General features: G+C 41.1%; 2 protein-coding genes across 9 annotated transcripts; both read right to left on the bottom strand.

Annotated features, from left to right (window-relative positions):
* Positions 1 to 13103: 13103 nt before the first annotated feature.
* COG3 (component of oligomeric golgi complex 3) lies at positions 13104 to 43717 on the bottom strand. 7 transcript variants are annotated; one of them, XM_015639463.2, is made up of 23 exons: positions 43520 to 43717; positions 41480 to 41626; positions 40904 to 40965; positions 39088 to 39253; positions 38243 to 38317; positions 38029 to 38121; positions 37626 to 37751; positions 35332 to 35412; positions 34986 to 35029; positions 34657 to 34783; positions 34059 to 34150; positions 31374 to 31513; positions 29966 to 30126; positions 27700 to 27805; positions 25710 to 25834; positions 24010 to 24099; positions 22378 to 22498; positions 20014 to 20102; positions 19782 to 19916; positions 18713 to 18788; positions 17136 to 17263; positions 16475 to 16573; positions 13104 to 15268 (listed from the first exon to the last, which is right to left on the bottom strand). In XM_015639463.2, the coding sequence occupies exons 1-23, from the start codon at positions 43685 to 43687 to the stop codon at positions 15239 to 15241; spliced, it is 2481 nt and encodes an 826-aa protein (XP_015494949.1). In that variant the 5' UTR covers positions 43688 to 43717; the 3' UTR covers positions 13104 to 15238. The 7 variants fall into 7 exon arrangements, 6 of the variants coding, with proteins under 6 accessions (XP_015494949.1, XP_015494973.1, XP_015494964.1 ...); XM_015639487.2 differs by having other exon boundaries at positions 39088 to 39249; positions 43520 to 43624; XM_015639478.2 differs by lacking the exon at positions 43520 to 43717 and adding an exon at positions 43054 to 43227.
* Positions 43718 to 45017: 1300 nt separating this feature from the next.
* Positions 45018 to 56958, bottom strand: SLC25A30 (solute carrier family 25 member 30). 2 transcript variants are annotated; one of them, XM_015647456.2, is made up of 11 exons: positions 56858 to 56958; positions 56196 to 56285; positions 54072 to 54150; positions 52356 to 52503; positions 51607 to 51701; positions 51255 to 51340; positions 49963 to 50058; positions 48967 to 49091; positions 48330 to 48468; positions 47390 to 47470; positions 45018 to 46652 (listed from the first exon to the last, which is right to left on the bottom strand). In XM_015647456.2, the coding sequence occupies exons 2-11, from the start codon at positions 56214 to 56216 to the stop codon at positions 46611 to 46613; spliced, it is 912 nt and encodes a 303-aa protein (XP_015502942.1). In that variant the 5' UTR covers positions 56217 to 56285; positions 56858 to 56958; the 3' UTR covers positions 45018 to 46610. The 2 variants fall into 2 exon arrangements, with proteins under 2 accessions (XP_015502942.1, XP_015502950.1); XM_015647464.3 differs by lacking the exon at positions 56196 to 56285 and having other exon boundaries at positions 56858 to 56903.
* Between the last annotated feature and the right edge of the window lie 15131 nt (positions 56959 to 72089).

Raw genomic sequence — 72089 nt, 5'->3', positions numbered from 1 at the left:
TATCAAGACTCGTGCTTCAGGGCATACACTGATTACCATCAGAGGGGCAAAAATGAGTTTTTCCAATAACAGAATATTGCGTGATTGACTGGGAACATTACAGGGCAGAGTGGATTAGCCTTTGCCATCAGTATCAGTTAGATGTCATTACCACATCAAAGCAGCAGCCCGCTCCCACTCAGGCAGTGGAAGGCAGCTGGGTCTGGAGGAGCAGGGCTGGTTGTCAAACCCGACACAGATTTTGGAGCTGTTTATAAAATGTGCCTCCAGCAAGCCGTGCTCCCTGCTGCTGCCTGCCTGCCTCCTGGGCCGCACACCTTCCTCCCCTCCTTTGCCTCCTGGGGTTTCCTGGCTCTGCTGGGATCACTGCTGGGCTATCGGTGGACCTGGGACTCACTGCAACAGAAGGCTGGGGGGCACCTTTACTTACAGGTCTGCTGGTGCCATCCTCCTGGTGTTTCCAGAGGCTTGCAAGGGGAGCTGAAGCCCCTGTTAGCTTTCTATTATGGATGAAGAGTTTCACCCGCTTTCAGGTCATCTCATTTCCCTCATCTTGGCAGCAAATGATTGTCTCATTTGAATGGAAGAGTTAAAACTGGCAGAAAATCTAAAATAAGAAACATAATTAGCAGCAAAACTTTTAATTCTCCTTTCTAAGCCATTTCTAAATGTGTTAGTGCTTATTTATTGAACCTGGCTTGGCATTTAGACAGCTCCTTTTAGTGCTAATAGGGTTGATTACTGGGTTGAATAGCTTTGAGGAAATGGCTGCTCAGTGTTCAGAGATGCCAGGTTCCCTCTACACAGACATACCCACCTTCCTTCACAGGAAATGTGCACAAATATATTAAAATAAGGCTGTCACAGGAGCCACAGGAGTCACAGATGCCACACCAGCAGCCCATGCATGAGGTGTGTGACTGTGGGATGCCAGGGCTTGGCTTTTCTGGGGCTAAAACTCCCTGCAGCACAGGCAGGACAGTGCCAGCCTCTGTGATGGGAACTGGGCCGGGGTTTGCCCCAGATCATTGGCTTGGCTCTGGTGCCAGGGGGCATCTGGGGTGGCAGGACCCCAGCAGTGATCCATGGGGAGATCTGAAGAGGAGGATTAGCAGAGAGGATATAAACAACCAGAGATGAGAAGAAAGGGGAGGAGGAAGAGGGAACTGCCTGGTTTCCCCAGCTTACAGTCAAAATCTGGGGTTTCCTACCCTTGCCCATTTGCAGCCCACACTGAAATCCAAGACTTTTGTTTTCCATCCAGAGCCAAACAGAGCAGGGTCTCCTTCCTAGCAGAAATCTGGGAGCAAGAAATGTGGGTGGGGATTTTTTTCCCGTAACAGTCATTATCAGAGTAGTTGCTTCAGTGTGTGTAATGGACCTTTTTGTGTTCCCTCTGCTGAAGATCAATCAACAGGACAGATGTCTGATTGTCCTCCTGTTCCAATGTATATCATCATTACTCCTTTTGGAGCTGCTGCAAAATAGCACAGGTGTCAATAAAAATGGAATTTGGACTTTCATTTACTTTCATTTAGGCTTTATAGGTGAAAATGGTAGGTTTTCAGAAAATAAGCCTCACCTTCACATTACTGAGCATGTCAACACAAGGCTGCTTGGGTGATGCAGCAGCCTCCAGAAACAGGGCAGGCTCCTAAAATCTGTGAGTGTCAAGCCAGCCTGGCTCAATGAACTTTGCCAGTGGCTAGCCAAGTGCAATGAGATTAGCCTGATCTGGGGAACAGAGATACTTGAGCTCAGGAATTTCTCCCTGGGTGTGATTATCTTGAAATAGCCACTATCCCTCATTCTCATTTCTAGCTGGGAAGGAGGTGTAGAGGGAGTTTGCTGGTTTGTATCCACCAGCTTGTAAACTGCCAAGGCATGGCTTTTAAGGCAACCTTGGAAAACTGCGCAGGAACACAAATGTCTCTGTCATTAAGGCAGTGAGATTTCAACCAGAAGGGTCACTTGCATATTGTGTCAGTGCAGCATTCAAGTGTTTGTTTTTAATTGACTGGGGAAAATTTAGCAAATCACTCAGATTTGGATTGACCATTAGAACCACTGCTTTTTTTCTCCTCCATCACTTGTTGCTCATACCCAGGCATTCTCTTTCAACAGTGCCTTGGAACAATAAACCCAGGGTGACCCGGGCCAGACAAAGTGAGATGCACATGAGAGGTCTGCGTGGAGAACAAGGCTGCAGCCCTTGGTTACCTGCTGCATTCCAGAACAACTTGCCCTCCAGCTGAGAAGCTTGTCTGTGCAGGTGAAGACTTTCTTTGAAAGGTGAAAGTTCTTCTTTGGGAGCTAAAGAAAAACAGGATGCACCTGCCTGTGGGTCTTGGTGGAAAGACTTTTTAAAGTGAAAATTGTGCCTCATATGGGAACCGTGACCGGCAAGAGCACCAGACACCCCAGGCTTCATTTCAGCCCTTCCCCTTAGTGAGATACATGCCCTGGTGTGAAATGCAGGACAGAGGGATGACTGAAAATAGCCAGCCCCCAAAATACACCTGGCCCAGCATTCTGCCCTGAGTGAGACCCAGCAGATGCTCAGGAAATAATACAAAAATAGAGCAAATATTTGTTTTTACTTCCCAGAATACTTTCCATTTCCCCAGTGGTTTGTGACTCAGGAACTTTCTGAACTGTAGATGCCATCTCTGCATTTAATAGCTCTTGATGCATTCCTCTTCTATCGATCAGCTTACACCCTATTGAACCAACACAAACTTTAAACATCCACTGTACCCCATGGCAAGGAGTGCCACAGCTAAAAATCTCCTTTGTTTATTTTGAACTTGTCACTTGATAGTTTTCTTTGATGTTCACTCTCTTCCTTTGAAGAGCACTGAATAATATGAACAGCTGTTCCCCAGTCACATCGCTCTCCCTTTCATAAAACTTGGTCATATTTCTTCTTCAGTCATTTTTTCCTCCAAGATAAATAGTCTTAATCTATTCAGTCATTCCCTGAATGGAGGCCCTTTTGTGCTTTTGATCATCTTCAATTTCCTTCCTCTGTAACTTTTCTATTTCTTCTGTATCACATTTGAGATCAGTGAAACAGGACTGCACAATGGCATTCAAAGAGAGGGAGTCCATGGAGTTATACAGCAGCATAATGATTTCCCCTGTTTTGCTCTCTCCTCCTTTCCTAATAATTCCTAGTTTTCTGTTTGGTTTTTTTTAATTGCTACTGGGTCTTGAGCTGACATTTGCATAGAGTTATCTATTATAATCTGAGGATTTTGTTCCCAAGTGGAAGTAGCCAGCTTGGAGCACATTATTTTGGAAGTAAAGGTAGGATTGTCTTTTCCCATGCACATCACTTTACATTTATCTTCATCAGATTTTATCTGTGATTTTATTACCCTTTCATTCAGAGCCACAAGGATCTTTCTGAAACTATTCACAATCAGCCCTTTGCCTCAAACACCCTTAAAATCATCAGCAAACTTCTCCTCTCCCTGCTTGCTACAGGGATTATTTCTGAATATTTTGAAAGCATGGGACAATTTTTTGGCTAATTTAACAGCTTCCTCTCTCAAATTTGAAGTGCCAGCTCCTAGGGAGAGGGGAGAAATGCCACTTCCTGAGCTCTTGGTGTGTCACTGGAGAGCAGCTGGGGGTAAATGGCATTGTGCCTAAGCAGCACTTCTACCTCTCCCCTTGCTCAGGTAGGATGGGGGGTGATGGCACTTGCTGGGATGTGTTTGCCCTGTACCAAACCAGCCTAAGATGGGCCCAAGGAAAGGAGGTGAGCAGAAGCCCTGGGGAAAGCCCAGGAAAGGGCACGGGGTGGAAGCAAGGGATGGCAAAGCCTTTCTCTGGGAAAAGCCCTGCACCCAAAGTTGTGTTGAACAAACAGGAGCTAATGGGGAGCTCTTCCTCACAAAAAGCAATCTGGGAGCCTGTTAAGCTTGCCCAAGGGAGCCCAAGGCCAGAGACAGACAAGGAGCCTCTCTCCATGGGATGATGGAGCAGTCACTGCCCTCTGTCCAGGCAATGTGAGACCCAGCCCTAGTTGTTTGGTGAGATAAAACCAGAAATGAGCAGTGAGGGGCACTTTCCCAGTGGTGTGCTTTCCCTGGGAAGCAGCACCTTGCAGCAGTGCCTGGCAGGGGATCAGAGTTGGATAGCAGCAACAGGGACCCTTCTCTCCTCTGGGAGCTTCCTTGTTTGGGGGAAGAGGCTGGACAGTTGCCACTTCCATTTGTAGGCAAAAGGAGACAGACTGAGCATCTCTCCAGCACTGGAGGGGAGCATGAAATCAATTCACCTAGAGGGAAAAAACAGGACAAAGTTCCTCATCCCTGTCCAGTGGCACTACTCAGAGCCACAGGGTCACACAGAATATGTTTCCTTCTGATCTCTCGTCCTAGTAAATGCATATTGTAGCCTCTTGAGCCAGGCAGTGCAGGATTTTCCAGCTCTTTGGTGAGAAGCCTTTCAGAAAAGGCACGTGGCTTTCAGAAAAATGCTCTATGGAAGTGATTTGATGCTCCCGCACCTGCAAAGGGAAGAAGAAAGTGCCTCTTCTATGATGATAGAGCAAAAATTGCTTCAAAGGGCAGAGGCTCTCCCCTTTTAAGAGAATTAAGCTTGACCATCAGAGCACTAGAACCCTTTTGCTAACGAAAGAAAAGAGCAGGCATCAGTGACTCAAGCACAAAGTGTTTCTCATGCTGTGGGAACACTTTAGTCTCCTAGCAAAAAGATGTGTGTGCACATCAAAAAAAAAAGACAGAGTGGTTTCACAGATTCAGAGGGCAAAACAGAAATCCAAAAGAAAGCCAGTGGCAGACTCAGCAATGTTGCAGCCACCAACCCCCTGCTCATCTGAGTGGGGAAAGTGCTCAGCTACCGAGGCACAAGTCCTGCTTTCCATCGCAGCCTTTCTGCTCTGGCCATGCCCCTGCCCACTCCAGGGACTGAAGCTGAGGATCAGAACATCACCAGGGCTCCTCCAGAGTGGCTGAGGATTCCAGCAGTACCTTCACCTCTGGCTTAAGGGTAAGGTTTGGGATGGGAACTGTGTGGTGTGCCCAGTGCCAGCCCAGCACCTGTGAACCACACCAGCACGGCTCACACATCTGCACAGCCCTGTACTGTCTGTACTGACAACAGGTACAAACAGGTATAAAATCAGCTCCTTTGGCTCCTGCTACAAACTTTGCTCTCCATTCAGGTCAGAACTGGAGGGTCTTCGCCTGTCTCTCTCGATGGGAGGATTTGGGGAGGAATGAATAATAAGTAACAGCTCTTCTCACCACCAGAAAGGCGGCTGTGGATCATGCACAGAGCACAGGTTTTGTATGAGCAGAGGTGGCAGCAGCCTGTGTAACTCAGCCAGCACAGACCCACCATGCCTGCAAATAAAGCCAGAGGAAGATGCAAAATGTGCAGGTGCCATCCATTGGTCCTGGTGGCACCAGGGTTTGTGCTGCCAGCCAGCTCACCCAGCTCTGGACCACAGCTGGCTGACAGATAAGGAAAACCCATCTGGAAAGAGTCCTGGGGAAAGACAGGCTGTGTTTAGGTGACAGGACTGATCACAGTAGAAGGCACCAGAATGGCCAGTACTATACCAGTACTATAAATACTACAGAGAGGAAAAAGGCCCTCACTGCTTTTGAGCCATTATCATACAATCACAGAAGGGCAGCATGGCTTGGGTTGGAAGGGACATTAATCATGTAATTCCAATCATGAAATGCCAATCATCTTGTTCCAATCCCTTCACCATGGGCAGGGACACCTTCCACTAGACCAGGTGGCTCCAGGCCCCATCCCAGCTTGGCCTTCAACACTTCAAGCAATGGGGCATCCACAGCTTCTCTGGGAAATCTGTTCCAAGTGCTTCATTCCCGTCACAATAAAGAATTTCTTCTTAACACCTAATCTAAATTCACTCTCTGACAGTTTAAAGCCATTCCCCCTTGTTGTATCACTACATGCCTTTGTCAAAAGTTCCTTTCCAGCTCTCCTGAGCTCCCTTTAGGTGCTGGAATGTTCTATAAGGTGTCCCTGGAGCCTTCTCTTCCCCAGGCTGAATGACAGGCTGGAGACAGGCTCTCTCAGCCTGTCTTCATAGAAGAGGTTCTCCAGCCTTCTGACCATCTTTGTGGCCCTTCTCTGGAACAGGTCCATGTCTTCCCTGCTCTGAGGCCCCCAGAGCTGATGCAGCCCTGCAGGTGGGGTCTCAGCAGAGCAGAGCAGAGGGACAGAATCCCCTCCCTCATCCTGCTGGCCCCACTGCTTTGGATGCAGCCCAGGACAGGTTTGGCTTTCTGGGAAGCAAGGGCACATTGCTGGGCTATGTTGAGCTTCTTGACAGCCAGCACTCCCAGGTACTTCTCCCTAGGGCTGCTCACAATCCATTCTCTGCTTGGGAAATCCCCAGTCAGGAAGGAGAAGAGCTGACCATGAATGTTTCCATTGCAAATGCTTTGCAAGTGCAGGCTATTTTACTTTCCAATATGCAGATTTTCTAATTTCCCTTAAAGAGTCTTCATATTAATGTTGTCTTAAAAACTGAGTGTGTCTTGACTTCTAATGTAGTTTCTCAGGGTTTTATTTTTAAAGAAGAGACAGGAGCTTTTTTAAAAAAAAATTATTTTAAAGCTTTAAGCCTTTTAAAAAGGCATAAAGCTTTTTTCTTCCCACTTTCCCAGTGCTTCACAGGATGTTAAAAGAAGGCCAAATTCCCAAGTTGTCCACATTTCCATATGAAAAACAGCTACAACTTTCCATTGAGCTCTTAAGAAAGTGTAAACATGCCAACTGTGTTTATGTAGGAGCACAGATAATTAAATATAACCTACATTTCCTGACATTATATATATATATATATATATATACACACACACACACACACACACACACACATATATATATGCCTTCATGAACACAGTCTAGATCTACCATGGTTGATCAGAAGGAACAGGCCTAGGAAAATGTGAATCCACCCAAACTGTGTGGGCATGGCTGTAGCACAAGCTTCTCCTTGGCAAAAAGGGACAGTGACCATCCCAAGGCAGTGGCAGGGAAACAGACTCTCCACACTTCCACGCCATTCACTTCTCCTGCCCTCCAAACCAGGCTGCTCCATTCAAACTACCCAGACTCCTCAGCTAGGAGTCACAAGGAGAAGTGCTCCTGGTCCCAGGCCAGCAATTTAACAACACAGGCAAAAGCTTTCCAGGGCTCAGGCTACCTTGAATTCCTAAGCAAGGACACCACCACTGAGTCCAGCAAGGGATGGGTATCCTAGGACATCCCCTCCAACCCAGCTTCCAAGAGAAGCAGCTCCCCAGCCCCTGTTGTCCAGCTTCTGTGACCCTGGAAGGACAATCAAGGACTGGAGCTCTGCCCAGTGAGCCAGGGGCTGGAAGGGATCTCCCTGACAGCTCAGGCCCCTGCAGCATGACTCTTCTCCTCCCTGCCTGATTCTCCTCTCCCTTCCCCAGCCAGACAGCATTGCAGTTTCTGCCAGCATGCAAGAAAATTACCTGTGATTTATCACACAATCAATGATTTTGTTGGTTTTTTTATTCTGGACATAGAAGCATATTATACTGCTCTCCCACACTGAAATATAGGGGTAGCAAATCTGCCTGTCTGGGACTGTCTTTTTAGCCTCATAAAAAGCCTGAAAAATGAAAGCAGGAACAAAATCCTCAGTTTCTTGCTTTTTTGTTCCACTCTATCCCTTACAAGCAGGAAGGAATTCTTACCTATTCTGCAGAGCCAACGGCAGCACCTTCAGGTTATTAAATTGAGGCCAGAGCTATGGCTGGAGTCACCCACTTCAAGCATACAAAATGCCTCCCCCTGGGAGCTACTCAGGACCAGTCCCTCAAGTCCCTGCCACAGACACAGCCCGAGCACGGTCCCTTTCTGCAAGTGAGAATTGGCTGCTGCATTAACAATGATTTCTCTGCTTCCTCCTCTCCTAGCTGCTCCCCATTCTTCCTAGAGAAGCAGGTGCTAATGCTGCTTATTTCTATTAGAAAGTATTAAACCCTGCTCCCTTGCAATGCTGGGAGCTAAGCCCTTAGTGAATAAATGTTTCTATGTTCCTTGTCAGTACCTTGCAGGATAAATTACTTTTGTGTCTGATGAAAAGAGGGCCCTCAGCAAGTTATATCATCAGAGAGCAGCTAATAACATAGAATAAAAAGAGTTATCTTTGTATATGAAATGTGAAAACACAGAAGTGAAGGATGAGTTTTCCTCAGTTATTTGAAAGGGTTTAATAAACAGTAAGCAAACAAACAAAAATACCCAAGGTGGGGTAGAAGCACAGTGTGATGGTCTGGCAGAGCTCTGAGGTTGGTGCCAGTGGAGGGGGGAAGAAGGCCTGGGGCATCACATTCCCATCCCCTCTGTCCAGGCAAGCATCCCCAACACATTTCCACGTGGAGCCCCAGGAGACAAGAATGGAAAAATGTGGGCTTGTTACCAGCACCTGTGAGGGGAAGCTGCAAGAGTTGGTTACCTTTAGGTCAACGTTGCTGCTGGATTGTTTCTCATCTCCAGTGAGTGCTCCTCGCTAAAGAATGACTTAGGTGACCAATTTCTTGCAGTCTAAGTTGTTATATGAGGTGAGTGATGACTTTAGTAAAAGCTGCAAGCATCTGAGCCATCAAATAATAATTTTTGACATCCCATTCCCAGTCTCCAAAGTTCCCCTTCAGAAAGCTCGTATGTGGGGGAATCACTAAATCCCATCTCAATTTTACAAGTCCTCCCTGCGCTGAGGCTAATTAATGGACATCTTAAATGTCTAACCAGCTATAACAAATCATTTTAAATAGCTTTTGCAATAATGCTTCCATCAGACTGCTGCAGTCCTGCCGTTTGCCTGCAGACATGTTGGTGTTCCATCCATCACTCAGCAGCCAGGTTTTACAGCCTGACACCGAGGAGATCCTGAGCAGCACTAAAGCACCGCTGACTTGCCACGAGTCTCTCCCGACCTCGCAGGACCGCACGCTGCCCATCGCTGCCAGCCAGGCTCCGAGCTGGGGCTGGCTGCTGCAACACACCCAGCCTCACCCAGCACCTGCAAATTAAGGGCAGGGCTGAGTGGCCGCTCTGATAGATACTTGTGAATAGAATGTGAGAGTTGGGATGGGAGGAAAAGAGAAAACTGGCAGCTTGTCCTGCTGACAGACAGGCTCAGCCTCGCCCACGGCCGGTGCTGTAACACATCACAGATGCAAAGTTAGATTTTTTCCTTCTTGTTGATTCTTCTGAGCTGCAGCACAAGGAAACACCGAGGGAGACCAAGCCACTTTTGCAGCCTGGTGGGAATCCACTTCTTCAAGCCTGGGCAGGAAAAACTCAATGCAACACACGCTGTGAGTGATAAAAGTTCCCTGTGTGCCACAGCTGGGGGATGCTCCAGCACCCGGAGCCATCTACCCAGGCTGTCATGAGATGGGGAGCACCAGTTTGTACCTGTATGTGTAAATATGGGCTGCTTTCCCTCTAATGCTGTCTTTCCCTCTCCTCTGTAGTTTGATGACTGCAGAGGGCCATTTCCCACACCCAGCCACACACACAGCCATACACACATGGGTGGAAGACATCTTTTTAGGGACTTTCAGCTGTAGATGTGCAATAGGGAGAGAGAGACTGTAGAAAAATGACCAGGGTAAAAAAGATAACAGTGTGGAAGCTGCTGAGGAAAGCACAGCTGCTGTTCCCTGGATGGAACCTGGTGAGCATACCCAACCTTCCACACACAACACAGCACCATCTAAGGGGGACTAAGGGAGGGTGGAGTGGAGGTACCATGGCCAGGCTTTGTTGAAACCCTTGCAGAGGAGGGAACTCAGTGCTGTTTTCCAGCTGATAAACCCCACAGCAGGTGAAAACCAAGGGAGATACAAGAAGATGTCCTGCTGTTGAATCAGCAACACTGGTGAAATCACTCTCCTTGGACTGGCACCTGTCCCCATCACAGAGGTCCTAGCTTTCTCAGGGTGTTGGCAGACCAATCAAACACAAATGGTTTGAGTTAATCTCCCCTTTCCACATGACAGGGATTTACACACACAGCCCATACTCCACCCACAGGGTTTTTCTGCCCTTCAGGGACTCATGGTTCCCCAAGAGGCCATCCCATTTCTGTAGCATGCATTTACCAAAGGACAAAAACTTACCAAAAACCAGCCTCTGACTTGACACATCAGGTCCCAGAAGCAACTCTTGAATGGAAAAATTGAAGTTTGGTCCAATTGCAGACCAAATGTGGGACCTGGAAGTTGTTGGGACTAAATTCACTCAGCTGTGTATTTCTCCCCAGAGCCACCCCAGACCCATGTACTGGGATCTACTTAGGGCGGGAAAGGGCCAACAGAAGCACTGATCTGGCCTGACTTCAGCCAGCACTCTCACAGTTCTCCTTTCCAGTCCATCACCATGGAACAGAAAGGCCACATCACCATTAAATCCCAGATTCAGGATCAAACTGACTTACTTTTCCTCAGGCACAACAATCCTGTCTGTTTCAATGCGGGGTCCCAGCTCCTGGTGAGCACTTGCTGTGATATCCCTGCTTGGCCAGCTCCTGCCTACCAGCTCCTTGGAGAGCAGCAAGGAAACCACCAGTGGAGATAAACCTGGGACTGCTGCATGGGATTGGTCACAAATTTTTAGGCAGAAAAAATCGCTGTTTCATTCAAAACCAAATTTCCTGCTTATATGATTCTTAATGAAATTCCTTCCTAGGAAAGCATGAAGAGAAGTTGAGATGCTGTCATTGAAGGGTGAGAACAAAACTCACAAATCCATTTTGAAACATGGTTTCTTTTCAAAGCATTAATATTAAATGTCAATATAAGCACAAAGCTTCTGATTTTATCTAAACAGCATTTCACTTAACGTGAAATAAGCACGTGGGGAGAAGAACACCAAAGTCTTTTGTTATTTGTTGTCACCCACTCAGGTTTCCCACCTCTGACCCTTAGAGGTGGAAATGCTGTTCCATGCCAGTGTGACTGTCCCAGACTACCGGTGTGTAACCCTGTCCCTTACTAGAGGCAAGCACAACTGGTCAGCACTGAAATCACATATTGTCCACGCTTGGCTGGGGGCTGAGGCCTCACGGGGAAGGATTCAAGTTGTCTTCCCTGGTGCAGGCATAGACCAAATGTTGCCAGCCCTCACAGCAATGCTCTGTACGTGGTCATAGGCACATCGTTAATGGAAACAAACTCTGCAGTGGCTGCTCAGGAGGGTGGCAGCGAGACAAGGCCCCAGGCGTGCAGAACCATAAAGCTCTGACTACTGCTCTTTAACCCCCAAAATCCAGACTTCTTCTCAGGACCATCTGCTTTGTTAGGTAAGGAAGTCATCTTCCTTGTCCCACTACTTCTGGGCAGCCCACTCCCACCCAAGCTGGCTCAAGCCATGAGTTCTTTGCTCCTCAGTCCCCTGGTACATGTGCTGGAAGAGGATCAGCTCCCAGGGGAAGCTGTAGGTAGTGTGCTCCGTGGGCATGAAGGGAAAGGGCACATTGCATGGTGAAAGGCTGTGTTACAAGAGATGCAGGACACTCTCCCTCTCAGCCCCCTCAGAGAGTCTAGCATTAACATCCTTCACTCTGCACGGCCTCTCTTTGCAGCTGAAAGATAGAGAAAGGATCTGGCCACTCAGGTGGCCAGAAAGCAAAGAGAAGCTCCTCCTTCAGTCTAAAAACAATTCAGCTCATGAGTCTGCTCTCCAATAATCAGTGCTGCAATACTTTTGGCAACCTCTTTCTCAGTGATATCACGCCTTGCATTTCGTTATCTTCTACCTGCATGAAATAACTGAAACGCAAGAAATCAGTGCTCACAGCAAGCAGCTACATCAGCATTTCAGACCAACTTTTCCCTTATCAGGGTGGTAACAGTCACTTTGCAATAAAAACAAAGCTCCTTTCTTCAAGCTCACAATGCCCATCTGTAGACCAGGTCATTGTAAGCAGGATTGCCTCAGCTGACAGTATGTGATGGATCAGCAGGGTTACACACCAAACCCACGGTGCCTTGAAGCACATGGCTTCCATACTGCAGCTGAGGAACTGGAAATCTGGGAACTGGTTGTGCCAAGTGTGACTGACCAGCTCGCTTTGGCTCTCGGCCAGAGACACCTGGGCTGGTGCAGAGGGGATGGCAAAGAGCAGCCTGGGCACAGGGACCAGGGACAATCCAAGAGAGGGAAGCCATGAGCTGTCTCTAGTTTCCAGGCTCCAGCTGATGACAGTACCCATGGCTTAGTGGCCACCACTGAAAGGGATCAACTGATTCTTTTTTCCTTTTGCTCTATTTAGAGGTCTTTATATCAAAGACCTGACTTGCTCCACACATTGGCTTGGTTTTAGGGCTCAATGAGAATTAAAATGCATAAGAGTAGATAACAGCATTTGTGAAGAGAGCTGGATCTACCTGCTGTCACCAGGATTTGCTTCAGCAGCACAGACTCTTCCCCCTTTTCACAACCACATCACTTTGTCAATATCAAATATGCATTTTGAGAAAAGGACTATTAGGTTTTGCTTGGAAAACACATGGCACGGTGTTAAGATTTTGCTGTTGTCCAAAAGCTGGCCAAGCATTCACCTCATTTACAAGATGCAATCCAAAGGGCCAGACCCCTAGAGGAGGCTGCAAGTGACCAGGAAGCTCTAGTCACACATCACTGCCCCATACCTCTCAGATAGAAGCCAAATTCCACAGGGAAGGAACTTTTACATCGATAGTTCATTCAAATGACACTGTGAAAGCCAGAGGGTGAAGGGAAGCCTCATACTGACATTACAGAGGACAAACCACAAGCTCCTGCATGATGTGTACACCACCAAGGGCCAGAAGAGCACCACAGGGTAATGAGGAACTCTGGGTAGTTGAGTCTGTGAGTAACCAAGCAAGAACAGTCATCAAACACAGCAGTATTTTTGTTTTCTGCCACCAGCTCTCAAGCTCTCTTAGTAAAAGCCAACTTAGTTAAAATATGTTCTTGTATTACAGTTGTGGTTCAAACTTGTGGTTTCTTCCTCCTAACTAAACTGCAAGGAAAGAGACCATTTAGTCACACAAGACTGCTTGTCAGTAAAGAAAATACAAATTTACTTTTATTATAACCATAAAGAGGCATTAATTTAACAATTAGCTGTACATTCAGCACTCAGGTATGTATCTGTGCCAAACAGACTCAATTCTCTTACTGCTAAAAAAAGAACACTTCTCAGCAATGCACAACTTGTGCTTACAAGATGTTTATTGTCTCTGTATTACAGTTATCTTGACAGACAAGCCTCAGGATACAGAATAAAGCTTTACTCTTGGACCAAAATAGGAGGCAACATTTTTATTTAAAAAAATTAAAAATGGCAAGTTTCTAGTCAGATAATATAAAGCATCTTAAATTAATCTTTTGAAAGTACTTACACTATTTGTAAACGTAAATATCTGGAACTGTACATGTTTAAACAAATGTTCATTTAGCAAACAGGCTGTATAAACTGATTGCTCTTCTAATCCTTCCACCAGCTGTCCTAGAGCCGTTTGGGTACTCTAAGAGAGAAAAAGATCCCAAGCACAAGAGCAACTGCTGCCATGGTCTACCCTTCACATCTCTTCTGTACAATGTCTGTATTAAGTCAGTCATAACTCTGTACAGTGACCATGCAGTCCTTCTGAAAAACTTTATAAAAAACAAATATACATATATTACAATGCACTGGACATTATTTTACAGCCTGTATTTCTACATAAGTAAAGGGAGAGGGCAAGATTTTCTCCTTGTTAGTTCCTTTACTTAATTTTTAAGGAGTCATATAAGGTCCTATGAGTACCATTTATGTATCTCAGCACTACTGCTGTAACACTTCTTGTGGTACCTTTCAATCCCACCATCTTATACTCCGGCCTTGTTATTTATAACAGGAAAATTATTAAATCAAAATACCACCAATGTGCAAGGAAATTTCTTCATATTCAAATGTATACAGAGCAGGCTTTACAAATAAGTTAAAAATCTGTCATATCACCCACTACATTTTCATTTTTCAGTGCTGCACAACGAAGATTTACACACTGAGACACCCTGAAGTGTTCATTCCATTAAGAGCCAGGCATTTAGCATCCAGCTTTCCACACTAATGTCCAATTAATGTTCACTCAACAGGTGCACTGTTTACAAGTTACCGAGTACTTATCCTCTCTTTACAATGCAGATTTGACAGCCTTGCACATCAGGTTTCAGGTCCCCACAACCCCGATTAGCACTTTCTCCACGGCACAAAGGCTCTGCAATTCCAGATCTCATTCCCACTTTAAGTTATGTGACATCACCATTTGATCTTGGAAAAGGAAAAAAAAACCAACTCTGCCCTAAAATTTGGTAGCTGAAAACCTCAATGTTAAGCACTGCTGTCAAGCAGCTGAAAACATGTGGTTCCCTCAGAAAAAACAGAAATTGTGTTGCACAGCTTTCCTTCCACTGCAAATCCCAAGGATCTGAGACTCTTCACATGGAGAAAGGCTAGAGTATGACACTTCAGGTCAGACCTCACAGCTCCCAGTCACAAGAGTGTAAGAAAGACAGCCCATCCTGTGTTTCAAGAAACACTTCACATGTGGGAAATTAGGTTTTCCCAAGCAAGAACCTCTGAATTACTTTCAAGCACATGGTGGATTACTAGGAGTTTCAGGGAAATTAAAATAAAATTCAGAGTATGCCTGCTTAAGTCAAATTGTCATACCAATGTGGTCATCTCCCAAGTCTCACATATATCTATTGCTCTCATTTGATTCCCTGCACTGTATTTCCAGCGTCTCTTTGAAAGTGTGGCTTCCCACTCCACATATCAGCTCATTAAGGGAAAGCAACAACGGTTTTTACATTAAAAAAAAACAAATAAAAAAGGTTTTCAGTTTTGAAAATATCTGGAAAAGGCAGTAATTGAGCTTTCATATGAGTGATCAGCAAAGGGATTTTTGTTTCATTTTCTTCTGTCCACTGCTCAACCCAGTGAACAGGAAGACCTTTGCCAAATCAACAAACCTGTTCATTTTGGGTTTTTTCCCTAAAACAGGGTTAAGCAGCCTGGATAGTTCTGATGCAGACCAGACTGCACAGTGGGATCCTTCATTTACTTCAAGCAAATGTCTCTGCATTCCCTTCACTGCCTAGCATTTGGCTGAAGCTTATTCCAAGCAGCCTCACTGCTGGGCTACTTGGACATCGACAAGAGTAAGTTCACCTGAAAGACAAAAAGAAAGCCTATGTTAGACAGAGCAGCCAAGTTTCAGAACTGATGTGTCATATTTTAACATTTAAATAGTATTCCTAGGAAGCACATTAATCAGAAGACAGTTACAAAGCAACAGCCAAAATTTCCAGTCAAATGCCTACTCACAGGCTTTTTAAAATGCAACTGTTGACCATGCTGACTGCTTATTTCAGCAGTCACAAACTACTGTGATAAACTTCCTAAGACAACTTCACGTGTTGTCAAGAAATTCCAAAACACAGGCACACTGGCAAAAAATGTTACCATTCACCTCAAATATCTGAAACACATTTGGGATCCTTCATAGTACTCATTTCCCACAGATTACAATACGGTTTCCCACACACTTCAGTTTGTAGAGTAAGTGATCCTAAGGTTCATCAGATTAACAATTAGAGGAGGCCATCTCCTCCAGGATAAGCCCAACTCCTTATGGTGCATCATTCCCACTCAGTGCTCCAGGACAGTTGTTACACACACTGCTGTGGCCACACACGCTGCAAGCAACATCCTCTAATCCATAAACTAGATTACTTGTTTACATACTGGCATCCTGTGATAATCAAGATTCTACCCACATCTCCTAGACTACTAAGGTCAAAGTGACATTTTTAAAAGCCTACTTGGTTTCTGACAGAGAATCCCAATACAGGGAATTCTTAACCCAAATTATCTCTGAGACTAAAGACCACATAGGGTTACACTTCCATAAACATCTGCACACTTTCTCAATACAATTCACTTTAAATGCACTCTAGTAATTCATTCTCATGCTTCCTAAATGTAAAAGTTGCTGCTTTCTGTATTTGTCAAATGCACAGGTTTTTTTAAAGGCATATTCACTGGCTTGATACCTTTCCAAGACAACAATGCCAGGAAATGGCGAGACTCTTCTACAATGCTGTACAACTCAATCCCCAGCAACATCAATCACCACCTTGGTTTAAGAAAATCTATTAGACATTCATTAAAAAACCCCAACCAAACAAAGTCCTCTCCTAGCTGAGAGTCTTAAGATCAGATAAAGCCCAAAGTTTAATCATCCAGGATTAAGGGGGATAAGAAATAAATAATGATTCTGAAAACTAGAAATACGAAAAATGAAAAAAAATCAATGTTTATAAAAGCCAGTCACATGAAAGAGTAACTGATAAAATAGGGAGCTTCAATATATACCTGTTCCATTGAAGGACAAGCTATGATCTGGAGGTCTTCATTACTAAATTCTTCCTTTAACAGAGCATGGAGTTTCTGGAACATTTGCTGAATGTTATTCTTTTAAAGGCAATGAAAAATCAGTATTAAAAAACACAACACCAACTTAAACATGAAGCAGAACAAACACAATGTACACACAATAGCTACTGAAGTAACCCAGTGGGGAGATGCAGTCAAACTTCAAGAACTCTTCTAAAACAAGCCCCAAAACAGCTACAAGGAATCCACATTAGTCCTGAGATAAAAAATTCAGCTAAGATGTGAAACACTGAGTCCTACAGACTTAACCTGGAAGCTTAAAACTCAAGCTTGGCTCTTCAGGTGGTTTACAGTAGGTTTTCCACTGAATCTGTATCATCCTCTCTGCCACTGGCGCTCCTGCCCATGCATAACTGACCAAAACTGACTGGTTTGGTGTGGGACAGAGTTAATTTTCCTTACGGTAGCTCATTTGGTGCCAAGTGGAAGATGTACACAGCAAAGAGCAGCAATTACTTCCCTGTAATACGTGTGTGTTGTGTGGAACAAGGGAGAGCAGTAGAGCTGTTTGGATTTGGCGTTTTTAAGCTGATGATATCACCATGAAACATCTGCAGGAAAACATGGCAGCAATACTCACCCTGACTGGCTTAAACAGAATTAATTCTGTATCTTTATTGGACAAGTATAAGGACATGCTTCGTAAAGTTGATGGCAACTTTGTTTTTATTGTCTTGTAAGTGGAAGAGACCAGATCGTTGATCTTTGCTGAAAGTAAAAGAAAATATATTTAACAGGCTAAAATGGAGTTCGGCTTGCTGAAACCTACGCTCCAGAAAATCACCTCCGCTCTCCTGGGGCAGATCATTACCACAGATTGAAGTGGAAGGGAGAGAGGGGGTGCTGGGCTGTGCAGTGTCAAACCCATCACAGGACACAGCCTGCCAGACACTGCTGCCTTTCCCTGCAGAAAATGCACCCACCCCATTTCTGAAAGCTACCACATCCTCCTGAGGTTTCTGAAATCACAGCCCTCCAATAGCAATGAAGTTTCACATAGGCTACCACCCAGAAAACTTACCTGGAAAAGAAACTGCTGGGAAACAGTGCTAGTATAGAGAACAGAATATCACAAATGTTCCTTACTGATTATAAGCCATGTCTGTGAGAGGAAAGGCTGCACAGAAATCTGGATTTTGAATTAACCAGACAGGAATCCTCTGTCAGACAAGACCTTCTTTCTTTATTGTTAGGAATTTTAATGATTTTACAAGATCATTGCTTAAAGGCCAGGGGAAAAATATATTTGTAGTTTCAAAGTACTGAAGTTAATATCCTATGTGGGTTTTCCCTCCCTCAGTTTCTGCCACATCTAAATTTTCTGCCTAGTCCCACTGCCCAGACAAATGACTCCAGGAAACAGCAGAAGCTCTGCTTCAATCTGCTTCTATACACATAATTATCTCCAAACAAACATTAAAAATACTCCTGAAGAAGCAGGAGATGTTAAGTAGAAACTTGAGTTAGCCCTTGAGAGTGTCTGACCCATGGAACAGCACTGAATTATGTATGAACATAGCTGGCTGGCTTTGCATCTTAAGAAAATGATGCAACAGAAGGTTCCAATGTATGATTTGGAATAATCAGATTTTTTCACCCAGAAGCATAACTTTGTCATGTGAAGAGCAAAATAACCAAGGAGCATCTAAAACTGCTCCAAATGTTCTCATGAAGTGTTCATATTTGAATTTTTAAAATGAGGGAAAGAAACCCAGATTCCATTTCTGCGTAGTGACAGGAAAACTGAAAACAAAGTAAATACCAAATGTACAGACAGTAAGGGCTTCAATGGGTATTCATTCTTTCCTACAAAAACAAAAGCTTTTTCATAATGTAATCAACTAATTCCTTAAGCACATTCTGTATGCATTTGCAGAAATGCTGTTTACATGCAAGAACAATCACAGCTTGAGAAATACTCGAGGCATTCATCTACTGCACCAATTAAATATATATTCTGAAGTTTTTCAGGTTTTTAGAGCTGGCTTAAGACATTTCAAATAGTACAGAGGCTAAAATGGAAGTCAGGATTTGCAAGAAAAAGGTAGATAGTTCTTATATGTAGAGTTTTTCAAAATCAATCAGTTTCTCAGTCCAAGTTATTCTGACCACCTCTTCAGTCCTAACAGTAACATGAATACAAACCAAAGTAAATACCTGGTTGTGCCCAAGGTTGCTGTGAAAGGCTGTAATTGGGACCTCCTTGAGTGGCCATTGTTTTTAAAGCAGCTACCTAAAACAAGTAAAATCAACAAAATCATTTTTCTTTCAGTTGAGTTCACAACAAAATGACCAAGTAAAAATTGCACAACTCAGATACCACTGTGTACAGAATCTTCACTACTCTGTCTCCTCTATGACCTGACTTAACAACACACAGGGGAAGCAGCTTGACAGAAATGCAATTCAAAATTACAACCCTGATCAATTCTTGAAAGTAAAATTCAAAATGGGATTAAATTTACAAAGATGCTTAGGCACCTAAGGATACAAAACCTCAAAAGAGATTTATCCTTAAGCAGCTTAGTGAAACTCCCCAGATTCCAAATGAATCATTGAGATCACTCAGACAATCTATCAATCTCACCAGTTACCCATCTATACCTTAAGCATGCCACTGACCCCTACCCCAGCATGATGGGCATGAGTAAATTTAATACTTTAATCTTCTAAATTCTAAAAAAACAGAAGCTGGGGTATCTGCACTCCATGCAATGCTGTAGCCCCAGTTTCTAAGAGGTCATGTCACTTATTCTCAGGACCTAAGGTTCAGAATAGATCCTGCTGTGAGGCTTTTTCAAGGTACCTAGAAATCCTGACCTCTAGAGCAGGTTCTAGAAAAAATGTGTTGTGACAAGATATCTAATGCTCTAAGACCTCCCTCAAGAACACACATGACCCAAGGGTGTTTTTGAAGACTTACAAATCCAGTCAAAAGTAGTTTCTGCAAAAAGAAAAGCTACTACCACATAGCCGTTAAAATTCAAGGAAAAATTAAAGTTTCTTGATCAAAGAACACAAGGGTTGCTTTTAAAAACAATGACATTTTCCTTTAACTCATTAATCTCAAAAATGCCTGGAAAATTGCTGTTGGAACTTAAAGGAAAGCACATTATCTTCAGCTAATCACATAGCACTAGCAGCTTGTCATATATCCAATTTAAATACCAATTCCCTTATCCTACCAGTATTTCAGTTAGGTTAGCACACATACACACATTTGTACCTTTGTCATGAACTCCTCCAGCTGTTCTATGAACTGTTTGGTTTGCTGCTGAATAAACTGCTCACAAGCTGATTTCAGATGACGATCTACGTCTTTCTTGGAGTCGATATAATGTTCTCTGATTTCTGGAGTACCCTTGAACAGAGAACAACAATTCTCTTCTTTACACTTGCCAGAGATCACCACACATTTACATGACCCAATTTATCTTAATGCAATAAGACTGCATTACCTCCAGTAAGAACTGTATCAAGGCGTTGTTGCTGTTTAGTCTAAAAAATCTTGAAACTGCCTTAGGATTCAGGATTTTAAATGCTGCATCTGTGAATCAGAAAGTCACTCACACTGTAAGTCAATGCCACTCAGCTCCAGAATCTACAAACTCTAATCACTTACTTATGCATAAAAAATGGCCCAGCATGAATGATTATGACTGCAACATTAATGATTCTAGCACTGCTGGGGGTGGATGCACAAGCACAGAAGCACACAAGGCTTAATTCACTCCTTTTCAATGGCACCTATGATGCACCTAGACCTAACAGTTGCACAGTCTTAACAGATAAACACCTTACAGGAAACCAACAAGTCACTGATATTAACTGCAGTTGAAAATTGTACAACAGGAAAATTGTGTGAGCTCTCCTCTTCTTGTTACTGTATCTTCTAGTGGAAGACCTTTACATGTGGAAGCTAGTTAAGCATTTACAAACAATATACAAAATTTTGCACATATTGCCTGGGAAAACCAACTACAGTTGCATGAAATAACTTTGAATTGGCACTTTTTTCCTCTGTGCTTAGCTGTTATAGTTAGGACTAAACAACAAAACAACAAGGTTGAAATACATTCGTGTTTATATTCTCTACAGAAATCTCAAGAATGAAAAGCAACAATGTCTGTAATTAACACAAGACACTGAAATTACACCTATAGTCCTAACAGGTTGCTGTCAAGACGAAATCTAGCCAAATTGGGAAAAAGAAAATTATTAGTTGCAGTATAGCTTTTTACTCTACTGTCAGCCATTTATCATCCTACACATTCATCTATTGGTTTTTGTGGTTTTTTTTTAATTTCAAAAGAAATTCTGCACTCTATATAAAACAGGGGGAGGAAAAAAAGACATAAGAGAAAAAGAAGTGCTCTTTGAGGCATTAAATAAACAGAGAATACCAAATATACAGGTTTGTAGTTATTGCACTGAACTAAGAATCTGCACTCCTATGCAGTGAAAGGTGAACACAGAGCAAGATTATTTCTGTTCTCTGAATTTTTTACCAGCAATTTGAGAAATTCCAAAATTTCACAAATTCTTGATTAGAAGACTATGAGCTAGTCCTTTTTCCCACCAAATATTTCAGTTCCATGAACCTTAACATTATACTACTTCAAAGAAATTGGGGAAACACATGACTTTTACAGTAAGCAGTGTCACTTCATCTGTAAATACCAAATTAAATCTTAAACCTGTGTGCAGCAAGTTTGGCTAGAACACAGAAACACTATTAGCTGTGTTATTCTTCTTCTACAACTCATCCCAAATATAAAAGCCCTACAGGCCTATGCTAAACCACAGTAAGAATTAAGCACAACATCTTTTCAATACCACTGCCACCACCACCCAATATAAACAGTTTTTCATTACTTACCACTACCACCTGCAAAGCACTGGCTGGCACAAAAATTTATTCCATTAAATGGAGAACAAACTTGTGTGTCAGCCAGGGCAAGACACCAAAAGGATGTATTTACCCTTTACCCTCCAGTCAACTAGAAACCACTCAACAGGTAGGAGGTTTCATTGATGTTCAAATGCAACAAGTGAAATGGTTAGTGTAAGAAATGCTTGCTTCAGAGTAAAGACTGCAGCATATTAGCAGGAAAGGGAAGTTATTTCTTCAGCTCTTACTTCTGGAATGAAAGGAGAGAAACTTGACATGCTTCCAACAATTTTTCCCATTATCTTTACAACTTGGAAAGTGTATGACAGTTCAGTTTTGTATTGAGAGCTTTTTTCCTGAATTTTACGAAGGAACAATAGTACAATTTCAAAAACCATGAACATGGCCACTACTTCTATTTTCTTACAAGAGAGATGATTCCTACATAATACCAATATTGTTTACTGAACTTGCAAAATAAGAAATCCTTCTCTAATCAAAAACCTCACAGAAAGGTCCAGGAAATCTTAATTTCCTTTAGCTAAGTAGGCTACGTATTGTTAGATTCACCTGGTAAGCAGCAGTAAGGAAAGATAGTCCTTTAACAAGTCAGAAAAGAGGAAAGACATCTCTGTGCAAAAGAAATGTAGACTACTTAGCTGTTCTTAAAAAAGACTGGACAAATGAGTTAGGTCAGTAGTGAAAGCAGGCAAATGCATTTCATACAAAAATAAAGAATTTATTAGACACATCTTGAATTGCCTTGAGTAGGAGAATGGTTTTGGGTTTTTTCAGAGAAGCTAGAAACAAAGCAAGAGATTAGAAAAAGCACACAGGTCATTGCAAGTGAACATAAAATAAACCCAAAACTTTTGCTGGCACAAAGGGAGGACAATCCCATCCCATTCTGTAGCCAGCAACTGTTTAGTACCTCTAGTTTTCTTAAGGTCCAGGGAAATTTCCTTAATGGTGAAATCTGTGTGGAAAGGAGCAATTTGTTCACGAAGAATCAGAAGGTGTTTTATTAAGAAAAGCTGTCCATCAACCTGGGTCTACAGCACAAAAAAAAGAATATGCATTACACGTAAAAAATAAACCCCAAACAATTAAATGAAGAGCAAAGTTTCAACATTTCCACTTTTATTAGTTAACAAGCTTTTTCCATTAGCCTGTAGTGTCATTAATTACACTCTGAGATCAACAAATCCCACTTCTGTACTATTCCTAATACACTGCACTATGGAAGCAGATTTTATTCCCATTTCTTAGAAGAATTAGATTACACAGCCATATTACTAAATGTCCTCATTACGTAAAGGTATCCACTATCTGAAAGATAAAAATTTATTCTTCTTCAGAGAGAGGAATTATTTCATGTAATTCATATAAAGTTGAAAAACATGAGGTTCTAAATTTGTTTTCATCATGACAATGACTAAAAAAAGCTAATGTTCCTGTAATAACCTTGATTAACCATGCTTTTCTGCAAAGGTCTTACAACACATTTTTCTCATGTCATTAAACACAAAGCTTAGTTAATTTCTAAACAGTATAGCAAAGATACAAAGAGTAAAAGAAGGCCAAGATCACACCATCGAAATGATCATCTTTGCACTGCTTGTTGTGTTAGTTACATGCTTTACACTGTGTGCAGGTTTTAATCTTTAAAGTTCATGACTCATTGACGTAAAATGAGCACTCTAGAATTCAAATTTGCTTTTGCAAGCTGGAAGAGACCTTTCCTTGATATGATGTTAAATAAGACAGAAAAGAAGAAACCAGATTTAAATCTGCAATTTCAAGAAACAGAAATTTCACTAAAAATGTGTGGTGGAAAGGGCTTCTTGAGTTGTTTGGGTTTGTTTGTTCATTTCCAATCACAACCAGAACCTTTTTCATTACTAAATATTTACCACTTACAAAAATCCAACAATTTTAGCCTACTAAGATTTATTTTTTTTTAAATTCACTTCCTGGCTGTTAGGAACTAGGAAATTGCTACAGGATTTAAATGAATTGTGACAGGAAAAATAAAGTTTACTCCAACTACTTAAACACAATTAAAGTTTAAATGACTTGATGCATTGAATTCTGGGCAACACATAAGATCAAAACTTTTCATAATACAATTCTGAGCAGAGAATACTTAAAATTTCTTCCCAGCAAATATAATTTAGAAAGATTTTTGAAAATGCAAATAATGAAGGCAGAGAAAAAGAGAAAAGAGTAACAGGCAGTGAAAATAAATACAGAGAGCAAAGTCCTCTAGCAGAAATTTCTCTTTAGGCATCACTTTACTGAATTCCCATGAGCTAGAGCAGCCTGTAAACACGATTGCTATGATCTGTATTCCACCTTTTTAGACAGGCTAGCATGTGAATCATTATCTTTGCCCTGCAATACATTAACCATAACTAAGAACTGGCAAATCCATCAAGTCTCTGAGGGCAGAGCAACATGCTTTGACTGAGATTTTAACAGAATTCTGAACCACTGCTTCGTGACTTTAGATATACAAGGGGCTGGGGGCTGTGGGAATCATACCCAAAGCACAGATTCTGACCTTATTTTTGCTGATGGAATCAGCAGCTCCCAGCAGCGACTGGATGCAGGCAGATAAGGCCTCTTGCGATAATCCCTGAAACACTGCCCTCTGCAGGGAAGAGGAAATCAGACCAACAAAAGAGGTTTTAGCAAAGCTTAGGCAGAATTTTAAGAGTTGCACTTTGTGAGCAATGTGTTTACCAGTTTATAAAACTCCATATTAACTAGCTACATACATGTTGGCTAAATGCAGTGACGCAGGACGGAACATTCACATACGAAAGCTTGCTACAAGCACTGAGGCTGCATGCAGGTACCCACAACAAGCATGCCCTGCAGCTCTGAATTGGCACCTGGGTAGCAACATGGTCAGTGACACCTCACACAATCAGAGCCAACAGCATGAATGGTGTGTGCTGGGTAACCTGACCAGACACCTCTTTGTATGTCAGGGCAACTACCTGTGCGTGCAAGCCTCATCTGCAATAGATAGGAGATCATTCAAGTGAGCTTAACCTCAGGCAGACTCAAATTACCTAACATTTGTGACAGCTTAGTAAACAAACATGACAGCTGCCATGGCCCAGGGGACACGGAGCAAGTCCTTAAGTGGCAGCAATATGATCCTATGGCTGAGCCAGTCATAGGAACACAGCTTGCCCCCACCAGCACTGCAACAGAGCACAGGAGAGCCCTGACTGCCCCAGACTCACCAGCTGCACTGAATTCATGTCTTCCCTACCTACAGGGTGCAGGCAAGGGCTACCAGTTCTTGCTACAGTGTCTCAGGGGAAAACTAAATTAACCTCTGTGCAGACACACAGTAAATGAGCCTTGGAACAATGCAGAAATCACCTCATTTACAAAGGTCTAGCTGAAAACAAGGGGAAATATTCATCTATCTTTAGCAGGATTGACATTTTAAGCAATAAAGCATTAGCATTTTCCGCCTTCTTTTTTAGCAATAGCATCTTGGCAGGAATTTCATGTAACACCCACCAAAGATATTTTTAAGTCCATTAAATGTATCTAATAAAGATACAACACGGGAAGAAAAGCAGAAATACTTGCATTAGTTTCCTCAGTGACTTGTCAGCTTTATATGCTGTTAAGTGAGCAACACAAAACAGATTCTAATGGGAAAGTCTTAAAATATGTGTTAAGTAAGCACTGCTTTTGTTTCTGCTAGACATGAAGATTTCCACTGTTCTAAACTTTGGAAATGGGTTCCTGTTTTGGAACATGAAGAGATGTACCACAAAAAAAAATTCAGAATGTTTTCAAAATGTAGAAGTAGTAGAGTCACCATTTTTAAGACCAGAGACATCACACAAACACATTCACTCAGTAATTTCAGCAATAAAATCAGTCCCTGTAATTGACCCAGGACTTTGTATTTTTTCTTGTCCTATTCACTCCTCAGATTTGGTGAGACCAATATCTTGAACATCAGACACTAAATTATTTCTCTAACAGCAAAAGCAATAGATGTATAAATCAGTGTAATTTTTTTCTAGTTCTACAAATATAAAACTGTCTTGGAAATGATGACCTAAATTTGTCGGTTCCCTTGTTTTACACAAAGATAGCAGCAGAAAGACCAGGAGGTTAGAGGCCAGTAATTGTCCACTCCTAGTTTATATTAAAATATTTAGACATGGTGCTCTCCACACTTTATAACTTCACCTAAATAAATTAGAAAAAGAAATTTTTGCATACATCTATACATCTGTAGAGTTTTGAGAGACACACTAGAGTCCTTCTGACAGTAGGATACCACATTCCATGCAGATCTGCAGGTGAAATTGTGCTCTGATGCCTGGGATTAAGGGATTCCGCTGAACCTGTTTAAAAGTAAATACACACATGAAAAACTTGCCCGTCTGTCCTTTCAACTAAAGGAGACTGTAATATCAACTGCATTTTATACTCTCTACACAGAAATATGACATTTTATTTTACCCAAACAGGTTAATTGTTTTTTCCTTCTGAGCAGGTCAATACTAGATTTCTGATGTGATGAAAGCACAAGCCTGTGAAAGACATGAATTTGCTTTCAGGGGTGGCCCAGCTCGACCTTTTTTAATGAGTTAGTTTCACAGGCAGGTCTCCAATGGCACACACCTCTCACTCAACTAAACAGCTGAAATGATCAAACAGTTTACAAAAAAAGAATAGGAGAAAAGAGGAAAAATAAATGGTAAGAGATCACAGAATTACAGGAAATGCTTAGGAAAAAAAAAATTAAAAAAAACATTCTATTTTATTTCTTCATGTTTTTCTTTCTGCTGGGGATAATCCTACATAGATTTTACAGTTGCAGAAAATACAGGGTTTAAACATAATTTTAATAACTGTAAAAATAACAGCAAAACAAATTTTGTCATGAGGTTGTTGTAAACATAAAAAAGTTCTCCTCCTGGGTAACCTTCTTAATAATTCTGTATGCTCAAAATGGATTTTCACAATACCTAACAGACAGAAGTCTGTTTACATTTTCATTGTTCCTAAATCAAGCTGGGAAACAGCTGAGTCGATAGCATCAGAACCAACCAATAGCATCAAATACCAACCATTTAAAAAAAGTAAAATTTTTATAGTTTCACCTACTGATGGAAAATGCACTTGTTTTTATGTGATCAGCACAGAAATCATCTGAAATAATCCAGTAATATCTTTCTACCTTTTGCAACTATAAATTTATCGTCACAGTAATTAGAAAGCCTGTAAAATCTTATGCTATCAGTTTGAGGTTCCTAGGCCATTTATTAGTCACTTCAGCTACTCCTGCAGGTACTGAAATAAGAGAGGCACCTCTGAAGGGCAAATAATACCAATTATCTCAGACACATATCTTCAAATTATACCATACAGGTTCCCTCCATTTCCTGAGTGCAGGTGAGATTTACAAGACTTGCAAATTCCATACACCTGGGGTGAAGTATGATGAACTCAATGGGATTTGTGGAGGCCAGCTAGAAACACCTCTGCAGACCTTCCAAGCCAAAAGCAAGAAACCACCATGTAATCAAAAGGGATACAAGAAACAAGTGATAAAGAGCTGAGAAAGATGCTGCTGGGGAAATAATACTGTACCACTCTGAAGAATGATAAAATAAAAGGAGAAATTCTTCATGGATCTTCAACAGCAATTTAAAAATTTGTAACATTCAAATGACTGGCATCAGAACAGCCACATTTGATGAAATTTTTTTGCAGTTTGCTGTAATTTACAGACACATAGGTCACACGTTTAAAATGTCAAGTCCTAAATTCTGAATTATTGTAAATACCTATAATTAAGAGATGTAACTGACACATCAAATCATCTTTCTCAGCACAGCTGACAAACAGAAGCATCCCCAACTATCCATCTTAATAGCAGGGATACTTTCCAGTGGAGAATACAAAGCTCAGGTTTATACTAAGTACAGTAGATGCTGTTGGCTGCAAAAGTAGTTCCTTCACATAATGGACTGCACTGGAAGCACAAAGAAATGGCACCAAAAGAACAAGATTAGGCTGTTTCTCATAAAAAAATACAAAACTAAAACTTTGAGACAAAGTTCACCTCTCAAAATTGCTTATGAATTTGTCTAGCAAAATAACCCTTTAAGATACATGCAAGTTTCTCACAGATGGTTCAAGTTAATGCTTACATCCCATAAGCTTTATGCATTAAATTGACATTATGAGATGTATTTCATACCAGATTTAACTAAGCTGCAGGACTCGGGATCTTCTAGCCGGACATCTGAAAATGAAGCTTCAGATGGCAGCTTCTTCTGTTCCTCCTTCAAACTCTGTGCAATTTGCTGCAAAGAAAGATACACAATAATATTTTAATATCACATAACACTACAGATAGAAGCATAATGAATTGCAAAAGAAATCAGCTACACCCAGCTTCCAGTGTTTCAAACACATTCAGAAGAAAAAGGCAGATGTTTCCAAAATAGTAGCAGAAATATTGCAATACAATAAAGATTCACAAATACATATCTGTGTAAAGCACTATTCTTTCATTTTGCCTGTTTTACTGATCTCTCAATAACGACCTATAAAGCCATCTAGAAAGGAAAAGTCAAAATAGGGTAACCCAGTTCCACACTTACTTGGATTTTAACCAGATCATTTTTGATGGCTTTATTTTCATAAATGATATGTGCAAATGGCCCAGAAGTACTCTCTAGTTTATTCCCTGAAGGAGTTCAACCAAAAGCTTTCTCCTAACATTACTCAACATTTCCATGGTTCAACCTTTTCCACTACTTGGTCTGCTTCAAAGCAACAAGAAGCAACAAGAATGGGCAAAGAACTGCATTAATATCTGAGCAGAACAGCACAAGAAACACTTCTGCCCTGTGCTTTTAACATTTTAATAATTCATTTACTAAGACAGAAGGTCTCTCTAAATAGCAAAGTTTTGAGGTTTAAAAGCAATCAGTAGAAAAATGAATCTCAAAAGAGGCAAAAACTGATGTCTTACGAGGACATATGAAGAGCAGCATCATTTCTCAATTTAGCATGAACTTTCCCTTGCTTAGCTGAAAGGCCATAGGACCACTGTTAGAAAGTAAGGCCTCATACAGACCAAACATCAGAATCACTTACCTGAAGATGTTTATTACTACTTAAACTTTCAGTACAAACAGCATGTACTCAACAAACTCACTAGCTTCAGGGTTTAAAACCCTATGGATATCCCACAAAATTGCTAAAGTACAAACTATAGCACAATAAAAGCTTTAGATATCTATAAAGACAATATCATAGCAACATGGGTTCACTACTGATAATTTTCTCACAGTGTTTTGTCTGTTGGCAGGCAAGAATTGAGCACAGGTACAGTTATACAATGTTAACTTCTTTCAGCCCACAGCAAAGTACATATTTTTTAGGATGGCAGAGAGGAGAGAGAGAGAGAAGATAGATAAGACAGACAGACAGACAGACAGAGATAGGCAGATAGATAGATAGATAGATTAATAGACAGACAGACAGATAGCTTCTGTATTTTTTATAAGGAATGTTCTGATTCTGAAGTCAAACAGCAGTTTCTCCACCAATTGGTACCAGGTAGAACTAAGTCCTACAATCTTCTAAGCACCCCCAGCTATTCTGGCAGCTAGGTGCAAAGCAGAATATAGCAATAAAATTTGGATTTGCCAGTCCATGTTGGAAAAGCCAGTCTCAGTCACCTCAGTACTTAGACAGCTTGGACCTGCCATTATAAAGTGAATGGCAATAGTTATTTGGAGCGGGATCCTAACTATGTTTTACTGCTTCCATGCAGTCCTCATGCAGTTGCAGCTTGTTCTAATCAAAAACTCATTAAAGGTTTCTCACTGGGCATTTTTTTATTCCTGTAAGTTGTTTCATTCTGAAACTTTCATCAGTATAATATTAACCTTTTAAAGTAAGTAGAATTGCTTTGATCCATTTCAACAGGAACATTGACTCAAAGGGCTTGGAATGACTAAAATAACGGCTAATAGTGATAAGAACTTGAAAAAGGCTTCTGGAAGCCATTGCTAACATGTTATATCATTTAAAGCAAGTCTCCTCTCACACTGCCTGAGCACAAGGTACACACATGCCTACCAAAAGCTAGTTGACCAGTAATTCTGAAAACAAACTTGCAGTTGTGACTGTCTAAAGCATCTCTTCAATTCCAGCTCAACTAGAAAATACACTGGGTAATACCTATAACTTATTAATGTAAATAAAAGTTCAGAAGTTTCAAGTTCTGATAAAACTGTTAACTGTGAACTATTGCCACTGTCACTAAGTTTGACATAAAACTTTGACATCTAGTTTAGAGTCATAACTTAATCAGCAGGTGTCAATTTAAAAATGCCAGTAACACTAAATACACCTAAGAGCAGGAAAACCCAAGCTGCAAAGCACCATACTGCACAACTGCATACACTGCATGTACAAAGTCAGGGAGAATGAAAAAGCTGAGGCTGTACCTCCATCATTTCCAGTTTGTCAGGATAGGCGAGGTCTCCTGGTGCAGGCTTGTAGCCAGTGATGTCAGTCTGAATGTAAATATGTGTCCTATAGACAAGGCGCTCTTGTACATCTTCCAACATCTGCTTGACACCAGCCGCAAATGCACCCAGTTGTTCAGCTGACAAAGGCAAGACAAGGCACAAACTTGTTAATTACAAAACAAGCTTACAGAAACACACATTTGAAGTATCACATACAGAACTGTAAGAACCTGGCTTGCTGCAGAGGGAGTCAGGCTGGTTTTGGAACAGTGGCATGCAGACAAATTTGTGACAAACAAGGAATTTACTCCATACTGCAGTTGGTTTGGCTCCCCAGATTTTCATTAGCCTACGAAAATGCAACCTCACACTGATGACATCAGATGCCTTGTTAAAATTAAGGGTTCTACTTATTTCAGACCTGAGTACATTAAGTGGAATTTTGGTGGGAACAACAAAGCAAGGTGGCTTTGGTTCTATCACAACCAATAACCGTTGTGTGGCTGTTGGAAGTTGATAAAAACAGATGAACCAAAGCATCAAACTTAAGAAATAAAGCTCACATCAGGCGTAAGAATTATTGTATCAGCCCAAATTTAAGTAGTAGGAAGACACTTCTTATGATAAACCAAAAGATTAAGTCAGCAAGTTTTTGCTCATTCCCAACAGTGTTGCAATTATACTTCCAGGAAAGTGAACAATTCTTCATGATTATTGGCACAGCTTCAGCGACAAAGAGCTACACTGGGTGATATACCAGCTACCAAGGATGATTTCTGTTTATTGCCTGGTGCAATAAAGACTGTGAAAGGATTCCATTATGCACTGGTCATACTACAAAATGAGACACCAGGTCTGCTCACTCCCATGAGACTTTGAGCTCTCCATACTTACAAAACTCCAAAATATACACTGTTACTTAACTCCTCTGCTGAAGTTACAATTTCTAGTCTGGGAAACATGACATTAAGGAGAACTGAAAAAAAAATCAGTTTGCATTTCTTTGTTTTATCCTCATTATGCAGAAAGCTCTACATGGATGATGCATTAACAGGGCCAGGTAAAAAAATTTGCTCATTTGAAAAGTTAATTTGAATCAACCCTGGTGCATGCATATGCACTGGGTGGATGCTTGCTAGCATTTGTACAGTCTAGAGAAAATATGACTAATATCAGTATGTTACTTTAAATGATGCTATGAACAGACCCAAATATACAGACCTTCACTATAAATGAAAACACATAATTTTACACAAACGTGTCAAAGATGAGGTTAGGCTGAGATCCACTAGAAAGAAATAAGCATCTAGAATTTCTATGCAATTAAGTACTTTTGTCAGTTACGAAAACACTTAAAAACAATCATCTTAAATCTATGAGTTACCATTGTTCTGTACATGATCCTCAAGCATCTCATTTTTGAGAATCCCACAGAGCTCAGAAAGTGTCTCTAAGTGAATGACATGGATGATCATTGGCCTCAGGACGTCATACAATGAAAGACACAACTTCTCCAATAGTTCACTATGAAGGAAAAATAAAGCAAAATACTTTCAGGATCCCCCAAAGGCAAAAGAAAATTTTATCATAAACATAGATTATTTTGTGGCAAAGATTTTTGAAAGGAGGGTGAGAAAACAAGTGTCACAGAAGACTTCAGACAAGACTATTTAAAACATAAGCCCACTATTTCCTACAAAGTAGGAAAAGTTTTTATTTTAAAAGATGTGGCATACCAATTGCTTAAAAATGGTGTTATGACTTTTAATTAATTTTCAAATAAAATTTTAAAAACCCAAATAGACTAAACAAAAAACCTACACACACCAACTCAACCTGTCACAAAGGGAAGATGCTGCAAAGTGGTTTACTTGGCTTCTGTGTCAAAAAATGCTCCTGCTGAGCTCAGAATCATAACCCAAATTTTCCCTTGAGAAAAGACTCATCTGATACCAAGTACTCAACAGTGTATTAGAATCAGAAACACACAAAGAGGGACACAGGAGAAGAAGCTTGGTAATGTTTTCTGTAATAGCTACCAACACCTCAGAGCACACCTTCCAATCTAAGAGAAGTTAAAATATCAATGCAGTGACACACCAGATATCCCACTTCAATTTCTTTTTTCTTTCATGTTCAAAGCGATGCATATATTGTTTAAAGACACCAACAGCACTCACTCTAGACATTTTTGCCATTCTCAATGCTCCCTTCACTAATCATATATTAGGCACTAATGCTATTGCCAGTACCTGAAAAGTCAAGTAATTTCCCAGTTAGAGCTGGAAATATAAACATCAAGAACACTGAAGTAATTGCACGTGATAAGGATACTGAATTTATTGCACATTTTTTTTTATTCACTAAGAATGTCTGTCAATAGGACAAGGATACTTCAGTTCCTCAGACAGGGAACAAAAATGCTCATGAAAGAATACTCAGAAGAAACATTTTGAATGCCTCTTCCTTTGCATCCTATAGCACTATAAGCAACTTGCTAAAACAGTAACTCTCCATGTTAAAAGCAGAAACAAAAGAGAAAGTTTCACCAGACTTATTATTAAATACCATTACTATACAATAATTATTATTGAATACAATACTCAATATAAGATCTCTACTCTTAGGTAAGAATAGGTAGAATTTTGGTAAACTGTTATCTCTACATAGACAGCTGGCTGTAATTTCTTCAGAGCAGCTTAGCATTGCAGAAAAGAAAATGTGGCTATGTACTATGCTAAGAGAAACCTAGTAAAGTAGCTACTATTTGAAACATTTTTCTTAAAATATTTTTATTTATATAAATATATATTTATTTTTTAAATATAAATATATATATTTATATGTATTAATGTTTATTTAGATGTAGGCAAAAAAAAAAAGGAAACAAGTTCTTAGGAAATTAGGTAGTTACATTCCATCAAAGTTAAAAAAAAAAATCAGAAGTCTATTCTCATTCTTGGTGTGAATAGCCCTAGTGACAAAATTTCTGTCTGAACAACATTTTACACTGATTTCAAGCAGGGATATTTACTCCAGGATTGCACCGAGATAGCTGAACTGATTCTTATCCAAATTTTTTTCCGTCACCTCAAATTCTGAGCATGCCCATAACTCAGGTAATTGAGGCCACAATTCCTCAGAAAAGACTGGGCTTACTCTGGCACTGTGGTTTATCGCTAGTGAGGCTTTATGCAGTTTTGGTTTTCCTTTAGCTTTGAAGGATGGGGAAGGTTGCAGGCAGTCTTTTTTTCAGGTTACACATATGTCCAACTCAAGCTGCACTCAATTTAAGACATTGCAACACTCAAAACCAGTGTCTCAGTTATATTAATAGGAATACATTTTAGTTAGGAACTTTCTAGCACGGGAACATGATGTACCCAAATTTCAAAATCAAGTACCATTACTAAAACATACCAGAAAACTGGAGGAGGGGCATAATCTATTCAACTGCATTAGTATTACAGGTCTGTTGCAAAAAAACTTAACAATACTTTTACAATGCAATTACTGTGTGAAGCAACAACCTGTCCCTCTTTTATGTTTAGGCAGAGGAAACTGGGACACTGTTCTCGTCAGGCATCCACTACCCTGCCTTCTGTTCAGCCAAAATACAGGCAACATGCAAATATTCCTTGACAGTAAGGGCAGGTCATTAAATCCTTCTGGAAAAACAGTTGGAGTTCAGCAGCCTAATTTTGGACTGAGGAAAATGAAAGTACTTGTTCAACAGGCTGTGCAAAAGAGGCTGTACAAAAACAGCTGAGAGCTGTAAACTTCTATAGCTATTTTCAAAGAACCTGAGCATCTTTAACTCTTTCAGACTATCTACAGAGCATTTTAACGATTATTTATGGAGAATGGGAGCTATCAGCTTTGCTTGATGAAAAAAGAAAACACAAGAACATCAATTTCTGATGCTTAAAGTGAATAAGCTGTTTTTTTATCTTGCTAGTTCTTACCAAACCACTTGAACACAGCCCTGCTTGCCATATAGTATTGTCTGCTACATCACAACACACTAAACACAACGTGCAGTAAAACAAAACCAGCATGTACCACCTACTCCAGTTTTGGTGTTGGTTTTGTGAAGAACTCATTGTAAAGCTGGTGTTCATCCTGGCATACATGGACCATAAAGGCACAACCACTTCGTACCTGTATTCACAGAAATACAAATACTTGATTATTAAATTCTTTTCCTTGCATCAGTATCACAAGAGATACTACAGCTATTATTACTATATATTATGTATTGTGTTGTGATGATAACAGCTACGATTAAACTGAAGCTTTGTAAAATTCAAAAGTAACGAGATGAACTCTAAGACTATGAGCTGAAAAGAAGTTATAAGCCAAATAAAAAAGCCAAATAAAAGCTCACTGCCAACTTCTGTCTCTTTATTGTTTTTGAAATTTAAGTAACCATATTTTATGCTTCTTTTTTATCTTCCCCCCTCTGTGAGGTATGTAACAAAGTGGAGTTTTTACAGAAACAAAACACGTGTAGCTTGAAAATATTAGTAGAATGTTAATGATTCAAACTCACAGACAACAGTAACAATTCTCCATGTAAATGACTGAATGAAGTAAGTTCATTTTGCCTGGGGGAGAGGAAATTAAAACATAACAAAACCCACACAACACATGACTACTTTACCTACCAGAGCACAATGATCTCTGTTATTCTGACTGGTTAATTCTGTAACAGTGCTAGCGATACTTGGACCAAGTAAAAGCTCCCGCTGGTCGAGGTAACATTGATGGATTTCATTGAGAACTTGCTGATACCTAACCAAGAAATTAAAACAGTAACTGCATCCTTAGGATCATTTTCTGGCACACATTAAATGCATTCTAACACCCTCTTTAGGCCTATGTAATTTCAATTTTTAAAACTTTCTTTTAAACAAATAATGTGTTTAACAGTACTTAAACAAAAGCATTTTCAAAACTTAAAACAGCTGAAGATAAATTATGTAGACATACTCACTCTGGCATTTTCTCAGATCTTTGCTCTACTTGTTCAATAAGAGTCTACTCAAAAAAAAAAAAAAAAAAAAAAAAAAATATGTAAAGTATAAGACAAGAATAATATGTCTAACAAATTGTGTGAAGAAATGTTATCATAAAAAAAAAAAAAAAAAAAAAAAGAAGTATTAACAATAAATTACTTTTTTGTTGTAATTGGAAAAGAGTTTGTAGTATTTTTCCATGGATACAATATGCAATCTTTGGACATTCACACTTGCACAATATGCAATTATCCCATTTGCACTAATAAATTCAAACCTCGTTTTCATGACTTCATTTTTAAAAGTTAGTTACCAGCTACTTACCCTGACTTTGGGAGCAGCTGCTCGGAATTTCACATAAAACAACGTGAAGGCATTGTCAGAATTTGGCACAGCTGAAGGATCCTGAAAGAAGAGATGAGTAATTGATTAAAAAGCAAAATACTATACTTGGCTTCTAGTATATAATGGCTGAGATAATTAGACTCTAAAACAGGGTATTGGTTCTTTATTCTTATGCTTCCAGTGGAACAGCTCTTTGCCACTTTTCACTAACAAAGGCATGCTAGTTTGAGAACTCAAAGTCAGATGGAAGAACAAAACCCAACCCAAAAGTTTCATCCAACAGCCTCTACAGGAAAAGGAACATTTTCAGTAATTATTACATTCTCCACTAAAGACAACAATTTTCTCTAGACCTGCCAGAGTAGTACTGATTGTTGGTCTGTAATATGTAGTACTAAAATGGAACAAACTTCTCTTTTATCTGCCAGTCCCAAGGCAGAGAAGCTAAGTTCCAGCTTGTATTCAAGCTCCAAGCAGAATATCAAGTCTTGAGGCAGCTCCCCCTATGGGTCCCCAGCCCAGCAGGCCAGACAGTTTGAACTTGGATAAATTCTAGCAGTAACAAAGCACAGCAGAGACCCAATGTACACACCAAGCTTTTTTCCCCTTTTCTCTACTGAAGCAAGACAGAAGAAATGGTCTTCTTTAGAAACATGATGGGGACAGCAAATCCACCATCCCCACCTTCTATTTTCATCCCTGTGAGCAACCTCATCATCCTTCTGTTACAAACATACATCAAAACCTCCACTCACGTGTGTGCATCACCAAAGAACATCCAGATCTCTGTCCCTTTCCAGTCCTGACAGTCTTGCTGTTACAACAGGAAAACTCAACACTTGATCACAACTGAAAAACACTGGTCCAGTACTGCACTTCCAGCAGAAGGAGCCATTTGATTTTTCTAAGTATATAAAATAGCCACAAAACCCCCATGTATATGGAAAGGAAAAGGTCATCCAACTCTTAAAACACATATCCTTCCTGACTTAAAACTCCTAAGCAGCAATTCAAATCCAGAAATTAGGTTACACACGTCTTTCTGTAGACATGCTGATTATCAGAGATGTTCAGTTTTGTTTAAATTCAGCTCAGTCAGGGGAATCAACTGGCATCAAACCAAGTTACAATAGCTTTTCTTTTTCATAAAACCTAGTTTTGTATCCAAACATGAAAAATGTTCAATGCCATTTAACCAAGATCTTCACTGCAGAAGTACCCTTTCGTAAGCTTCCATGAACACTGCCTAGAGTTCCCTTCTTTTAGGTGTGCCAGTTCTCAATTCTAGCATCTTTCAGTTTCACTGACTATCCCTCAGGACACCAAGTTTGCCTGTAATAGAACTGAGCACAAGGTGCACAACAATTATTGGAGCAAGAATCAAAGTGCGTAGGAAGATACATTCCCCTCTCCCTTCTGCTCTGCCAGAATATTGCAGCATGAATCTACCAACATTATAATGAGACCAAAAAACCTCCCTGCTGACATTTATGCCTAAATCTCACTGGAGTGAGGGGGAGCGAACACCTGGGACAGGGTGATTCTTCCCTGGGACACTCTAGCATCATTGTCAACATTTTTAAATTAAACAAGAAGTACTGGCAAAACTAAATAGGAACCTGGCACAGCTGTTGTCTGCAGCTACACAAACCACTGCAGAATAAATGAACATTTACATGACCAAGAGCACCCAAGAAAATTTACTGGAACATAATAATAAAATGAACATGGCTTGAACTCAGAGTTGTGCTTTACAATTACCATCCTGTAACACCCAGCTCCTGTATATTTTTTTCAAGGATTCCCTTCAATCTCTCTGTCTCCAAAGCAAACCATCTCCAAAACAAAACACCACAGTACCTCTGTTTCTCTTGTGTATCTTCCCCATTTGGCAACAGACCAACAGTCAGTTCAGAGCTCCAGTGCACGCTCTGGCTCAGGAAAGCAAACTGTCTGGCCATCTGGTGTCTCTAACACAATCCTTCATCCATCCCTGGCCTTCACTCGTTTACTGCTCACCTACTTCAATTCACCAACTTTGCCTCCTGCAATTTACATCATTTTTTAATTATTACTGCTTTTAAATCTTTTGGATCACTAGGTCTCTGTCACATTTGGCTGAGTATTGGACAACCTACACAAACACCATAGCACTGACCTATTTTCACAAAAAACTGCTGACACATCCCACCCTCAAAAAATAAAGAGAACTGTGTGATGTTATAATAGACATTTCAGTACAGCTCCACTTCCCACTTACTGATTCACCTTACCCTTTTCATTAACTGGGTTGTGAGGTTCTGTAGTGTATTCACAGTGTATGTCTTGATAAGGTGCATAGCTTTAGAAAGGCATTGTTTAAACTTAGTTAAATATACAGGATAGTCTTTAAAATTTGGCTGAAAGAAAGAGAGAAAATCCATTTTAAATAGAAATAGTATATCAAAAATTTATCAAAACTTAAAATACTCACATAACTAGCTACAAAACAAAAAGCAATGTTTTACAAAAATTAAGCAGAATAACAAGCATATTCAATCAAAATTTCCTAAGTCTATAAAGCACCATCTTTAACTTCTTTCTGTATTTGGCAGAGAAATTTTTTTCATGGAAAAAAAACATTAAAAAGTATGAACACATAGTTGTGACAATTTAAATTAATACAGAATGACTTACATGTGATGAAATATATGCAATACAATCATCAAGCTTAGCCAGCATGGGAATGAATCCTTCACTGTTCACAGACAGCGTAGGGGAATTCAATTTCTTTGGAAAACAAGACAAAGCATCATTGTAAGGAACCTAAGTACATTACTGTTGGTGACTTAGTTCAAAAGACTGGAACACTTGCATTTTCTAAGACTACTTACAACAAAACAATACTTACAGTGTTGATGTTTTCCAGCTCATTAAAGTATGAAAGTTTCTGCTGGATGTTTTCAGCCAGGTCAACAAGTTCTGACTATTAAAAAAACAATAAATAAAAGAAAATCATCAACCTAGCAAGTAGCTTAATATATATGTATATATATACACACACACACGTATATCATTAAGCCTCCCTTCCAGCTCTCAGCACACACCATTGTTAAACAGCTCCAAGTGACTTGCAACTAATTAAGTACAACAAAAGATGCAGAATACAGCAGTGGTCTCTTGCTCTCTTACCAGACACATTATTTTCAGTAGTGTATTTAAAATAATATATACTACAGGTTTGTCAGTATCCCACAATCCTGCACACAAACAGTAGAGCTGCCACCAGTATTATGAAGAACTGCAGAAATCCTGTATCTCAGGAATGGAGTCTTAAAAAGTTCTCACTTATCCAGTCTGACTATAAAAACAATATGTTCATTCTATCACTGCTGCAGCAGTTCATCAGGAAAAAGAAAGTATCTGGGAAATAAGCTCTCAACTTTAAGGATCTTGCAGTAACCAGCTCAAAATACTTCTGCAAGCGATAAGAATTATTAATTCCAATACAGTTTGCACCTGTCAGGACTCAGTTACAAAAGCTGCCCTCAGCTAGCTTTCTTCATAAAAGCATATCCTGAACTTTATACTGCAGAGCTTGACACCCCAGTTGCAGGTGAAACACACCCAAGAAATTAGGTCCAAAGCAAATGGACGGATTGTTACCACAGCTCACATGCTTTTCCAGCCCAAGAAAAAGAAACTTTCATTTAAGATGTCTTAGCAGTTCCCAGCAATCCTCCCATCAAAGATTACCTGCTCTTTCAAAAGCTGTTCACAGGCCTCATGCAGCGTTCCTGTCTTTGTGGACACAAAAAGATACTGTTTTTGCAGTGACTCCAGGTGCTGAAGGGCACTATTCACATCATTCAAGATAGCATCACACTGATCCTGAAAGCCAGACAAGTAATCCCTCATCTGTCTAGAAAAAAAGAGAATCAACAGATAACAGAAGTAAAACTTCCCTTTCAGTATTTGCAAATCCAGCCGCCTGCAGGGACACTGCCACCACTTTTCTCTCTCTAGGAATAAGAGATCACTTGCATCAAGCAAGAGTGCACAACAACCAGATGTTTCATCACCTCAGAAATAACAGAGCTGAAGGGTCTGGAATGGTCACTCCATCTCCCTGACATTCCTCATAGCAAGCCTACCTAGAAAGGAGCAGCTTGCACCACAGCTGGTCTGGAGCATGTGAATTCTGTCTAAATGGGCAGCACAAACAGTGACTTCTGCAAGCAGCCAAATTCCTTAATGCCTTGCTCCCAACTGGAGTGTAAATTTGGGTCTCTTCTATATAATTTTCACTTTCCATTTAGAAATTTTTTTTCTCTTCTGAAGCAGCTGAAATTATCTAGAGGATTCAAAACTTACTGTGAGGATTGAAAGAGTCTTAGAAACAGATCTGGTGTTTGCTGTCACCAGATTTGCCTAAGGCTCAATGCAGACAAAATCTCTAAATGATAGCTGTTATGTCAAGCATTCAGTTTATCTAAAGCATATTAAAAATTAATTACTCTTGGATGCCAGCTAAAACTTCTGAGTTCTACTTTACCATTTAAAAAGCTGAAAATAAAACAATTCCCTGTATCCACATGCAACAGGCAAAGAACTTATTTATTTTCCTCCTGCACCTTTGGCCTCCTGCAGACAGTCTACTGACTAGTAGTGAAACCACTGTGCATCCTTGGCACACTTGAGCACCTGTGTGCACCATTATGAACATGCCAAGTGACAAAGTGCAAGCCTGCTACTCCTTTTAGGTTCCTAATGATCAGATCATGGGATCAGTATATGCCTCACCCTCTGCTTTTAAGAAAATTGACGACTGCATATGTCAGAGCAAAAGAGAAAGAAGCAGCCCAAAGAAAAGCAGAGTTAAAACAGAAGTGAGAATACAGCAGCATCTCTCTGTGGCCAAGGGCAAGTTTGTGAAGTCTCAAAACAGAAGCCAGTTTCCATAAAAGCCACCAGCTGATCTAGCTAAGCCTTTCAGCTTGTACTTCAGACTCCCAAGGAGTAACTGTCAAAGTCAGTGGGAAGGGATTCTTCTGAGCCTGATGGGAAAGTCAGTTACACAAAAACAGATGAGAATGGCAAGACTCAAAACTGAAGTTGAGCAAAGTGTCAAGGAATGCAGGGAATGCAGGTACAGAATGACAAACATAGTCACTGGTGAGCCAAATGGTGAGGACAGAAATGACCACCAGCCTCATCTTACACAGTCTCGCCCTCAGAGGATGCCATTGCAACAACAGCAGCGATTGAAAAATCATAGGAAAGCTCTTAGATTGCCTTTGTCTACACCCCTTCTGTAAGCCAAAACTAATTTCCATCTGTCTAAATATACTGGGCAGTTCAGAAGGAAATCTGCATCCCCCTTTAACTGCTCTGTCACCTGGGCAATGGCCTTTGGGAGTCAGGCACACAGCTTTGGAAAGCTTCAGCTGCCCCAACACATTTCCCCACTCCCCACCAGCTGAATGTGAACATGTGCTAACATTAATGGACAAGATGAAGTCCTTCAAGGTGGAACTCCTTACAGTGAAAAGAATTGAGGAAGAGCACGTACCTATACTTGGCACCTTCATCTTGATCCATCTGTGTTTGCACCTGAGCAAACCAGGAGAAGAACTAGAAGAGATTTTATGGTGTGAACAATATAGATATCACATGCAATCAATTTAAAAAAAAAAATCAAATCTATGATCTATGAAATGAAGATGAGCTTCTGTTTCAGAATTCAGTTATTGATCTAGGAAACAAATTCCTCACTGTGGGTCTCTTCCAAGGAAAATACTCCATTCTATTCCTTCACTGAGTTAAAATGGGAAAGCCTGAATTTCATCGGGCTTTATTTGCAGAAGAACAAGGGTATCACATTAGACAGTGGGGGTTGTTCTACTTCAAGACCAACACCACTTTACTGAAGGTGTACCTTATTCTCACATTAGATTCCATTCCAAATGTAAAAAGTACCTGTCACTTCAAAGCTAAGACTCCATTGATGTTTTCCCCCCCAAGTTGTCCCTAACGCATCTTGAAAACAGCCCAAAAGATTTAGCGAACCCACCAAAAGCTAGGCAAGACACACAGAAACTAACAGAATTCTCTGAAGATTACTGCATCTTGGAGGTCATTCACTTACCTGCTGTGCTGTTTCAATCCTTTCATCCTCCATCCCTAGTGTTGCAAATCCCTTCAAAAGGACATCCTCTGTGGATTCTGGCACCGCAGCTGTCAGCAGAACAGGCAGCGACTGGGATGTCAGGCTGCACAAGTCCTCAATGGGAAGCTGCTCACAAAACACCACAAACTTGGGTCAGATAACTCACTGAGAATTTGTATGTGCAGCCCAACTACAAAGCAATCCAAAGCAGTAAGATGAGGAAATTACAGGCATCTACTTTTGAAGAAAAAAATGCAATGGACATTGTATCTATCAACATGATAATCACAGAATCATGAAGTTTAGAAAAACCACTGAGATCACTGAGTCCAGCCATTACACCAACAACTACAGATCCATACATTTAGAAACACCACACAGGAACCGTCAAGATTTTTTTGCCGGACATTTAAGGAAAATTCAAGACTAATAACATAATTTATTCAGAAGATAAAGAATAGCTCTGATGAACAGGAATTATTTTTTAGCCACAATTATTTTGTTTAAGTGAGAAAAACATGGAAAAAATTAACTTGAGATAAATTCTATTTAAGTATGTCCAGAGACTATTAAATAGCCTATATGGAAGAAATTAGTTCAAGAAGACAAATAATGTTATATACACATAACTAATATAATATCCTCTTTAATTACATGATGATGAACTGTATGTTTTCTGAGACCATCAGAAAGGTAAAACCAGAAAACTCTGCTTAACTACAAATTGGTATCTCTCTAGAAAACAACTCAGTAAAATATCCCCTGCCTGGTAATATTAATAATAAAAAGAACCATTAATAATAAAAAGAACCATCAGGATTTCAACTATTTGAGAAAAAAAGACACTGCCATACATTGTCCAACTTCCACACACCTCTCTACCCTGCCCCTCCAAAACAGGACTGAGCCCAGCAGGGCAGCCAGGGTTTCTCTCATATCTAATACAGAGGGAAAGGTGAATCTATCAGAGCCTGCTGTTTCAGGACAGCAGGGACACCACTGTCTCAGTTCCCTGAAGAGCTCAATGTCTTGGCTTTGTTGTTGTCCCCACTGGAAAACAGAGTATCTGCCTTACTGCAAAGCTGGTTTAGATCCTTAAGAACGTCCTCTGATAACAGGACATCCTTCTACAATCACTTTGGATGCTTGCCACTATTTACTTTCTGCATACTGCTTACATAAAAAAAAAAAAAACAAACAGGAAAGATTAAATGAAACAGGTGCATTTGAGGAAAGAATTGCTCTACACTCTCCCTTTTACTCTTCTGAGCTTTCACACTCTTGCTGAAGCAAACTTTGTTGATTTTATGGCACTGTATCTTGCACTACCATCCTGTTTAAATACAAACGCCCTCCTGAAAAGTGAGGTTAGGAATGCAAGCATTCTGTTCCACCTCCCTTTGCAGACAAGGAAGTGTTCATAAATAATCACCTTGTCAGTGTTTGGAATTTTATACAGTGGAAGACCATGTCCCCTATGGTGCTGACAAATTATTAAGCTTTTTACCACTATTCCTGGCTTTCCTCAGTTCGTTCGAGGAAACAGCTCGTACCAGGAAATAACGTTGGCGCCAGCAGCTATGCATTGGTGAGGATCAACTTAAGAGGGCCAAAAGAATTAACTCCACGACTAAAGGTCCCAACTTCAAGAGGACATATGCAGGCGGACCGAGGGAAGCAGCGAGGGCAGGCAGATAAAGCCCGTGGATTCTCAGGGGAAAGCTCCCACCGCTGCCTACAAACCCCTGCCAGCCAGGGCGGGCGGCAGGAGGCTCCTGGGGCAGGCTCCCGAAAGAGCGAGCTCTCCCGAGGGAGGGCGGCAGGCTGGGGACGCGGCAGTGGGCGCGACCCAGAACACAAAACGCTGCTTAGCCCCCGAAGACCGGGAGCGGCCGCGGCCCCGCAGGCCCAGCCGGTCCGGGCCGTCATCCCCGTCCGCCTGGCGACGTGGCACCGCGACCGGTCCCGCCCTCAATCCCGCCTTCCGCCCCTCCGGCCCGGGCAGCGCCGCCGCCTCACCTCGGCAGGCACCGGCAGGTTCTCGGCCGCCGCCTTCAGCTCCAGCACCGAGTCGGTCTGGCGGTCGCTGAGCGGCGCGGTGGGCTGCGGGCGGCGGTCCCAGAGACTGAGGCGGTCCCGCACGTCCCTGCCCGCGGGCGGCGGCTCCGCGGGCGGCGGCTCCAGCATGCTGCCGGCAGCGGGACGGGCGGCCGGGCCGGGAGCGGCGCCGGGAGCGCGGCGGAACGCCGGGAGCGGGGCGGCGCTTCCGGGGGAGGCTCGGAGCGCGCCGCGCCGCGTCGCGTGGCAGCGGCGTCACGAGCACGGGGCAGAGAAGTGCGTCATGAGGGACGGCCGGGCGGGATGGCGCCCCCTGGCGCCTGGGAGGAGCGCGGGCGGCGGCGCCACCGGGTCCTCAGGTGTGCCCACAGGAGCACGGGCCCGTCGGGAAAAGCGCTCGCATCGTCGAGACCAGCCCGTGAGCGAACGTCAGCGTGTCCGCTAGACCATGGCACTGAGGGCCACCTCCAGTCATTCTTTAAACACCTCCAGGGACGGTGACTCCATCGCATCCCTGGGCGGCCCAGTCCCTTGTCGATTGACCCTTTCTGAGAAGAAAGTGCCCCTGGTGCCCAACCTAAACCTTCCCTGGTGCAGAACTGGAGGCTTTGTCCTCTGATCCTGTCGCTGTTTTTTAGGCTCAGGCTGTTTTAGAAGAGAAGTTGCACCTGAGCCTCCTTTTCTCCAGGACGAACAGTGCCAGGTCTCCCAGCTCCTCCTTACAGGCCGTCACCAGATCTGCTTCCCTCTCCTAGTCACACTCCAGCAATGCAATAAACTTCACAGAACTGTGGGGCCCAGAACTGGCCAGAACACTTGAAATGCAACTTTCACCAGTGCTGAGTACAGGGGGACAATCCCTGTCCTGCTCCTACTGGCCACACTAGTGCCGACAGAGGCCAGGATGCCATTTGCCTTCTTAGCCACCTGGGAACAGCCGGTTCATAGTCTGAACTAGACTGTTTTGTTGTCTTTGGGGCTTAGCAGTCAATTCCAGTCCATCTTGTCCAGCTAGCCCTCTTCAGCTTCCCCACAGATTAACTGGTACAGTGTAGTCACCATCACTCCGAAGTGGCAGACTCCTCATCCCCCTCCGAGTTAGTCCATGACCTTTGTCCTACCACACACAATCTCAAAAAAATCCAGTCTGGCTACAAAGGTGATAAACTTACTCTGTTGCTAAGCTGATTGACCTGTTTCAGACCAACCGTTTCTGTAACAGAGGGGGAAATGGTCCTGCTGTTGAGATATACCAAATAACAGCAAAAACCTGTGGTGACAGCACATGTTGTTCAGTCACAAGTCACAGGAACACAAGCTTTTAACTACAAGCAACTTTAGTATGCCTTGGCTAAATAACCAATAACATGGAACAGTTCAATGCCAGCAACAGCTTTCCTTTGTTAAGTACATTGAAGTATTTGAAATTTCAAAACTGAAAGCAGTTTGAAGTCATCACACTTTACGTTTAAATGCTTTTAATAGGCTTGAAAATGTAAAACATATACTTCACTTACATAGCATACAAAAATATTTACAATTTTTTTTATTAAAGCACAGAAACAACTCTAAGGGAAAACACTGTACATCAGCATATCCCTATATATAGAAAATGTCCAACCTTAGGAAAGAAAGTGCCTTGTGCTTTTAAAAAAATCTATTTGTGAATTCAAAATTAGTAATTTTAAGTGATTATAGCAGTTTTGATATCTCAATGAAACTTCTTTAAGTGGAATGCATGAGTCTATGAAATGTGTGTAAAATATTAACACAAGGCCACAAAAAATCCAAAGCTATGGATCCTGCTTTGCTGCACTCTGCAAACACAGAAGATCCATCCTATGACTTGCATCTCACATCCTCCTTCTTCCTGGAATTGAACAACAGCACTTAAGAAGCTTGATATAACTGTTGAGTTAATGGCCCTGAAGTTTTGATATACTTTTAAGCCTAAAGATAACATTCATAGAAGCTGTAGGTTGATTTCTACATCAAGTGTTTCCTTGCATGTAACAGCAACTTATGCCTTTTTGGTGTAAGAAAGTGTTCACTAGTTCTGGACTTGGGTGCCTTTTTAAAGAAGGAAAGCAGTCTTTCTATTAGATTCACTTTTGGAGGGGCTGGTTCTTGTCACACAGGCACCCCCATGACAGAGCCTGACTGCTCCGTGTCAAATAGACAGTAACCAATAGTTCTTCCCAAGAATGGAAGAGGCATGGGAAGTTTCTCTGCAAGATCAGCAGATGGGCATGAACTTGTTTGAACTTCATTCCTACTTGCAATTTCCATATGAATATGTTGAAGAATCACTTATGCTGAAATCAAGAATTATACACTGGAAGAAAAAAAAACCAACTTTCTTCAAGCTATGAAAAACTGTCAACTCTAGCAACCACACTTGCTAATGAAGCTGGATTATTCCCAGAAAATTATGCAGACATTTCAGGACTTAGAACACAGGAAAGCTTCAAAACCAGAAACAGATTTTATACTGCAGTAGTTATTTTGCCAACCTGAAAGTCAGCAGAGATGTCTTGTGACACTTCCAGTTAACTGGAAGCTTTAAGGTATTACAAATATATATACAAATTGTATACATTTCTGAATGCAGGAAAAGTCCAGCTCCTTGGTTCGGCTTTTCTTCCCTTACAGAAATACTTTTTTCCTTTACAGAAATATTTTTCTTTTCCTTCCTTTATGGAAATACAGAAGAAAAAAAACCTGTTCTTTGACTCTTATAAAACACTATGCTTTGAGACTCAGATGCACAAAGTTGCATCAGGACACTGAAACAGAGTTGACAGAAGGTATTCCACCATGTTAAGTTCAGTCTGAAAAACAGTGCACACATCCACTGAATCACGTGCACAAACCATGGTTACAGGAGCCAGTTTGCCTCGAAATCACTTCCAGATTCCTCTCAGTCAGTCTTGCAGTGACCTCTTCCTTTGGCCAGCAGCTCAGACAATAAAGAGCAAACACTCAAGACAACTTGCACATTGCTCTGAACTCAGACAGTACATTAACAGAATTCTGTACACAGCTCAGCATGTCAGGCATCCAATTTCTTCAGCTGTTCATATGTCAGAAAGAACTGGCACAGCTGATTAAGGAAAACTTTAATGATCATGCAGTGAAAACTGGTCAGCTGCATCTGTGTGCAACTGTGCTCCACTCCTTGTTCCTTCCTATGCCATGCTGCAGGCTGGCCACTTTTTTTACACAATACTAGGCAGAACAATGGAACTTGCTTTAAGGCTGGTATACAAATTACTTTCCCATCCCTCCTCCTCAGGATCTTAAACCCAGGACTGAGGAGGCAGGACAATACTGCTAAAGCCCTTAAGAGTCTTTACTTATCTAAAGAAGGTTTGTTTACTGTAAAAAACGTTTCTACCAACCCAACTTCCCTGGGCTCTGATCAGCTGGCTCTTGAAACCAAAATTGTGAGACTAAGATAAACAAAAATATTGTATCAGTAACTTTCAACAATTTCCCCAGTTCTGGAAATAGTCCCCATTCCTAATTCACCTGGTCAACTTTGATTAATACTAGGCTCATAACAAAGGGGAATAGACAGGTGTGAAATTGGAAGAACAGAAAATTATTTTGCAAGCTCGTATTTCAGTATTGACTCTGTGTGAATCAAAAATTCAATCTGACTGGAAGCTGCTGACTAAAAAAAACCCTGTCAACTGCACAATTTTCCATTCATTAAAAAAAGGGAATATCTGTGCTGATATGACACTTCCTTCCCACACTGAGAAATTCTGTAAAAAACAATACTTGCTGTTATATGGCTTAGTTTTTGCACACCTGTGGAAAGGATACAATGATATTCCAAGGACCAAGTCTTAACCAGTTTGGCCAAAACCCTTTATACAGAGCAAAAAAGCCTTCATTCTTCCATGTCTAGGGAAAAACAAAACAAAACAGAAGACATGAGAACACACTTCTGCAATTCTTTTTTAGTGAGAAATCCAGACAGTATCTCAGCAAACAAAACTGTACCAGACAAGGGGGTGGCTTAGTCCTGTAACCTTCATTTAAATTTATTGTCTGACAGGACAAAGAAATACATTTAATTAGATGTAAACTTGCAGTTCACATTTGCCAGCCCCTTGAAATTTGCTGTCTGTAAACCAGTAGCTAACATTTGTCAGTCCCTTGATATATTTCAATTTGCTTTATGGACCTCAAAAAACTTTAGTGGACAATGTGACTTGGAGTGTTCAGTCAACAGGTAGACAGCAACAGCTTACTATCCATTCTTCTCCATGTAAAAGGCCATCATGGTCTCACCTCATACAAAGTTAGAGACTTAAGAAACCAAATCAAAGTACTCAAAATCAGGAGGTTGACCTTGCCTCTGGCTGTACTAGACTTTCCATTATACAGCAAGAAATATGGAAAACCATCTGCTCCTGAAGATCTTATTCAAGGACTGACGCATGAAATGATAATTTCCTGTCAGCCTGATACAGTGTGAAGCTGAACAAGAGAAAGTGCTGCTGAGAGCCTTCCTCTCCTCATCCAAGCACCCAAATGAAGTAGGGTTCTGCAGCAGACACTAACTCTCTGTCTGCCTTTCTGTCAAGACAGTAGATACTTTTCACACTTGAGTGCATTGCTGAGAGCATAGTCCTTTTAAACATTATGGCAAAATGCATATCTAAGTTATTACAGAAAACAGAACCTTTCTGAACTCACCAGCAAAAATCATTGCTTGGTGGCAGCAGTTTCTATTTATGATGATACACAAACTACTTACCTGTAACAAGCAATCCAAAGTGCCCTTGTAGGTTGAGTGCCCCCCATGTTGTTGGCTTTTCTGATTCATCATGCGTGTTCTTACAACATCAACTGGGTTGGATGCAAGGGCTCCAGCTAACCCACAAAGAAAACTGGAACTAATAAAAGAAGGATTTAATGAAATCTTATCTACCATACAGATGTACAAGAATTTTCCCTTCCCAGGAAACAATAATAATAACTGATGTTTTTAGTTAAAAATTAAATCTCTGAAAAGTTACTTTCATTTACTATAGAAGTGTAACTCTGAAGATTTGATATACAGCCCTTACATACAGTATGCTTGAAAAGATATTTGTGCCCCTAGGAGTAATATTTGACTATAAATTTCTTCTAACCTCAATTTACATAGTTGAATAATTCAGACCACCCACAAAACTAATTTCTGTATTTCAAAAGAAAGCTAAATCCAAATTAGCTAAATAAAATTAGCTTCCATGCTACCAGTTGAGATGCTATTACATTAAAAGTTATACACGCATCAGAAGTATATTTACAACTACACAGATGATAGAAAAATCAAAGGACTCATCTCCCCTGTAGCAGAACCTAACAAATCATGAGCTACATGAGTACAACCAATTACACAGACTTACAGGAAATGAGTATATACTGTATCTCCCATATATCCAGACATAATGATGTGCTTCTTGGTAAGGTCATACACTGGCAGCTCCACTCCAACAACAATAGCAGCTCTCTGTGCTGTCAATGATACTCCCTGGGAAAAGAAAGGATATAGCTGGAGTTTAAAGTCAACCTTTGTGCACTGTTAGAAAAGCCAAGTTCTTATAATACAAAGCAAAATACTACAAGGAGCCACTAAGAACATTGCAAATTCAGATTAGGCTATTTAGTACAAGTCTTAGATGTATGTGCTCCAAAAACACAAATTTTGAATAACAGCTAAATCACTTCTCCATGTAGAATGGTAACTTCAGGTCCTTTAAGTCAATTTTCTATCTCTGCCTAACACCTCAATTCTTTCATCAACAGTCAGCTAAAACCTCAAAACCAGTATTCCTTGGCTGCTAGCTGAAAAACTGATGATGAAGGAAGATGAACAGAAAACTGTAGATCAAGAAACTTTGTGAGAAAAAGCACACAAATAGAAAAACATTCCTATTTTCCAGCTGTTTCAAAACAATTTTCCATTTGGCTCTTCAGTTGTTATATTGTCACTGACTATATCTGGCCCAAGGTTGTAAGACTAAGATTGAAAATTAAAATTCCTGAGCTAGAGGGGATGTTCAGTAGCTCTTTTGCTTCCAAATGTTCTTTAGCATATGTTTTAGAACAGATAGAGCATACAGATTGAGAGGTGTCATTCAAAGGGTTGTTGAACTATTCCTAGAGCCAGTCACCCAAATTGAATCTTACATTTGTCTTTCCTAAGTGGCAGCTAATCCTCACACACAAGACTGGCTGTAACCCTTCACCAAAAAGCACAGACACCAGCAGTGACACAGTTGTGACAAATGATAGACATTACATCCTCCATATTTGAGCTGAGAACACTGTAGGAATACATGACATTCAGCTAAGCAAAAAAGTGTAGTTGAAATGTAAGATACCGTTAAAAAAAGACTTGCCTTCCATAATCCTTTAGTGCCTTCCTTCTGGTAGATCTCTATGAAGTTTCCCATCATTCCTCCTTGAATCATTCTACCTTGAGCTTGCATTCTGATCTGAGATTCATTTGAAGATACAATTAAAAGATAAATATAACCAATAAAACTGTAAAACTAGATTAAAGTATTAAGTTATAATTGCAAGTAGTAAAGTCAATTTCTCTTTGGGTATAAAACCAAGAGCTGACATGATCACAACAGCAGTGCAATCTTTTGCCTTAACTATATCTAAATGCAGCTGCTAATTTTGAACAAGTATGTGGTAGAATTCTTAGCTGCTAATGCAGGTCATTTCTATTTCTGTATGGGTACATGGCTCCATTTAGATAAGACTGGCAGATGGGTTCTGCAGGATGTCCTTTACAGTGCTCTCACAGAATATTTTGAAATTAAAGGTTAAAAGGATTCATGTTTCAGCCACTGAGAGCCATGGTCTTCAACCATGATTTATAAAAACATCTTTAGAAACCTACCACGGTAACTTCCAAATACAAGTTGTCAACAAGTGACTTGGTAAGTGTACATAATTTTAGGAAATAGCTAATTGCAGTACAAGCTTATGTTTGAAATGCCACTACAAAACCACACTATCACTATGAAGAATTAAGGTTTTTAGTAGCTTCAGAAGAACATAGAGAGTTTTCTTGACTTCATTTTCATTAGGAGCAGCTGTGTAAGTCACAAGCTCCAGTTTTATAAGATAAATACCATCAACCCTTTCAAGTAACTGACTGTGACAAAGCTAACAATTTTCTTAAAGAGGTGGTTGTTTTATTAATTCACTTTAAATGACTGATGCTGGAACACCATTTCCTTGGAACACAGGTTTGCAAAGCCTCTCTACAGTGTTAAGAAATCATAGAGTAGCAAACAGCATTCAGTGGAACTCTTGTCTCTTAATTGACGTCACCTATTTTGAGCTCTAGAAACATCTAAATGTAACAGTGTTACCAAGAAATACAGATGAAATATGCAGCATGGCTTCCACACAAACACTACAGCATCAAAGTTATTTCCCACCCCCCTCAATAATGTGGATCTAACTACCTTCCCAGCCTTCACCTTCCTCATGCATACTTCCAAATTATTATTATGGACCAGAAAGAGGTTCCAAGAATTCAGGATGTTACTGATTTTTTAAAAGTTAAAAGATGAGAATAAATAGGGTTACAAAACAAACCCTATATTGATCAGGACACTGTTTTTACCTCAGGAAAGAACAAAAACTAAAAAGACAAGTGCTACATAATTACCTTTAAGACATCTGTAGGGTTGGCAATAGATGACGAGATGACTCCCGAAAGAATGCCACACAGAACATTCATCATGAGGGTTTCGTCTATTTCACAAAAAAATATTTTAGCTGCAGATTTACAAAGCTTAAGACACATTAGGACAGGATATGCTTCCCCTCATTTAACCAGAAAGTGCCAGTTACAGAAGCCATAAAACCTGCTCTGACAAGTTACCCTTGCTAACTTTGTTGTAACTGGTATAAGGAACGTTTTCTCAGTAGACCTGTTCAAATGCTACAGTAAGACACCAAATGGAAACAATCAGCTTCAAGCAAATCAGTCCTCAATTAAACAGAAAATAACTACTCACCTTCTGGATTCTCTACGAACATTCTTTTTAAGCTCTGGTAAGTGCCTATTTTTATAGTTCCATATGAAGCTTGCCGTAGCATTGCAGGTGCAATCCTGTAAAAACAAGCAGCAATAATGTTTATGCTCCAGATCTCAAAAATTCATCAGAAAATTTTTCCTAGTGCAGAGATATCTAGCTGACAAAAGTTTCTACATTTAAATCAACAATTTAAACTCACTACAAACAAAACAAGCTTTGGAGCTTTTTTAGATTTTGGGTTTTGGTTGTTTTTTTTTTTAAATAGAGCCTGCAAGAACATGAATGAACTGTGAAGGGATTATTACTATTAGACCATGCTCCAACTTGTTATCTATAAAACAGCTGGCAGTCATGTCTGAAATGTAGTTCCCCCACCATCCTGCATGAAAGAAGAACAGCATGCTCATTTATGGACAAAGGTAAATTCAATTTTAATACTGAGAGATGGAACAACCATAGTAGCACTGTAGAGAATAACCTTATGTTTAGCTATTTTGTTTCATGTAGGTTTTGTTGTTTGAGGGTTTTCTGGTTTGTTTTTTTTTTTAACACATGAAATGCTCTGGCAGTGTGCAGCACTGAAAGTATCAAAGCTGGGTCTTCCAACTTCCAGATTAAGACCAGCCAAATATCTTGTAATCCTAAAACCCAAAAATTCACATACAATGGGCTTATTGTTATAACAATAGACGGTTCATAAGCCATTGCTGCAACTCAGTTAATCTTACCCGGAGTATAAGGCTTTCAATCCTTCTTCTCTGCATATTCTGACCAGGGCATGCATCATTCCACGGTAGCGGATCTCTTTATATTTGGCATCATTAACTTGACCCTGAACTTGGAGACGTGTTTTCGTCAGATCAATGGGGAAAGTACCTTAAAGGAAAGTCAGTGAGAAAATGAATGAAGTACCTACTAACCAAAGACAACAGAGAACATCATATAAGAAACAGCAACATTTATTATATATCACAATATATAAAAGTACTCCTATGGGAAAGAAGCCTTCTTTACCAAGACTTTCTTTTAAAGAAGCGATTCACATTCTATCACCTTCACCTTCTTCTGAAGCCTGTCAGTGGCCCTGCCTACCTCCTGTGTTTACATTCCGTATTCACTATATTGTCAGGCAACACAGCACTGCCTGGTTGTAAACAGCCACACTGAAGAGGACTCTGTGATCCAAATCAAGCACTGAGTTTGCAGATGTATTCTATCAACACCTGTGAAGAGGACATCACTGGAGGCAAAGAAATGCCACAGGATATGCTCCACAGATTCTGGCCTAGTATCTGAAAAAGCAATAGCAGCAGTACCTACTTCTGTCACTGCCTTCCTGTAGCCTTCTGCTATGTTATGTTCAATTCATATTCTCCATGCTCCCCTTAGGAAAGGATTCAGAAACTGTATCCATCCAGAAAAAGGACCACCTCAATATTCCATACTCACCTAAGCACTAACAGGAGTCAGGATTAACTACCTCTCTTCAAATGAGGCCTACCAAACAAGCCAAGCTTTCATGAATTTTGTCTTCCTTAAAAGCTTCTGGCATTATTTGCCATATTCAGTCAAGTCAAATAATGACAGGTTTTGAACTCAAGTTTGCACAGATTTCCTCAGTAGAAATCCTTCCCATCCCTGGAATCATTCAAAGTCAGATTGGACAAGGTTTTGAGCAACCTGATCTAATTGAAAATGTTCTTGCTCAAAGCAGGGGGGTTGGACCAGATGACCTTTCAACCCAAATTACTCTATGAAAACAAAATAGTAGTTTGAAGTGTAATTTTACACTGCATCTACTTTTCTAGACAGACCTTGCATGCAAGCCCACCACATGCCAAATCATGTCCTGCTACAATGAAAATCCAGATTTCCTTTATTTTCATGTACATGCATTTCAGATATAACTTTAGAAAGATGTCAATATTTTAGGTTTCCCTTTAGAGCAGGCCTAAAACATCAGATGCACTGTCTCACTACAGCAATTAGTGTGTGTTGCTCACTATTGAATTTAAGTGTTCAAATCTAAGCAGCCACTTACATTCAAGAAAAGATTATTTAAACTTTAAACTGCAACACAGATACTCATCAAAGCTAAAAGAAAAGTTTACAAGTTAAGGGTGCAACTTTTCTACTGCAGCAAAGCAGAAGCTGTATTTACTTATGACTACCATATAGGAACAGATCAAACAAACACCAAATAATAAAGTACCAAGATAAAATATGTATAAAAATAAACTCACCAGGGATGAGAGTTTACAGACACAAGTGTTCTGACATTGCAACAAAGATCAGAGCAACTCTTCAGTCATCATTAAGCAAAAAGCTTTATGCTGCAGACCACCATATACTGCTGTGTCACTGGCAGCATGGAACCAAACTTGCTTTACATAGAGACTATCCAAGTAAAGGAAATCATGTCAAGAGTTAAAGCAAAAGCTTACCACATTCTGCAGTGATTGATGCTAAACCTCCATAGATAAAGGGCTTCCAGTTCAGTGCCGGCATTATTGGTTCCTCTTTCTGTGAAAGAGGAAGATTTAACACTACTGTAAGTACAATCCATAAATATACATGCCAACACTTAGTAGAAACTTTATGCCTGGTCCATTTAAAATGGACCTTTCAAACATGAGTAAAGATTAAAAAAAAAAAACAAACAAAAAAACCCCAACCATTTAATACCTTTGACAATCAGAAGAAAGATTGGAATATCCTAGAAAGGCAACTGGGCTCAAATCAGTACCCTCTATGTATTTGGGACACCACTCCCCTCACCATGAAAGGTTAAAGCAGTTTGTCTCCCAGGCACAATGTTAAGAAGCACTGCAGTGAATAGCCTCCAAGGATTTTTTTCCTAAGCCGAACTAGTTTGACTACATCCTGCAGTCATTACAGAACTTCCTTTTTTCTAGTTACCAACATTATTTGGCATGAGCTAAGCTGGTACACTTGGACAGAAAATAGAGGTGCATGCACCATTTTGCTTCCATTCAGACCTATTTCTGCTATCAGACCTATTTCTGCTACCAGTGTTCATAATATTCATTCTTGTGAACGTTACATGAATATTGTGTCAATTAAGTGAATTTGACAAAGTGACTGCAATTCATAATTAACTATAGCATATGCTTTTCAAGATATTAATGTAATCCAATTGTATTAGAAAAGAGATAAGAATGTTAAAACCAAACTAGTCCAGCCAATACAAGATTGCCCTTCCCAAAAGCAAGCACGTGTCTCATTTTCCCTTTCCTCGCAATATAAATAGTTTTTCTTCCCCATTTTCTATAATATCCCCCTAAACATTGCTTCCTACAGTTATTTTTGCCAATTAATTTTATGGGAAAATTGTACATGAAAATACTTCCCTTGGCACTTACACTCCCTATTATTATCCCCTCTTTAATCACCCAAAGTGCCAAACTGGAAAACAACACAATTATACCAGTTACTTGGACCTGCATTTTGTACAGCTGAACCTTCTTTAGTCACTTCCTCTAGAAATACCAATAACCCAGCAACTAAATGAATTTTCAGAGTTGCAGACACTCAGCAGGCCTGAACAGTTTCTGCAGCTCTAGTTTTCCTTAAATCATCTTTACTTCATGATGGGTACCTGGGCCTTCTGACACAGGAGGAAAAGAAAGAAGCTAAAATAACACAATTTCAAATAGTCAACAGCTACATGCACAGAAATTCATCTTACTCTTTAGACTGCTGCAAAGTACACCACTGATGAAGGAAAAAAATGAAACAAACAAAAGCAAACAAACAAAAAACACCACAAAACAAAAACTAAGAAAAAGGCATCTAAGGTCACCCCACCAATACTGCCAAAAAGAGGGCACTACAGAGGTCTAGACACAGGCTTAGACCATGCCAGCTTTTCAACAGGAAGGAGGCAGAGCCACACGGGTATGACATTGTATCAGAGGGAGGTCAATTCCAGCCAAATTCCTCATAATCCTGTTCTACCATGATTAATGGCAGATCATTCAATTAACAGAGACAAAACCAAGCTCAGTTTGCCCACTATCCACTACACACCTGATTTTAAGTCCTGAGAAACTTATCAAAACTGATAGTTAAGCCACCCCAACATACTAAAACAAGTTTTCATCTATCAAAAAAACCATAACACTAATAAAACTACGATAGATCCTTTTTCTATTTGTTTCATATTTCACTCTGCCTAGGCAATGAAGGCTACTCACTTTTTCTATGTAATTCTGAGCACAGTGATATAAGCTTTCAATTTGCACACAGACTTACAAATATTAGTTGAAGCTTCAATATAGAAATAGGGTACCCTAATGCATAATTTTTATAGCACACTCTTCCTTTGACAGATCCAAAGGTGAAGGTCAAGGTGGGTACATCTGAAAGGCTTTCAAGTCTCATCTCCTGCCAGTATGCTAAACTAACCATATGAACCATTCAGCTTCTAACCTCCAGCCCCCTTCTTCTAGCTTTCCATACTTTAGAAAGAAGTATGAAGAAGAAGAAAAAAAATAGAGCAAAGAGGAAGAGTTTTTATCAGAAAATAAAAAATAAAAAAGACACACCAGCCAGTAATTTCGCCCCATGACCTCAGGTGTCTTAATTCCCGTTTATATTCCAAATTCTTGGTTTGCTTCTTAGTCAGAACTTCTTCCCTATATCAATAAAAATAGTAAGTGTCTACTCAGAAGAATTCTGTATCAGCTGAGTGAGTGGCAAACTAGTTAAACAGAGAATCAAGCCATCATTATAGAAAATATTAAGGTCTCTACTTTTACTAGAAAGATACTGTCTTTACAAAAATATACATTGCCGTACCCTGAGTATCAATGATGTCAGAGGGGATACGCAACACTAAAGGACGTTGGGTTGAATTAATACAGAGATTCAGCCACGCACTTTCTGCAGAGGTCAGAAGAGAATCTTCTTTCTTTTAGCCACAGCGTAACTGGACTACACCCAAAAGTCCGAGTTCCATTAAAGAACAAATCACTTAAATAGCTCGATATTTCCTCGGCGGGGAACAGGCTTGAGAAGCCACACACCGAATTATATACTGGTTGAAAACACCACTAGCCCACTAAGCACATACTATACTCGAGCTTTTAGTAGTTTTAACTATTTTAAACGGACTCGGGTCTAGGGAGGCAACGATTGTATAAACTTCACACGAAAAATGGTCTCCCACCCTCCAAGACCTGAGGGCAGCAGCAGCCTCCGCACTCACCGCCGAGCCGTGCCCGAGCGCCCGTCCCGCCGTAGCGACCTGACCGCTCCCAAATCCCAGCGCCGCTCCCCGCGGCCGCGGCGGCTTTTGGGGAAGGAGGGCTCCGCCCCGGGGCGGGCTGGCCCGAGGGGCCGAGCCTGGAGCGGGGTGTGCAAGGGGTGGCTGCAAAGCCGCAGTTGTTTCGAAGGGCCCGCCGAGCCGGCTCTAATTACCCGGGCAAAAGATTAACCACGCTGATCTTAGAGTCAAAGGTCTCCCCTCGCCGCTGGCCTTGGGAGGCTGCTGGGCTGGTGGGGCAGGCTGGCATTTTCCATCAGCATTTCTGGAGCGGCTGTGTCGGGTGCTTCAGCGCTCCCCGGTTAACGAGCAGCTCGCTCGCCCCGCAGGGTTTCTCCTCATCATTCATTACCTGTGAGGACATTGATTTTGCCCCTCGCTTTACGATCATAGGGGCGCCTGTGCCGCCAGCGACAACTCAGCAGTCCCCGGGCTGAGCTTTCCTGAGGCGGCTCAGGAACCTTTATCTACCAGAATCAGCAGGGTGGGCTTAAATAGCTACTTTGTTCTTTAAAATACCCTCTTGAATATTTTTGTCAGAAGGGTTACACAGGATGGCTCAGTAGTAGCAGTAGTAGTATTACATAGTTCACTATGTTTCATTGCCTTACTAGGGCAGAAATTATGGATTCAGTACATAAGCTTTACGTTGCTTTGTTAATACATATCCAGCCCCTGTCCAGGAAAGGGGCTCTCCAAAAGGGCAGGTCTCAGCCGCTGTACAGGTGGCAGTGACCAGTCCGTGAAGACTGGATGACAACCAGTACCAGTCTGCTCCAAAGCCCAGGACTCCCTATGAAGTAGTTGGAATCAGCTCTTTTGCTGCCCCTAAAGGCAGAGTGTTCTGGCAATTCGGCGTTTTCTGTTTCTGACTGAAGAGCTGCCAGGAGTGTGTTTGTAAGGACCTACCCCTACGGTGCAGCCCTGCTGCCGCTCAGTCCGCTGCCTTGCAGGCGGATGCCACGCGTTTCCCCGGAAAACGCAAAACATCCTGCGAGATTGCTCCCCGCGCCAATCTCGGGGCAAGGCTGGAGGCTGAGAATCTTTATTTAAATTTACTGGAGAAAGGGGGTAACACCTGCTCAGCCCTGATTAAGAAGTTGGACGTGGCTTTGCATGCAATCCTCGATAAAGGAATCCAGAATTTGGGTTCTGGTATGCTGTAAGTGCTTCATACAATGAAAATAGTTCTCTAAAGCAATCCAAGTCTATTACAGACTTCACACAATTTTTACATTTCAGTTGTTAAAGGATGAGTAGCCTACAGAGCTCATGCTCTAACCACAGTGTTGCAAAGTTGTCTTTGCAGGTGCACTTCACAGAATGTTGCTACAAACTCTAACCTCAGAACTGGTATTCAAGCTATAATCCCCTCCTGAAACTCATAGCAACTGGCTAGTACTTCACAGGCCTTATACCTACAGCAAGTAGTAGTACAATCTTACTTGAGATAAACTTTGAATGGCTCCTTTCTTTCTTTTTGCACAGAAACACTGCTTCTAGCATTGAGTCATTTTTCACTTCGGTGCTGCTGCTTTGGTTTTCTGACTTCTAGAGTTTCGGCCTCCTTTTAAGGAGGACTTGCCCTACTCTGATCTTGAGTTGGGTAGCTTCTTCTGCAGGCAGACGGGTTTCATTACCTCTTATGAAAATCAGTTCCTGTTCACGTTATATCTTGCACCCAATCACATTTCTTAAGTACCTAGTTGCTTGTTCTGTGTACTTCTGAATATAGAGGAATTCAGGTTAACTTTTGTTACCATTAGTGGCTTTTGCATGGGTCCTATGAAAAATGTCTTTTGTTGTAGTCTCAACCCAGTTCATACTACGTATGAGGTACGTAATGCTTTTGTCCACAGACAGTGCACTACTTTTGGCAAGCTGCCTTGAGCCTGGCATCTGCGTCATACCAGCATTGACTTAGGTGCTCAGCATCTTTCCACATGTGCTGCTGATTACACACTCTTACAACAGCTTTATCCAAGTGCCAGTTCTTTCCCAATGGGCTGTGTAGGGCTACAGTTTAATTAATTAATTCCCAGACCCCTAAAATTACTCCTCCTAAATTTCCTCATGCATTTTTTGTTTCTTTTTTTTTTAAGCAAAGAAGACAGTCCTCAAAGCATTTTACCAGGGAGCTCCGCTTTTTGTGCATTCATTCCTGTTTTGCTATTTCCCCTGCTGCTTAAAATGGAAAATCATTTCACTTCTGGTCTCTGCAGTGGTGAAGACAGTTTTGCCAATTCTCCTACTGGTTAAATGGATGGTTAGTGGAGAGACACAGATGGCTAAAGGTATTGTTCACACTGTCTTGTTGTTTTGTTGGTAGCTGTAACCACTGGAGAGTTACCTTTTTCCCTTGGAAACTTCTGCAGTTATTTGTTACATAATTGATCTGCATTTTTCGTGTTCCATTGGCTGCGTGCTGAAAGCAAGTCCAGGACACGGGAGTCAAGAGCTCTCTGCCCTGGCACAGCCTCCTCACCTTCAGTTGTTTGCACTTTCTCTCTGAAGAGCATTTCATCTGACCATCAATTATACAGATGACTTTGTTGGAAAAAATAGACACTCAGTGTGCTATTGGCATGTGTAAAAATGTAGGACATTATAATAGTACTTCCACTGTGCTTGCCAGGGGCAAAGCCTCAGCCTGGAGCACACATCCAGCTATGTGTGGTGCATTTCAGGAGGCTAGGAAATACAAAACACAGTCTGTAAGAAGAAATTGAAAGAAAAAGTCTTAAAAAAAAGATTAGGATATCATAATCTTCAAGACTGAAAGTTATCCATAAAGAGGAACTTAATTATCTGTTGTCCACCACTTACATTAGACATAGAACAGGCTTTCTAATGGTGTGGACAGTGCTAGATGAGACTGACTGTGGAGTCTGCAGTATCTTCATCATCACAAACTTTTAAAAACTGTTAAACAGTTGTTTTTGAGACATAATTACAATCTGGATTACCCAGTCCAAGCATTGGGATGGACTCTTAAGGGTCTTTCCAGCCCTTTTTTTTCTGTAATTATTCAATGACATTTCTTCCTCCAGCTGCTAGCATATGTCAGGTACAATGACAAGACAACTGAAGTTTCTAACTTAGTAATGGAATCTCCTGAGCAGAAGTAGAGGAGAAAGGAAAGTGAAATCAGGAGTAACAGTAAATGTTATTTTGTCATCTTTTTTTTAATAAATATTTTTTTATAATCTGACTGGGGCTCTGGCATTGGCAGGAGCCAAAGGTCTTTACTGTGTCATTGTTCTGTGCATATAAAAGGGTCACATTATTTGTTTTTAATGGGTGAAGGGTGAAGGAACAGAGGGCAGTTCCAGGCTTTGAGTGGACGAGAGTCACACAGCGTTCGGGTCCCAGCAAGGCAGTTCTAGTAAATGTAAACTTGTAAACCAAACAAATTTTTCTGAAAGTGTTGCAATCTTGCAGCAGGTCCTGGGAAATTGATTTGCCTTCTTTTCTGAGACTCCATACAGAGATAATAACTCCTATGTACGTCATAGTGTTGGGCTTGATGTTATTTGAATGAGCAAAAGAAAAGCTACTGGAGTTGCTCACGTAGGAAGGCGCTACAGGAGGCTTTTCACTGCTATGAAATACTTTCCAACCTCAACAGGTGATCCTCCAGATCCTTGCTAAATAAAGATCAGTCACAGTTGCTTCACAGAGGCTTTTGTCCAATATTGCACTGCACTAAAGCAGTGGCAACTGGAAGGAACAATGCCAATTTAAATGCTCGTAGATGCAACCCAAGGAAATCCAAACATTTTTCTATGTCCTTCTGAAAAACAGACAAAATATGGTGTAAGATACAGCCTAACATTTCCCCCAGGGGAGATGATTCAACTTTGAATGAATGACAGAGAGGTTGACGCGACACCAAATAACATCTCACATATGGTACATTTTCTGCCACTTTCAGTACACCCCTTGCTGGCAGTACTCAATATCCAGGGATAGTAGGGAGCATCTGTGGGGGAAACATATATTTGTGGAAGCGTCTGCTGGGGGAAATACATATTTGCACTGGGCTATCCTGTAAAAGCAGAGTTGCAGTTGAAGTACTTCTACAGTAAAAGAAACATGACTCAAACAAGACAACGGTCAGGGAAATGTGCTGGCAGGTGACCCCAAGCCATGTCCTTCACAGGATTAAGGTTGATCAGAACAAAGAACTACCTATGTAGGAAAATTTCAGGCTTTCAGTGCTATTACTTCTTAAAGGAGCCTCACTACTCTATTTCCCAGTTCTCAAGTTTTGATGGTTTTCCTCTAGTGTTTACAGAATTTCATTAAATCATTATTCAAATAGTACAGCTTTTCTTCTGGTAACCCCAGTCTGGCTTTGGGTAACCTAGCTTTTGCTAGCTTATTCAGCATCTGAATACCATTACCTTCCTTGTAAATTGAAAAATGCACTATATAAAATTTTGTCAAATAAAGCATTGAAGTAACTTTTTTTTTTTTTTATAATAAAAAGGTCTGAAAAGGCAGGATGCTTTCTGAAGAAATAATCTCCTGTTTCACAGGCCTGCTGACCCACAGGATAACATCAGTACTAACAGAGTGTTTGGCTGAGATGAGCTGATTGTTGTTAACCTTGATCAAGACAGGTTATTCTGCACAGCAGGGAAAAACAGCTGTAGGATTTTGTCCTTGTAGTAGTTTTCTGTCACAAAAACCACATCCTGAACAAGTCCCTCAGGATCTTTAATGTGCAGTGGGATTCCTTGCTGATACTGCAAAGCAGCAGTCATGGATAGGAACTCTCATCTCTACTGCTCCTAATAACAAAGCCTGGCAGAGTGGGAAAACAACTGTCTTGTTTTCTTCAGCTTCAGAGGCTGGAGAAGCACAGTGATAGACATCCTGGGTTTCCATGAAACATGGAAGCTGACATGCTCATGTCCCACCATTTCCCACAGTTATCCTTCCCTATGCTTGGTTCAGTGGATGTCAACTTTTGGTTGTGTTCATGCCTAAGGAGGCAGCACCAGGGAGCAGAGTGATGTGCCTCACAGCTGTAAAAAGAGTCCTTGCTCTGCAACAAGGCAGCACTGATGTAGTAGTTCACTGCCAAAAAGGCAGATGCTTCCTTACCTTTCCATATTCCCCTCCTATTCCCAGACACAGTTCTGGCCTTTTGCTCAGGCTGGTGATTGACCTCATCTGACCCGAGTGGGTTCAACTCACTAATTACAGAATGCACCCATCAAACCCCAGGCTTCTGCCAGCTGAGGGAGCTGAGCTGGCTTCACACTGGCGACAGCACCAGCGTAACAGAAGAAACAGCAGTAGCAGTGCATGGCTTGAAGTAGGTTCATGCTGTTGGAAGCATTGAAATATTAGACTGTCTCAACATCTCACAGGAGTTAGCCATAAGTACCTGGCAGAGTAAAAACCTCTTGAGGGGTGGCAATATGCACCCTGCCCTTTAACACCCCATCCTGATACCTCTGGCCTTCTGTCTGGCTTGCAGTAAGAACAGGAGGTGGCATTAATGCCTGGACTTTACACAGTGTGCTAACAACTTTTCCTGACCTTCAAGGCCAGAGAACAGAGGCAAGGCAGAGCCACCTTGCAGCCTGCAGACTGCCAGCTGGATTATGTGTAAAACCTCATTGAAGAACTTTGGATGGCCTCCTACAACACAGCTAAAAATGCAGAGTCTAATTCATGCCAAAGACGGGTTGGCCCTGCTTCAGCTCTAAGGCCATGGGGAATCCAGTCCTGCCTAATCAAAGAACCAGCCTACAAACTTCCTTGCTTTTCATTTCAAATACAAAGCCAGCAAGAAGACAGGGAGAAGAGAGACAAAAATGCAATTAGGAATAACAAAGATGAACAAGAGAAGATAGTGTAAATGAACATTGAGACAAGAGGTATGAGGAGAACAGGCCTGTATAAATTGTGCAGAAGGTTTTACTAGGGTGCTAGACTGTCTGAAATGACAAGAGAGGTTTTTGTAAGTGAAAAGAATAAGTTATGCTTTGAAAACAGATGGTTTGCCAGTTCAGTGATAGTTACCATGAGGACTAAGACATCTAGGTAGCTTGCTCCAGAGGAAAGCACTACAGGTGAAAGCTATTCAGACACTTGCAGGATTCTGAGAGAAGAAATGTTCTAAGAAAGGTGTCTAGGAATTGAGTGATTGTCTCCAACTCCTGGAGGAAGTGTTAAGGGATCCTGGAAGGTCACAGCACTACGCAGTCACACCTCAGGGTACCCAGCATGGCCATCCTTCCAGGCTGCTTGGAGTGCAGGACTTAGCAACAGATTATGTACTCCTCCCTTGAAGGAGTTAAACTTTGTGGATTTGTAGTATCTGTAAATTTAATAGGAAACTAGCCCAACTCTTGTAGTTCTTACATATCCCAGATGTTATGTGATTCCAAAGGATCCACTGTTTTTATTATTTTTATATCTTAAATGACACTCCCTACCTGAAAGTCTTCTATAATGGAGGTAATTTTGTGCATATGACAATGAGGTAACTACAGAAGCTACACAACTGTTTTCTCCAAATGTATCTCAGCAATATGTAAATGACAGCACTTTTTTCTTATGTTGATTTTCACTGCAGACTCCATTGCAACATTGAATTTTGGAGATGATAAACAGGCTGTTCTCTATTTCTAAAACCTTGAAGAACAAAAAATAAGAAGAACAGAAATAGAGGAATCCCAGAAAATGGCTTTTGATCAGTAATTATACGGCATCTGAAAGTAATGGGAGAGGTGAAAGTGTGAGCAATGAAATGTACAGTATAGATGATCTTACTCACTCCATACAATCCAGTACATGATAGAGGCATTTAAATGATGTGGTTAAAGACTAGGTGGGGAAAATAACAATGGTGTGCAAACTCCTGCAGCTTTATCTGGTTTATCTGAACAGAGCTCATTCAGTTAGCTCAGCAAGTCTCTAATCAGCAAAAAAGATCTTAGTTTAACCATTGCTCACGTCACCAGTGCAGAAGGGATTAGGTCCCAAACCAAGCTCATCTGACCAAGTTAGCACATAGTTATGTGTCTGTCTTTTCCATGTAAAAGTTAACACACCTGACTTCATGGGTTTCAAGTATCAGATTAGTTGTGTCTCAAAAGCCCTCTAAACAACCAAACACAGGCTTCTGGATACCAGCCTAGAAACAGTTCCAAGAATTTTCTTAAATTCTGCACTGTGCTGTAATCCCCTAACAACTGTGACTGGAGACAGAGCAGCAGTAGCATGAGACTTTCAAAATTTCCTTTATGTGTTGCAGGAGGACAGCATTAGGAATGAATTCTTGGCGTGCTGCCAGAAGTGCAGCACTTCTTGCAGCAGGAAAATCAGAATTGGGACTCTTACAATCAAAGCTGTTTTGCCTGTGCCACAGATGTTTTGTTTTGCTGTTTTGCATTAGAAACAATGAGCAACATTTTTGCATTTGAATTAATTAACATTCTTGGTCAAAATCATTTTATCCAGAAAGCTCAACTGAATGGCAGTTTGGTTTCTTCCTATTAAATCTTCTAAATCCACTGGAAAATACATCAGTTCTCTGGAAAACAATTGTTCAGGCAGGCCACAGCATTATTGCTCCCATCCACTCTCTCAACAGCTCCAGCAACCCCAGAGTGCATTTGCAAGGTTTGGACGCATTTGCTGTTTGCTGACAAGTGGCAATGGCATCAGGCCCTGGAGTTTCTGACATTCAGCTCTTTCTCCTTTTTTTCCCCTGTTTTGTTTACTTCAAGCGCATTGAAACGAATGGCCATATAAATGTTAATGAATTACAGGCTCATTAATCAGACCTGGGTTTACCTCCAAGTTTTAGCTGATCTCTCTCAGCCTTGTGAGCAATGTACTATGAAAATTCTTGAAAAGCCAGTTTAGTTTCAGTGGGTGGTGGTGGGAGGCTGATTATTATTTTGTAATGTTCACAGACCATAACTTTTGTTGTAGTAAAAATGGGGGAAGAAGCCTTGAATGAAAATCAAGAGCAAAATACTCTTGCAAGAAGATTGACTGCTCATCCTGAATCAACGGTCTGATCTTCCAATATTAGGTCAGACACAGTCATGTCAAAATACTCCATGTGCACCAGCACTTAAAAGATGTGGCTGAATTTATGAAACAGATGATCCTGCCTAGAGTACATTATACCTAGAGACATCCTGTGACACTGGCAGTCAGTATTGCACTGTAAATACAGAGATGTGTGTTCCAACAGTGCTCTGAGCTCACAGAGGCTCTGCTCTGCTGATTTGAGTTGACTGTGGCCATTGGGGTGAGGAATCAATGGTACAAGGCACAGTTGTAGTCACTCTGCATTTTTGATGACTGAGATTGGCTGGTTTTATTTATACTTAAAGGTTGGTCCAGCTTGGCTCCAGTATGTCTCATTTTTAAAATCTTCTGGACCACAGACTGAAATGCTTTCCATTTCCATTTCCATTTCCATTTGCATCACAGAACACACACACAAATAGAGATACTCTCCACCCACTCCCAACCTTACTTCATATTTGAAGAAGTTCAGGCAAACATGAACCTTAAAAAGTACAGACAAAAGGGCATTCAGGAGCTCTGTGGGACAGGTAAAAAGATTATATTACATCTCTTCTGTCAGAACTGCATCTTAGTTCTCACTGCCTCTGTTTTTAAGCCCAGAACTGAACATCTGAACTTTCTCCCAAATAGCACATGACAGAGCCAGTTTGTGCCAGGATCCAAAATCAGCTCCCAGAGACCTTTCCAGAGACCATGGGCAGGAGCCAGAGCAGGCAGCATGACCTTACTGTGGGGTCACTCTGTGACCATGTATTAAAAAATAATTATTTTCTTTTTTTGCCTTTCACTTCTGCAATTCCATGAACGTTTCACTTCCTCTTACTATACACTATTAATATAAGAATTGGTGTTTGAACTAAGTTAAAACAAAGCCATGGTGTCACTTGCCAGAGCATGGAAAAGAAAACATTGCATTGAAAATCACAGCTCTCATCTTGCAAACTACTTGATTAAAAATTATACCAAGTACAGCCAGCTCAATATTACCACTGTATCACACACTAAGCAAAACCAGAACTCATGTATTCAAAAGTCTTTAGCTCTCAGATGTCTACTGGACATTTGTGTTAAAAGAATAAAGTACTTTCTCCATGAGTTCAATATGCAAGTCCAGGTGTGCAGTATATACTGTCTGTAGCTTTCATATTTTTCACATAAAAATTGTTTTTATATAAGCTAACAGTAGTTACCATGGTGTGCGTTTTTATATAATTTTTAATCTTTGGGATAGATATATAGATGATAATATATTGTTTAAATGTTGTGGAGATAATACAAGTCTGTCTTTCTCCTCTTTGTGCCTTTCTGGTAAATTGATAGCTATTCTTAGTTGCAGTTTTTAAACTAGTGGGCCCTTCACATTAATGATATAAAAAACCCAATAAAGGACTTCAGAACTCTGAATGACTGAAATTGCATGGACTGTGAAAAAAGGCTGTAACAGTGCCTGATGTTCACATCTCTCCACCTGGGCTTGAACAAGAGGGTGCAATTCTTACATGATTTGTAATACTCAGTCTCCTTCTTCAAAGCCTTAAAGGGATCTCATCCCATAGACTGCACTTGTGATCTGTTAGCAATGACTCTTCAGGGTATTTCTGTGTGGCCTGTTACTACCCACATGTACGCATCATGAATAAAGGGACTGAAACCAAAAAGTGGAAATCCAAATTGAGTGCCAAGAACAAGACCTGAGTATCACAGGAATCCTGCCTCTGCTGGGAAGCAGAAAAGTACTTTGATTCTGAAAAACATACTTACAGGCTTAAGCCTGAACATCCTAGAAATCAGCATGGCTACAACAGGGCTGGGACATAGGAGTTCCCCACTGTCAGTCCAAAACTCAGCCCTTTTCATGCTTCTCTTTCAAGATTAACATTTTGTAACTTGGGCCAAATGCCACACTGTGAAAACAAACATTGTACCTCTCTGTAGGCCAAACTTCAGCATTAGCACTGCTGAAATATTATTATCATGGCAAGATGTCAGGTTCTCACTAGCTATCCTGAATATCTATGATCTCCACAGTTTTGTTTCCCTACCTATGGAAATAAGCAATAATTTGTTACAACTGCATTACACCAGAAGAGAAGCTATGAATGAAGAAACACATTTGGCCAATATAACCAATATAACACAGCCATCATGGCTGTGTTCAAGAATGGAGAATATAATCAGAAATCAAGGAAATTATGAAAAATAATTTTCCTGGTCCTTAATTTTCAATGGGCTACAAAAATCAGAAGACTTTGCCTTTATATTTGTACTTCTCATGTGAAATGCTAAAAAAAACCCACACACACAAAAAGACCCACAAACAACAACAAAAAAACAAACAAACAAAAAAAAACCACCAAAAAAACCACCTTGCAAATAAAAATCATGCCCTGAGCCTCTGTCTGCCTAGGTCAGACTCCAGGTAGTAAAGACACCCACAAATGATCCTCTGGAAAAGCTGACTCTCAGGGAAGCAGCTTGCTTATAATAAACAGGACTGCACACAGAAACTGAAATTGTGCCTTTTGTGTTCAGCAGCAGGAGATCTGTTCAATAAACTAATGGAGAAATTGCTATTTTTCTGTCTCTGTTTTTTTTGTGTGAAGCATGTGACTGAGGGCCTTGGATGAAAGCCAAATCTTTAAATAGCACTGGCTACCAGCAGAAATCCAAAGCAGTGGAGAGTAAACTCAGATTAACAGAAAGAAAGAAAACTATCCCCACTTTCATGGCATTGATCTTACATGCCTGGCTGGAGCTCACCCCTTTGCCTTGCCCCAGAGGATTCTGAAGCAGAAGCCAGTTTCAATCCTGCTGTTTAGGGGCCCAGCACAGCTCTGGGCACCACGAGCACATCAAACCCTGCACGTTCTCACTGTGTCTGCAACATCCACTCTCCCCAAAAGCAGCTTCTCTCTAGGATGTTCAGAAAAACCCATCCATGAATAGGGAGAAAATGCACCAAAAAGATGATCAGAATAATTTGCATATATTTGATGTTCAGCATAGTGCATCTGTTGCATGGTTTCCATATTCATGCTGTTCTCAGAGGAGAATCATTTGCTTTCTGCTATAAGAGCTACGCCTCCACGCCTCCCTCATTTCTCTGCATTCACTTGCTCCCATATGTATTAACTTTTTCATTGGCATTTCTTCCCCATAGAGTAGTAATATGTTCTACGAAGCCTTGCAGTAGGTGCATAAACATTACTGGCCTTATCTCATGCATGGAGAGTCTGAGACAAGAAGGCTATGCACAGACTGCCATCGCAGAGAGGAGGGGCAGTAAGCACCAGTTTTGACACACAGGAATTTCTCTGTTGGCTCACAGGTGTGTACTGTGCTCCCACCCACACTCTTGAGCTTCTCAAAACTGAAGGATAGAACCTTTTAGAAAAAACAAACCCAAACTTAACAAGCACTGTGTGCATCATGGCCACACTGGTTGTTATTTACAGGAGAAAAATATGTGTGCTCAACTTTGGATGTGCATAAATGTGCTGTCTATGTCCTGATGCACTTTGCTTGTACACATGTCCATGTTTGTGGGTTGAGATAATCACGTGTGGCAGGATGTCCCAAACAGGAAATTTGCTGTGATTTAATGCCTGATGAGCTACAGCTGGAGGAACACAGGACTAGACCACACTGCAGAACAACTTAAAAATGAGACACACAGAGGAGGCCTGTGGCTGTACAAAAGAGTGCAGAGGGTAGATGTGATATCTTGGCACTGCTGAAATGAGGCAGCCTGACCTCACAGCACCTCTGTAATCCTTCGCTTACTCAGGGATATCCAACACTGCCTTGGCTGGGCATTTGAGCACAGTCATTAAACTGTAAGGAAGCTGGTGGCAGCTAAACCACCAGTCACATGTGAGGAAGTTTTTGCTTGCTCTTTCAAATGTCAAAACCAGGTCAGAACTATAAGACAGCAGAGTCAGACGAGGAGAAATGCTCAGGGCAGCAGCTAATGTAATTGGCATAGCTGGGAGCTGGTGAGGCAGAATGGGCAGCAGTCCTCCCTCACCTCAGCATGGCCCCACGGTTTGCCAAGGGTTATTTCAGGGCAGAGAAGCAGACAGAGATGGTTCCCTAGTCTCCTTATAACTTTCTTTCCCCCTCAGTGTTTCTAGAAATGTTCTCCCCTAAGGCTGCATATGATTGACAAGTTAATAAAGGACATTTAAGGATACAGAAATATCTTCCAAACTCCTACCTGAAGAACATACAAATCTTTGCAGAGGAAGGAAACTTCTCAGTGTTAAATTTCCTGATCTCCAGAAGTCCTTGGCTGTAGGGCTTCTTCATGAGCCAGAAGTTCTTAGTAGCCCTTTCTGCAATTTTTTTTAATTGATTTTGCAATAATTTAAACTTTTGGCATCCACGGCATCCTCGAGCAATAAGCTTCATAAGGTAACTGTATACAGGGTATTAAAAGGAGCCTTCTTTCAACCCTTCTGAACTTTTCACCTTATCATTTTCTTGATGTTCCCATATTTCCTGTGTGCTGATAGACTGTGAACAGTTGGTCTCTTTTAATTTTCTTAGCTCTGCTGCTGATTTCAAAGATTGCCATCATACCCACCATCCCAGCTATCTCTTTTTAAAGTTGTGTCCTATTCCAGATTAATATTTTGCTCTTTGCCTCTCTTCTTGGTACTGGTCCCACCTTTATCATATTTTTTGACACTGGGAAGCCAGTCCTGCACATGACACTTGACATTTGGGCATACAACAATTATATACAAAATGTGTGTGTGTGTGTGTGTGTGTGTGTGTGTGTGTGTGTGTGTGTGTATTTACTGTGTGTGTGTATACAGACATCATATGGCAGGGATGTTTCTGGTTTTATTCTCTATTTCCTTCTTAAAATTTCATTAACAGTTTAGTCTTGTGATCAGCACTGAGAGATGCTCTTATGTTTTCATGGAAGTATTTATTTATCATTTCAGGTAACTTTGTCCTAAATTGTATCCATTAGCTAAACTGCTTTTTTTATGTAAAGCCCCTGAAGGAATACATGAGATGAGCTGCTTCTTCCATTTTTCCTCTCTACCTACAATATCACGGCTGTGGAGAGAGACTTCCATGTGAAGGAACCAAACAGTAAGAAACACTCTTGTTCATCCTGTGTGAAAGTACTCACAAATAATACAGTTGGTGTTTTAAATAAATTCAGAAATTATGTAGCCAAGTGTCTGTGTAGAATGGGGCACACTGAGCTCCATAAGGATCTGAGCATCAGACAGACCTCTAAATCCACATTAATACAGGCTATGATCCATCATATATTTGCAACACTCACAGGGGAATGGTAGGGCCCAGACCCCATTTCAGTAAGCGTTTGTTCTGCAGGGGACGATGGAAATCTCCAGCATCAGAAAATCTGAAAAACAAGGTAAGCAAACATCTCCCCAGAGAAGTGCATGTCTAACTAATCCCCCTGATGAAGGAAAACTGGCTGACTGAACTCTCAAGGTCCTTTCCTACCCTTATCTTGAAGTGCCTCAGATTATCAGCCCTCTCACAGATTGTTAAACAGATTGGTCCCTATTTCCCCAGAGCATGTTTGAGGATAAAATCTGAAAACACCTTCCTCTCTCATTCTTCTCTTAAAATTCCCCTTTTTGAATAGCTCCAACAGTGCTGCCATACCTTTCTGAAACAACAGAGCAATTCAAAATCACTCAGAAGCTGGGAGATACCTCCTAAGTGTCCAACATATCCTTGGTCACCCAGGTGCCTTTTTGATTTTCACAGAAGGGCAGAATGTAGTGGACACAAAATTCTTATCAGAAAATAATAAATATCTGTCTTGAGATCTTTGAAAATGATAGCAGCTTTGTATTTCCAGCTGACATGTGTTATGACCTCAAGTTACTGGATTGCCATTTGAGAAGCTGTTTTCCAAAATGGAATCTTTTAGTTCTGTTGCCTGCTGTCCCCTACAGTATATTAAAGTGATGCTTTGAGAGACCAAAAGGTTCATCTACCCATTTCCTTATAATGGGTATTAAATCCTGCCGTTTTCCTGGAGCATCTGCAGCAAAGTTTGCATTCTAAATGTAATTGTGTTACCCACGGGTAGTGTCAGAATTCTAGGGGTAACACCATTAGTATGCTGAGTGCTCTGATGGTTATTTCCCTATTGACACGTCTGAGGGCTCACACTGTGTAACAATGACCTAAAAAGCACACTGGGATGGAATAAAATGGCAGAACTCAATTTCAGACTTCATAATATTTCTGAAGCAAATGCCATTTCGAAAAATGTCAGCTGAGTGAGTTTGGCATGGCAGGATTATCCTCTGTAATGGTTAAGAACTCAGCAGACCCCAGCTCATCACGAGTGGATGCTAATTATCTGGAGTGAATAGTATCTGTGTGCAGCATCCAGCTGGCCAGGAGCCCAGAGCGGCTGTATCAGTTACAGACCCAAGATCGACTTTTACTTGTGCTGGTCCTGGGGCATTTTAGGTGACATGGGAACGGTACCAACGGCAGTGGGAAAAGCTCCGGCCTCCTACTAAGGTAGGAGAGCCCTGCTTGCCATCCACCGGCTCCTGTCTCGCCATCTAGTGGGGTGTCTCCACATGGCACAGGCGTTCAGAAAGCCTTAAGTCTGGCACGAAAATAGAGAGCTCGTGGGAGGACATCTTTGAGTCTTCTCAACAGGGATCACTAAGTTAATTGAAGATGTCTTCAGGGTGAAGAACTGAGCAGAGACGTCTGCATTAGAAGCACTGGCTAACTTTGAAGTGGTGCCTGTGGATAGAAATCATAACCTTGGCTTAGGTTGCATTAAAACCAGCTCCATGGATAGAGCTGTGAGCTGCCTTGCTGGGACCCTCTTCCCCAGGGCTCAGCAGGTGTTTGTGCTCAGGCCTGTCCCTCACTCCACACCTGCGCTGCGCTGCAGCCACGCTGTGTCCGGCCCCATGTGCGGCTCATCCCAGCCGTGGTGTGGCTTTACACATAGGTCCCACACTGCTGGCCCGGCTGGGGCACCCTGGGACTGAGCCCTTGCTGGGGGGGACACCTCCCCTGCCCGCAGTTCCAGCTCCCCTTCCCTTATGTAGCCAGCCTGGCTGCTCTGTGAGAAGTCAGC

Source organism: Parus major, chromosome 1 (genome assembly GCF_001522545.3).
Source record: "Parus major isolate Abel chromosome 1, Parus_major1.1, whole genome shotgun sequence".
Classification (NCBI taxonomy): domain Eukaryota; kingdom Metazoa; phylum Chordata; class Aves; order Passeriformes; family Paridae; genus Parus; species Parus major.
Note: the sequence above shows the minus strand (reverse complement) of the source record. Positions and strands in the feature narration are given on the sequence as shown.

Coding starts and splice junctions, on each gene's coding strand:
- COG3 (XM_015639463.2), bottom strand. CDS start 43,687: ATGCTGGAGCCGCCGCCCGCGGAGCCGCCGCCCGCGGGCAGGGACGTG. Junction 24,100..25,709: donor AACTCTACAGATGTATAGAT/GTATGCAAAAAT, acceptor TCTTCCCTGCAG/AGGGCAGTGTTTCAGGGATT. Junction 15,269..16,474: donor CTTGTCCTTCAATGGAACAG/GTATATATTGAA, acceptor TTTGTCTTTCAG/GTGAACTTACTCTTGTCGAT.
- SLC25A30 (XM_015647456.2), bottom strand. CDS start 56,216: ATGGGGCGAAATTACTGGCTG. Junction 54,151..56,195: donor TGGGGCGAAATTACTGGCTG/GTGTGTCTTTTT, acceptor CCTCTTTCACAG/AAAGAGGAACCAATAATGCC. Junction 48,469..48,966: donor ACAGTATATACTCATTTCCT/GTAAGTCTGTGT, acceptor TTCTTTTATTAG/TTCCAGTTTTCTTTGTGGGT.